The following is a 60,948-nucleotide window of genomic DNA, read 5'->3' as shown; positions in this document are numbered from 1 at the left end:
ATTTTCTTTCTGCTTATCATGTGTTAAGCTGGTAACCGAGACCATCTTTTAAAGAAATCCCTAAAATATTTGTTAATAGTTATTTAGAAATTAAAGAAACATATATTTCAAAAGTGTCGAGATAACCAAAACCAAACATACTATATTTGTAATTAAGTGGTTGTTATCAGAAAGCATTACATATGTGCAAATGTACATGGAAATGAAACAACAGTATTTGGTTACATGAATGAGACCTCGTGCTGACTATAAAATGGATGGGAAATCAAAATCACTATAATCAAACAAAGCAAATGTGTTTAAAAACAAAAAAAGTGAAACCGTCAATATATTTGCCAATCTCGTGATCAGGGTACCAGACTCCGAGATATTTCTGCGTGTGTATGTGTACAATACTTCCAATCATATCAAGAACAGACAGTGCTCTCTACCTATACCGTAGTTTATATATAGGACACTTTCCAAAATTATGATTAATTTATTTATTCTCTGATAATCATTTTACAATATGTGCAGATTTCTCGATTATTCATAATTATCACTGAGATAATCGTACTTGTTTTTAGAATTTTTTTTTCTATTAATAATGGTAGGACGATATTATTCGCATTAACCATGAACCGCCTTGTTGAATCAGAGTAAATGACCAAAATACTGTTAATTTTTTTTATAATGTTATTGTTAGCAAGGAACCTTTCAGCAAACAAAGGAAGTTGATAATTGTATATGTATAAGATTAATGGTATCGTTTAGCAGGTGTAAGTAGGTCTAGGTGTAGATGATAGGCTAGATATTCAGTATAACATAGGTCATAGGTCAGGTGGTCAGTATAGTTTTAAAGAATGTGATAAGTTACTGAATGTGTGACATTATAATGCTAGTTACTTCATTTATCTTTATCTTATCTAAGCCAACCCAACATGATATAGACGGTATCTCCTATTACACACAGTTTTATTAACTAATGATATATATCAAACCTATTGTTGAAACGATTGAAGTATATACTTGGTATATCTGTGTTTTCTTGGTATGCTTTCATTGGTGATAGTACCAATGCGATTGCCTGTCACATAGAAGCACTGGACCGGCGTTTAATCATGATCACATCAAATTGATACACATTTAAATCACATACATGCATATCATAAATGTAAAAATAGAAAATATCGATACGTACAATAGCAGTTAGAAACATATATATATTTCCATAAAATTCAAATAAAAAAACATAATATGTTCATGATATATCACAAACGAAGCTATATATTATAACTTAAAATAACTGTCGAAGGTTTTGTGTCATACCTGGTATTTGATGAATAAAGAATGAGAAGAGGTTTTTGTTTGAATGTATCGAGACTTATATACATCTGCGAATAGAAAGTGAGTGATGGGTTTTCAAGAAGAAGAAAGAAATATTTTATCACTTTTTTTCGACTTTATTTAACGTCAAGTTTAGCAGTAGATACATTTATATATTGCTATTTATTACACAGCTGTAAATAAACGTTACTCCTGTGATATATTAAGAAAAAAATATGCTAACCTGCACTTTTACCTGAAATGTATGTTAAATTTAAGGCATTTGTTTTTTTTCAAACATTGCTGTTATTTGTTTTGATCTTAGAAAAAAACGCTAACATAATCCCAGTAATATCTGTGATTCATGTAACAGCTAAGTTAAAGTCTGCCTCACACATTACACCTGTCATATGTTTTAGAGATTATGTTATATGCTACCTTACTATGTGCGATGTGTGTTAGATTTAAGGTTATATACTACCTTGCACATTAAACTTGTGGTTTCTGTCAGATTTAAGGTAATATTCTTGTATACTTGTGATTAATGTTCAAACTATGTCCAGCGCAAATACATATGCTACCTTATACAAACCTATTATTTGTTTCACGTGTAAGGATACGTACTGCCTAATAAAGGACACATGGAGTTAGTGTAAGAGTTTAGATACGCTACATGTACCTTACACAGTCCATATGCTATATGTGTAAACTTATTGAAAGTTCATGCTACATGCTACCCTTACACACTGATCACGTGATCACATCACACTTGTGCTTTGTGAGTACCGGAATGTTGACCGCTGCAACATAAAAAAAACTATTTCTATTAAGGTTTGAGGTGACCGTAACTTTGTTTTAGTAACAGTTGCTAGTATTTCTAAGATATGCAAATGTATACCGCCCATCCTCAATCTGAGGCTAGGAAAGGACAGGAGTCATCAACTATTGTGCGCTGTAATAAGTGTTGCTGCTTTACGTATTAAATCAATGTACACAATGTATTATATATAATAGTGCATATTGATCAAAAAGGTGAAGATATGAATTAACTGTTGCATTTGTACTTTGTCCAACATATAGATAATCTATTAATATACAGTGATGTTTCCCATCAGATTCTTTATCAATTCATGTATTTGAATTATTTTTTCTGACTATTTATTTGTATATGTTAATGTCATTTGCTTACAAGAAGATAATTATCCAGCAATAATATTGGTCATACATATTTATGCAAACAATTTTACAGCAATTAAATTGGCAATATCAATACTGTTAATATATTCTTAGGTTTTGTAATTAAATATATAAATCCTGGTAGCTATGCAAAATGATACAAACGTTTATCAAAATTATCAATGTTGATACGAAGTCATGGAAATTTACTGGAAACAAATTAATTAGTATTGACGTTAATGGGAAAATGACATTAATTTGAATTATTGTGACACGTCAATATCTCAGTATATTTCCGAATTAGATTATTCAGGTAATTTAATTCAACGATAGGTACATTTTCTTAAAACATCTGTTATTTTATTTACATGAAGCTACCTTTATATTCCATTATGGAATATTACACATAATTTAGTCACATAAATATTCTATAACTTAATAATAGCCGATCGTGGTTTATTAAAGCCATATTGATATATGTCATTGAATTTTACACCTGAGTTATTTAGCTATATATTTTTCTCCTTAGTCAAATATAGCCAAAACTATAGCCCTACTTGAATATCATATTTGAGTTAAGCCTCATATGTATTCCCATATTGAATATTATACGTGAATCAATTTAGCCTCATACGTATTCCCATATTGAATATTATACGTGAATTAATTTAACCTCATACGTATTCCTTTATTGCATACTAAACGTGAATAAATTTAGCCTCATACCTATTCCCTTATTGAAGATGACACGTGAATCAATTTAGCCACATACATATCCCTTATTTAATATTACATGTCTTTCGATTTAGCCACATATATATCCCTTATTTAATATTACATGTCTTTCAATTTAGCCACATATATCCTCTAATCGGATGCTACACTTGTGTTCCCGGTCCTCCAGTTTACACGTTAGTCTTTTCAACACCATCATACCTCTAACCGGACTAGCTCAAATTCCACACGCGCTCTCATCGGAAACTGTGCTTACAGCGTACCCAACACACGAGCCTTATTCGATCACCTTATAAGATGTGTTAGGCTAATTAGCATGCCTCTAATTGCAAATTTGTACTGATAACGGTTTCATGCTTTGTTTTGGTAATTAGAAACACTTCAAGTGTTAATTGTTTCTATTTTCCGATGGGAATTAAAACATTTTGTAATAAAAGCACTTTTAAGACATTATCTGTTTTCAAATCAAATATCAAAGCTAATTTTTCGATCCATGAAAAACGAGCGCGTTCTGAATTAATCTAATGACTTGAAATACGTGGTTCCGATTATAGTGCTCAACTTGCTGCGCGCGAATCCCCCAGTGGTAGTCAGAGCCCACCGACCTGCAATTATGTTATTAAATGGGATAATTGCAAGAAATCAGAGACAATATTGCAATTTCTCGTTTAGAAGCTCCGTCGCATGGCTGACGAATGCTGTACCGCTTCTATCTCGTATCATCATATTATTGATCCGGGTCGAAAGTCCGCCTCCAACTTCACCAAATACATTTGTCAGCCACGCCCACTCTTCATCAGAATTCCAATGCTAGATTTGAACCAATCAGACAAAAACTATCCTTTTGGAAATTAACTTATCAAAGATAATTCAATTTTGTTGAGATGTTTTGACTTTGAATAATATGAAAGTTTTTTTGTATGGGTCGACACACGAGATAGAAGGAAGAAACGTTTTATTTCGAAGTTAGACACGCTGTTGACGCTCTCTTGAGAAGGCAATATTACGTACTATGTATACGAGTTGGACAAAGATAATGCGTGAATAGAATATATTTTAGGTAAAAAGTTAAGTATGCACAAAGTACAATACAGGAAATAACAGTTTTTATCAAAGTACTAACTCTTAAGACCAACCGCTGATACCATCATGGAAGGTCTAGCCGAATTTGTCTCAAAATCCTTTAGCGATGACAACGAGGATGTAAACAAACCAACGAAACCGTCGATGACATCAGCGTCAACAACGATAAAATGTGAAGAAAAGATTGTAGTAGATGATAACCAGCAGGAAGCTACGGACTTACGAATTGTACATAAAGACGAGGATCAATCTAAAACACTTCCCCCATGTGACCCCACCCCAAAACTGGACACCCTGGACGTCGTCACGGACGGTTCGGACACAGGTAGGGATCAACACAAGTGGTCAAGTGGTCGATAATCAGGCTACGGAAAAGGGCCGTGATTGTGACCCCTAGCTCCTTCATAGGACACTAGGAGGCTATTTGCGGAAATGTAGACATGGTTATACAAACAAACTAAATGGTTTTAAAAGTGTATGTGTATGCCACATTTTTCATTTAACTTTGTAAATGTTAGGATATTAATCATATTGATTCGTTTCGGAGTAACAGCTAGTTAAACAATTAATAAACATTATAATGATATACGTTCATAATACATACTGAAGGAATACTACCGACAACGTCAAATATTTCTAATGATCTAGAAGAAATTCCCAGCAAATCATGTTGTTATTTAACAACTGTTTGTATATATGCTATGTAAAAATGTGATTCATTATCTTTACCCGACGGATTTAAATGAAATCCAAGTAACTCTATCGGCATATCTACAATAATAATGTAAACGAAGGATGCTTCCTGAAACAAATGACATAACAGCATTTACAATGCGGTCTTAAGAGCAGTAGATAACAACTATATTATATTTAAATTCTGTATCGTGTACTCCACTGTGCTGTTACAATATATCATTTTTATAAGCTTTTACAATTTTTTGTACTTAACCTGTATACAAATTATGTTAAATGTTAACACAAAAAATGCATATGTTTTTGACATTTGACTTACATAGTTAAGGATAACCATTTTTATATCCTCAAATGCATTCAAAACTGTTATGTTACGAAGAACACTGAAATGTTGCTAATAAATATTTGAACGGAAAATACATCAAATATTTTGATTACCTGGACAGGAACTGAAAACTTTGTCCTTTCTGAGTCATCTCAAAGTATATCAATAAATTTACTCGTTTTAATTAATACACATACTATTAGAAACATACTTATTGTACATCGATATTAGTCAGAAAAGTAACACAAAAGTATTTTATAAACATTTGTTTATATTTTATCCAACATATTTCGACTCTCATGATGAAATTGGCATCATAATTATTTAGTATGTTGATATATCGAATAGGATTTAATAGAACAGAGTCAGGTCATTGCAGATATACAAAAACGACGATTTATATTGAATATTATTACTTCTCAGTCAAAATTACAAATTTCTTTGAACTCACTGTAGTACAATACATAATTCCCTGTTTGCTATCAATATATTTATTTAATTCTGGATCATTTACTATCAATCACCCACGTGAGTAGAAATGATAAAAACCTTGCTGTTTTGCTGGCTTCAATTTCAAATATTCAACTGACTCAATTCATTTAACTCACTAATACACCAAGGTAAAACGTAAAAGGTGTTGAATATATATCTAACAACGCATTTCAACATAACAAATCGTGAATTTAGTTTTCATGTCAAATTGTATACATTTTTACTTCCCTGTATATATCTTATTCAATGTTAATCTTAATCAACAGAAAGGATTGACAAGTTGATAATGTCGTCAGCAGCACCTATGCAATAAATACAAACAAACAAAATGAATATGCTTTAAAGCGCATATATAAATTTGTGTAAAATATTGAAATATTTACTTATATTTTTAGCTTTACTTTTTGATTACAGAAAAAGAAAAATGTATATTGTCTTTCCCTTTGTTGTTAAAACTTCAGCGAAAAAATAGGCTTTACCTGACTTACTACTGAAATTGTATTATAATGTTAAAACAAAATTAACGTCCATTTTTTGGTTTTAAGTAGGTTTTGTTATACATTGTTAATTGGTTTTGAGCAGAGTAGATTGAGCATTAGGATAGTCATATCTTGTAAATATCTAAAATATTAAGACAGAGTTAATGATAAAGATCAAGAAACAAACAATTTGACATCTACGATGTTCTAAAATGTAATAATTAGGTAATTACCAATGTATATTGACAGATCAATCAGTATTTCGATATGAAGAAGAGAGCATAAACAATGTGGCTATTGGATAGCCAAGATGTTTCCGAAACAAGCTGCTGTTAAGCAATATTGATTTAGCATATTCGTTTATTTTTGTTGATATTTAGCAGCTTATCGATAAAACCATTGTATACATTTTGTCTTCCTCAATTTCTAACATTCCTACTGGAGAATATAGACGCTCCTCTATGGTTCCATATAGAGATCAATGGAGTTTATCATTAACCACATCTTACTTTTGTCAAACATGCAAAAACATACATTTTAATTACAATGCTAGGCTTTCAGGATATAGGCTTCTTTGCGCACGTTTCTCCCCGGTATATATTTTGGTAGACCGCTGGATACATTTTAAAAACTTAGAAGCATCAACTTGTTTATATTTCAATAATCTTGCCTAACTATTACTACAAATATACAAAATCAAAGTATGGAATCGAGATAATAAAACAAAGACTTACGACTTGGGGTAACATGTAATACATTGAAATAAGTTTAGCTTCGCATCAAGTCAAAACCAATAGCTTGGATTTTGATTAGGGTAAACACATTCAACAACAATTATGATATGAGATTAAGACAATAAAAAACGTTTGATCATGATTAAGTTATTGCAGAAAATTGCTTCAAATAAGATTCTGTAAACACTGCGTAACTGAGGATTGAAAAAATGCAAAATATAATTTTGATTTAGATTGATTTCATGAAACGAAATTGTAACTAAAAATTAAAAGTATGAAACAAAGCAAAACCTTTAATTTTGGATCAAGACATCACAGAATTAAACTGTTACGTTCTATCATAGTTGTTGGAACAACTAATTTAATGTAAGTAGCATTAAACAAACCCTGTACATATAACTCTGGATGAGGCTTCGGGTGAAAACACTTGTTCAGATTCAGGTTAAAATAAGATACATGTATATTTCGGATTAAGGGATTGAAATGTTCCATTTTACGCACCTCAACAACCATTTTACATGTACAATTAATTAACCAATTACGAATAAGATAATTGTAATAATGTCGTTTAACTTGGTTAACAGGAATTTGAATAAAACGTTTAACTGGATCAAGTACAAGTCGACTGGAACGTGTACAAGTGAACTACAAAAACGAAGTCACCCTTTAACAGAAACAGGTGTAAGAATTTAAAAAAAAAAAGTAAAGGTGTAATCCTTTCACTTAAAATAAATGATTTTTTTAAAGGTACACACTTCATTTATTTTTAAACCGAAACAAATTATTAACAGGTAAACTGTCTCAAAATTCCTCCATTTGTAACTGGCTACATACCTCAAACTTTCGGTAATTGTTTGTTTGGCTTACTACTTTATCCATAGCGTATGTCAAGGAAAACATATTTATGTGATTTTAAGGGAAAATTTAACAAGATGGGTTTTTATATATATTTCCGTCTGTGTGGTTCTTTGTGTTACCAGACCTATTTCATGACCTTTTTCGTTACATCAGATTTAAAGAATATTTAGCCCCCTTATGTTGAGGTAGCAATAGTTAACCTTAGGGGAAATCTTCTAAAATTGCCAAGGTTTTCAGAGTGAATGTTTCTCATACCCAAAAATTAGGAATGGTTATCTTTTAGGTCCCTAAAAGAAATACAGTTATTACTTTATAACAATAAGCGCCCGGTGGAGATATTAAGTCACTTCACTCGAAAGGATGACCCCGTTTACTGTTTTATTAGGACGTCACAGACAATGAGCTCGGAGTCAAACTCTAAAGTAGGAAAATGGAATCCCTAACCGGGATACTTTTTTATTGGATATAGACGCTCTAGAACAGGTTACCTCAGGTACTGTGCGAGATAGAAACAACGGGCAAAGATGTTTCTTGTGAAACAATTCGCGTGCTCCCAGTGTACATGTCCATGTTTGTATAAGCAGTCGTTATGTTCAATAAATATACTACACACAGGGAAATGTTCACACAGACTTTGGCCCTTCGCCCATGAAATTAATGTTCACCCAGTTTTAATTTCTCCCTTCATATTTAATAACGATATAAAATATGATGTTTACGTACATTTGCTGCAATGGTAAAGTCATCCTCATTACGTAGAGCAAAAAGACGAACAATTAAACTGAAGCAAACATTTCTGAAAAATGTAGTTTCACTTGTTTTATTCGGGGTTCATGACGTCTGTTTGTATCCTGTTAAAGTTGTGATCTTGTCCTCATACGTAACTCGACAAGTAAGTTGTTTCATACCGCTATTCATTATTATGTAAACATAACTATAATGTGATATATTGAATAACTGTTCGCGATATGTTCATGCAAGCATAACCTAATGTTGTTATATTCTCGCAGTAACATACATTACCGACTCATTGTTATTACTTTCAATGTAATGATATGTGTTCGATCCAGTAAGGTTGACCAGGTAGAAAAAGACCTACCCGTCGTTCCTGTCTCCGTGAAATTAAACCACACTATTACGACGTCATGAACACGCCATAAAGTTAATAAGCAACACTATGTAAAAGTATGTAGCATGTAAAGTCAATATAGATATCTGATTAATTACTCATATTTTTCATAAAATATTGGCGTCAATGCTGTGTGAACGAAGTGTTATTAAGACAACGGTCCATTAAAAAGCAAGTCTTTATTCAGAAACATGTACAAAGGTTATCAGATTAATATTTCTATTTATGTAAAATAATCACCATGTAGGCCATTCTAGCTACTAGGCAGTGTACGTTTGAGATGCAGGTAAAAGATAATGGACATAGGAAATATGCAATGAACGACTATTTACATTGATTGTGGCAATGTATGTCATCATTTCGAAATATAACGAAAAATGATCACAACAATCATAACATAAATTCAGTAATGAAAGACTGTGTTTAAAACAAGAATTGCAAATTTAATCATTTTTTGTAAATGAACTAAATTAAAACCTCTTAATCCTTCAAAGCTGGCTGATGAAGGGTTTTAACATTCAGAGGAATTGCCATTCTTTCCACGGACATGCGTAAAATATATAACTATTCTTTTTTTCTTTTTTACCCGAAAACCTTAAATCGTGAACGGTGATTACTTAAAAACAAGTTTGGCGCAGTTTTATGCATGTACACTACAAGAGTTCAAGTGAGGCCCGACCACACTATATACCAGACAAATGCAGAGCATTACGTCTTACACGCCCCTTTTCCAGTCAATAAAGGCCTCTCTTCACTGTCAACATTGCTTGATGTTGATAGAGACGGTTTTATATCCGCGTTATCGCCCAAGTGGTGATTTTGAGTAGAATAAAGCGACAGTTTTGTAATCAAAATGGCCGTTAAGATTTCTTAAGGTACACACTATAAATCAGTGATGAAGATAGCCGCATAGCGTGGGATGTCCACTGAAACATTTGTTTACTAAATTAATGTTGGTTAATGTTTGTCGTGAAGTCTCTGCTAGTGAAAAGAGCAGAAGGACGAGAATGAGAAGAGATTAACATTTACATTTACAGCAGGCATGCCCAAAATATAAAAATAAAACATGTCTGTTTTTCAATGTATTTGTTTCATCGAGAACATTGATGTTTACGTCATACGTAGTTTCACATGTTGTCTGGGTAGAACCTCTTTTAACCAATGGACCACGCTGTAGTCTAATAAGTCCAAGCATTTTTTGATGCAATGTTTTTGGATTTAAGAAACTGAAAATCGTATGATTTTTTCCATAAAAAATGTATGGAGTAATTGGTTTTATTTTACTTATGTTTTTATTAAGTTATTAATGACGACATTTGAATATTTTATTCCTGTATACATCCCATGATATGCATATACACTGTTTTTCATTTTTTGGACATGATTCATCGGTTATTTTATCGACCCGTTCAACGGCTAGGCTACCGACAAGTAGGCTACTGAACACAACATACGGGTTCGATCCCAATGACCTAGCACGCCACCTGGCGCCCGCCCTACCCGCTGATGTTTGTACTGTTTAATGAGTTTCCGGTAGTCTATGACGGACTATCGTTGTATAAATTGATACAAGTTAAATATAAATACAAACAAATTACTAACATTTGTATAACAAAAAAAATATGCGGTCGAAACATCTACACAGAATCAGAAGTAAATCATGTAATAAATAATGTAAAAAATAGAAGAGCAATGTTCCAGAAAAAGGTTAGATGGAAAATAATTGTGGGTAAGACATAGAGCCAGGGAAGGAATTATCTAAAATCTAATAAGGTTTATTATAAATCTTAACTGCATTAGTCCAGTTTGCCGTATTGGTTTAACGTCAATTTAACCTAAACCTTCCATATAAACATATTCAGATTCATAACTTAAACTACTGCTACACAGATTCAACCATCCGTTGAAGACAAGATTCACAAATATTTTTGAATATTTCTTTCACATTTAATTGCTTTTCGACGAATCATCCAGGTTTTTTGTTTTTGCTATGTTTTAAGCGACGTATCCAAGTAAGATGTTCTTGATGCGTGTGTTTGTTTTAGCTTGTTAGAGTGTCCTGGAGGAATTACCACTGTTGAAATAACAGTTAGACACTGCTCTACAATTGACAGGTTAATCAGAGCTGAAATTTATGATAGAGATATGACTTGTTAAAGTTACACATATAATATATTGGTTGCTTTAATTTAATTAATCTAAAAATGAAAAATCAACATGTTAATTATTTGGTACATTTATGATTGAATTTCGTTATTTCTTCATTAAACATTTTTAAATGATCATTAAATAATATTTACCACGATCAATATTAATTGGTACCAATTTTGTCATAATTGTAATTTATAAAGGTATTATTATATATGTTTCCTAGTGCGGGAATCTTTTAGAAAGAATACAACCCTGATATGTAGGCTATGGCCTGAAGTTACAAATTGTCAGCTGGTAAATCTCCACGGAGAGATACACAAGCGTCAGAAATGTAGTCTCGTAAGGCTGATGTGAAAGCTTCACGCTTGTATGCAAGCATGTTGCAATTATTTCAATTAGTAATATGATTTTATAGAGAAACGGGAAGTCGGTAAAGACCATGTTCATTTAATTATATAGTGTCAATTTGCAAACGTACTGTAAAATCAATAACAAGGCTAGCCACGTATTGTTAACTGAAATATTACCGATATCAATTATTTCTTAAAATCAAAAATACCATAAAAGATCTCACTCTTCAGGTTCGGGGAAATAATTAACCTGCTTTGAACGACTGCATGTACTTACGAAGCGACTAACGGGGCCCTACCTAGAAATGGCCAAGGGAATAGTTAAAATAATAGAAAAGGATAAGATTCTAAAGTATTCAAAATAAATGCATTGATTACAGTATTACAATATTTTGAAAATTACATACCTACCTTTTAAAATTTAAGCATCTCACGAATTGTTTGCTTTAATCAATGTCAAAATCGCACGAAAACACAAACAAGAATTTAAAAATGTGAAAAAAATATCTTTTACCTCATATAGATTAATGCATTTATATGAGTTGGTCCATTGTAAAAATATAATATTTTTTATGACTCAAACGAAATTTGTAAACATTTGCTACTGACCTTTATTTAAAAGTGTTTCCCGCTGTGTTTACTCAGTATTTCACGGTTGGAGAGAGATATAGTATTTCCTAGCTATTTTCCGTTATCAAAAACGTTGTGTACTCATTATACATAAAAACAATTCAATAAGTATAAAAATATATTTGCCATAATAAAAAAAAATAATGAATAAGAGCAACAATAAAAACTAAGCCCATTTTTACCGTAGTACATAGCTGATATATATCTAACATATTTTAACAGTGTGTTTAATATAATTGTCATTGCCCTATATTTCCTAACGATTGATTCCTAGCTTACACAATGACGTTGCATTTAATGTGTTAACATTAGTTTCACTTGTGGTGGTCAGTACATTGTGGAATTTGTCATCATTTAAGACCTGATTGTTTCAACTAATGGGGTTGTGGTCCCGTAACACGTATTCTTATTGCATCCAAAAAAACCATTAATCTCATAAACGTTTTATGTTAGTTTACCTGTAAAAGCAATTCGCTGATTAGGACCAAAACATCATTTGCATAAATAACGATACCTTATTTACGTATCAAAATAGTAGTTATGCTTTACTGTAAAAATTGAAATTTTCTAGTGTAGAAATTTTCCCGTTGATATCTCAATTCAAATAATACATTAACAAATATTCGCGAGATGATCTTTTCGCGCTGATTTACTCATACCACGAGAATTTCCACAACGCAAAAAAAAATCATTTTAAAGTGCTTAATTATTTAAGCATCTTACGTCTGTTCGTTAAGTGTTTGGATAAGCAATATTAGTGTTTACATTATCAAATCAATGACATCACAATAGTGGTCACATGACCAAGTGATGTTAAAGTATCACAATACGTACTACATTTTCTATGCACTGCAATGGGAGAATGTAGAGAACATGTAAATACATTATAATGGACGCGTTATTACAGGATCTGTTTCTCCCTCTTCATACTGAAACTTCAGCAAGGGCCTTAAGCTGACCGTTTACATTTAACTACTTTAGAAGTGAAATCACATTTTCCCTGCAATCTGAAGGGTTACAACGCATGTCAACTAATATATATATACCTCCAAACCCAATAGTTAAATCTTACTATTGAAAGTCAATAAAACATTATAGATACATAAATAAACATAACACAATATCTACTGAAAGTCTCAAACTTATGACGTCATATTATAACAAAGTTTCATGGTCATTGGATTGCTTTTAATTCTAGCATGAGACATTTCTACATTATCAAATTGTTCAGTTAGATATAAAAAAGGCTGGTCTAACCATAAGTTGCCATCACAACTATACTTGAAGGGACTGATGTTATCCCTCATTGCTAATTTGGATGGTACAATTGTATGACACCTCTCACGGTAATTACATCAAATCCTTAACGGGTACATTCTACTGTTTTTCAATCATCACAAAAAATGGAGAACATATCACATATTCAAAGACTGCATCCCTTTGTTAAATAATTAAACGTAATATGTCATCTAAGACTCGATACGAAATAGAACTTGTATCTGTGCCAGGAGTTCCGGCAGAGTTAGATCTGGCCTTGGTGAGTTGTCAGAGGCTATGCCGATAAGCACTTGGGATGCAGACTGTAAAATCAGGTCTGTGTCTTTTTATGTCTTGTATCGGCGTGAAGCTAGATAAGGCAGCCTGCACAGAAATGCGGGATTATTAAGACAATTTACTCAAACTAAGTATTCGGGTTTCTAATTGCATTTTTATATGGTATAACTATTCTGTGTTTCTAATGTCACCTAGTATACACGCTGGAGAATGTTTTCGTTCATATTTTTAATGCAGACAAATCCAAATATCTAACAAGACTAATAGCAATTAACACGTATGCAAAACAAAATATCTATTTTCGAAAAAAAAGTCTTTAATAAAGGCGTATCAAACTTGGTTTTGCTTTCACATGTCAGTGCCAAGAAGACATTGTTTTAAAATGTATGTTTCTCTTTTTTGAGAGTTAACAACCGTTTTGTGTTGTATATATTTTTAATTCAGTTGTATCTAATTTATCCCATTTTTTCTCAAGATGCTAAATAACAAAAATCTTACTTTTTTATGTTATTGAGTTTTAAAATCACTAGAAATACTAAGTAAAGAAGCACATGTTAACAAATTGTCAGTCGATGTATAAAGTCAGCCAAATACAGTTATAAAATTAACTGCACCATATGGCCATTTCGTCTATTGAGCGCTCACTTATATCATAATAAATTGTCAGTCTATTGAGCGCTCACTTATATCATAACAAATTGTCAGTCTTTTGAGCACTCACTTATGTCATAACAAATTGTCAGTCTATTGAGCACTCACTTATGTCATAATAAATTGTCAGTCTATTGAGCACTCACTTATGTCATAACAAATTGTGCGTGGTGAAATGTCATTAATTCGTTGTTTTCATGGATGCTTTATTCAATAGCATTTCAATGAGTCTTACTAACATATTTCAAAATAATTGCTGTGCTAACTGCTAAATCCCTGTTTGTTTAGATAGAGATATTATTAAAATTAAATTAAAAATACTGTTGCTTAATGTAAATTAATTTCTTATCAGAATATCAGTTTTGTTGAACGACTGTTGGATGTTTTTTTTTATAATAAACATGAAATTATTTTCAAATATTCAAAATACTGTGAATTAAACCCATCCTAACAACATCTACGTACACTGATTTCTCAAAAACATATATATTTGTGAATAACATATCTAGAAAACGTTATGAATTTGTATCTTAATGACACATGAACGTGCAAGCCAACTTCATATCATTCATCGATTTAATTTGGACAATAATTATTTGCGCTCAATATTTGATCACATAACGGGGAACATGTCCATTACATGTGCAAGAAATTAGATACAATTACTTCCGGTTCAATTACAACGCCTATTTCCGTTTCCGTTACATGAATAATTTCCTTCGATTCACATTCAACCTTTAGGCCACTATAAGGAAGTAAAATGTTCCATACCCTAGTGCGAACCTTCTGTGCATCAATATTCAGCAATCCTACAACAAAACGTTTCATTGCATTCTATTTATTTTAATATATATAGGTTGGGTAAACTTTTAAAACGATTATTATTGACATACTGTTGTTAGCATATTGGCAACATGTGATGTTGACATAACATTAAGCCATATCATATTAACATAATTATACCACATTGTACATATAATTGATAAATATATCTGTATTAATGTAAGTAGTAAACAATACATTGAATTTGGCAGTTTTATTGCTATTTACTAAGAAGCTGTTTCGTTTACTTTGCCAGATGCACTAAGATAAAATTTCACTACGACAATAAGTTTGGAGGTTGCTTTCATTATAAACGAACACTGGATAGAGTACGAGATGAACATTACAACATTGTCGAAAGCACGTGCGTAGACGTTTCACGCTTAACGCAAAATGTCTTATATAGAGTAAAAAAAGCTTTTTATATCAATAACAGTACAGTGTAATGTACAATACACACAGGGCGGTGGCAACTCCAGGTACACAATAGCCTTGACAGTTTGTTCCAGACAGGTTTCTTTCAATTTATGTTTGTGGTATAGTGTTAGCGTAGACAGACGAACACCCAATCAGACAATACGTATTGTGTAAATATTCTACAATTGAATCGGTGTTGGGTCATTGACACATAGTAACTGAATACATCCGGGAACGCAGCGATCCAACATTTGGATTATTTTTAGATGATACAGTCGATGCTACCCTTCAATCCGTACAGCACTTTCTGAATACATGAAATATACCTGGCGGTAACTTATATAAAGCCAGGTTCATTAAAATCGAATCAACGTAAAACTTATTTTATTTTATTTGCGTAGGATGCTAACTGCATACACAAACCGAACGAAACAACAAATTCAAATAGAGTGCTGGCACTTCAAAACACTTGCAGATTTCATCAAAACTAACGAACATGAATCAGGCTAAGCTATAACTTAAGTCCAAGATTTAACTATTAGTATAACAGGTAGAATAAAATGTACATATCTAGCACACTATGTTTCCAGATGTACTACAACTTCAGAACCAGAATCATATTTAACGTCAGTACCACCATTTATTAAAAAATATATGTTCAACGGTATTAACATTAATTACAAGAATTAACAATAACTTAAGTAACGGAAGTAACATTGATTACCAGAATTATCTATAACTTGAATTCCAGAATTAAATATGACTTCGACACTATTTTTTATATAACTTAAGTGCTAGATCTTGAAATGAAGTATCAGATTTAACAAGGAATTACACATATTATTAACATACCTAAAGCATCATACTTCAGTAAGATTTTAATTTCGAATATGTCCCTAGTTAACATATTATCACTTTATTTTGCTTATGATAATATATTAAAAAAAAAACCCACTAACATTGAACTTGTTTCTTTATATCTGATGAAGTGACAAATTATGATACCATATTGTTTATGTTGTGTTTCTGGCGAGGAGACTCATATATAAATCTACAATCAACACTGCATTAATCATCATCAATATATGTCTCTAAGGACGTGAACTCGACAAAAGCTAACACGGAAACCTTCTTAACCTAATGTCTAATGTTAAAGAAACAAATTCTACATAAGGCATCATAGACAAAAAGACACGAAACAGCAAACGTCTCTAACGACAAAGTGCTTCCAATATCTGCTCAGGTCACAGCCAGGATTATCTTACTACATTGTACTGTATATATGTTTCTGGGGAGGTGTAAAGTAGCTTGCGCAAGACTTGTACAACCAAGACGGTCTTCCATCTTAGATACATTGCAATACGAGCTGTGTGTTGGCTTAGCAATGTAACACATTTAGCAGACGACATTTTTACTCTGGTGAAAGTGTACTCTAGTATCGGTATATAGCGAGGTGACGCCGACACGAATTAACAAACACCCTATTATGTGTGGTCGCTTGTAAATCCGCGCACCCATCCTTCTGATTAGCTCGCTACATTCTCCTCTAGCCATCAGCGCCGTACCCTGTAATATTAATTAGACGAGGTTATCATTACAGACTAAGCTTCATCACGAGAGTCGAGGTTTCCGTCAAATCAATCCCTGATGATAGCCTTTTGTATAACCATGGATCACGGTTCAGCTGGCCTTTAAGACTAAAATCACAAGGAATCTTGTAAGAGGAGTCAAAATTGATATCCATCTCCAAGAAATAATATTAATTGAAGTGAATCCTTTTTTTATTTCTATCGCTTTATCAGTCGATTGCAAAAAGCCTCTGAATTGTAAGGTTGAATTTAGCTTTGTACGGTTGGCATCTGATTGGCTCTGTTGAGATGATTTCCTGCCTCGGTTCCTGTGGAGCTGCGCCTATGTTAGGCCTTGTTCTTTACATATAGCGGATAATTGCTACAGATTGGCCTTATTTTATGTCATTACCGTTAATTACGGTGGGATTGCAGTACAGGCTGTTGAGATGTTCCTCGCTATTATAGAAGCACTACTGGTAAACTACTGCCACTTATACAATTTGATAGGGCATTTTGTAAAGGGTTGGCTTGTTCCAGTCTTCTCAACTTACATCTTATGATCCTACAGTGTCACTGATGTCTGCCTCCGAACCAAACAGTTCGAGCCCTACAGAACATCAATACTCGCGTCTGTTTCCCATGATCAATAGACTATATAGCAATGCAAAAGACCTAAACACAATGCATTTCTACGTGGTACCTGGATAGTTAACATTTGATTGACCATATATAGTCATTTATAGAATAAAATAATAAATATGTAAGATCTACTTCTGGCGGACTCTATCATACAATTAAAATATAATTTATTGCAATTTATTAAACATTGAAAATAGTTAAAAAGCAAATATTCGTGTATGTAACATTTACGAATTTACATCTGTTATGGATCATTGGCGTAATATTATTTTGTGAAGGTCAATCACAAGACTGATCACAAAACAAATCAATGTACAGTTTGTTTTTATGGAAGGAAGTGAAGCGTAAATTTATCAAGCGTTTACCATTTTAAAATTAGTGATTCAAAGTAACAGTCATGAGATATATCATCACATATTACATATGAAAAACACAAAACTATTTTTTCCAAAATAGAAAACTGCACAGTTGGGCAGATATAGATGCCGAAGGTATCGACTTTTTTAAAGAAATTTACATTGGTGGTTATTGTCAACATGTATTTCAAGTAGAGGTAATAGCGGTAAGTTAAATGACAAGGTGTTAAATACAGGTGACAATTTGTGACGTTATGAGTATGACATCTATACTTCAGAGGGAACTATACAACTCTATGTGGTCTAATTACAGAGACTATAGGGGATAGGACTGAGATTAGTGAGGATGGCCAGCCTAAACTGAAACAACGCCGAAGTAGAACCAACTTCACCTTGGAACAACTGAACGAGCTGGAAAGACTGTTCGACGAAACACACTACCCTGACGCCTTTATGCGGGAGGAACTCAGTCAGCGCCTAGGCCTGTCAGAGGCCAGAGTGCAGGTATTCCAACATTTTTAGGTTGTTTCTTAAGTCTTTCTCCCTTTTTAAGTTCTCAGATAGACCTTCCATTCTCTTACCCTGGACGGGGGTGTATCCGCACTTTTACCGGTGTGAGATTTCCTTGTCTCACTCTAGGGTTGAGACGGGGGGATTCCCCTATTCATAACAATGGTATGACGTCACTTCAACAATACAATGACGTCACGTCAACAATCCATCAACTTCACGTCAACCCTAAATTTAGCATGTAACGTTATCATAACATTGTGAATATGATACGCAATAGGAGAACATGGTAAGACCCCTTGCTGGTGAGATAGGGGAATCTCAACCCTCGGGGAAAGATTCTTAAGTTGCCAAACACTCGTCAAAGCCTCGTGTTTGGCAACTTAAGAATCTCCCCCCTCGGGTGAGATGTTCTATTAATCTTCCCCTTCTCCAAAAAGATACTGTCCACAACAATAAAACGTAGGTTAGTCGGACGCGATTTGACACTCTTGTATCTGTCCTTTTCCACAGGGGTCCAACTACAGCTAGGATATTGATAATAGTTTCAATAAATTTTAGATTATTTGTTTTATTAATGATACTTTCATAATGAGTGAACTTTTAATTTAAGTTTTTATAGTTTTCGATTAGAAATGATAAACTTTAAATCTAAGTACAAAATGTGATAAGAAATTAAGATATCTCAACAAAAACGTTGCTTAAATTCCAGATTGTTCAAGCAATACAAATGTGCCACAAACCTACCCGAGAACAACATCTGGTCCAAGGATTATATGCAAATGGACATTCAGTGTATCTAATTTTGTCAGCGCCACATCCGAAAATCTCATGTTACGTACAAATTTATATAGTAATCATAGGCTATAGTACTCAATTTAGAATAATATTCAAGAGAAATTTTAAATTACCGTTACATCGTGTGTTGGACTACGTGATAGAAGTATCTCCTGCGTTAAACGAACTTATGTACGTTCCTCAAGTGATATAGGTTCCTCGTGCGTTACACCACGTGATATACGTTCCTCGTGCGTTGCACCACGTGATATACGTTCCTCGTGCGTTAAACCATGAACTATACGTTCCTCGTGCGTTAAACCATGTGATATACGTTCCTCGTGTGTTAAACCAAGTGATATACGTTCCTCGTGCGTAAGACCACGTGGTATACGTTCATCGTGCGTTAAACCATGTGATATACGTTTCTCGTGCGTTAAACCATGTGATATACGTTCCTCGTGCGTTAAACTGCGTTTTAACGTATTTCCTGATATTCATGTACGTATATGTACCGTGTGCGTTAGCCGACGTGAGCCACGTAATTCGTGCGGAATTGTAATCAATTTTTCACATTTCTAGTCCCAGTAAATAATATTTTATATCAGTATTCTACGACAACAGTGCAAATATTAAGCAAATATATAACCGTTAACATGATATATAATATCATTAGATATTATAATATCAAAACAAGACACAGACACCACTATCTACATTTAAAATGTTTAAACATGTATTATTAGAAAATTTAAAAGTATTTACAAAAACAAACTCAGTAAGAGATACAAAATCTATACGTATACTAATTTCAGAACTACAAATTATTGCAAGGTATATTACTAGCACATAGACATATTAAAGCCTGATTTTTTATTTTTTTATTTTTTTGGTGGGTGATGGGGGAGGGGGGGGGAGGGGGGGGGTCGGAAAGGAAACTGTTTTTGTTTAATAGATTTTACCCTGACTATTATCAACACATACTCTAGAACTACATTTTTTATAACGCTAACATGGCACTTTAATTCGCTGAATTGGATGATGTTATACCATACGAAGCATTTCATATACTATTTTTTACCATATAATAACGTTTGTGCGAAGTCTGTTCATCATCGTGACTCTAAACGGAAATCAGACACTGGATTATAATACAATTTTAATTAGAATAAAGTACGGACAAGAATATCCGGAAGTTTATTTTTTTTATATCAAAATGTGAATTTATACTTATTTGTTAATATATATGAAAGACGAATACTGATAATTGTGATAGAATATTTTGAACAGTATGTACATTATTTAAAGGCGATTATTGACGCCCATGTACATTGTATGTATATATATATATATGTTTATGTCATAAAATTTTGAAAATATAATAAAAAAAAAACAAAAAAAAACATGAAATCTATATTGGGGTGGTAGATATAATTACATGTACCCTTTTTTTAAAAAAAACCCACATCATTGATTTATTACTTAACAAGTGTTTTACTGGTAACTAACTGATTTATAACCGATTCAACTGCTCATTCAACCAGCTTCACACACCATCCTTCTTCTGATTAAAAGTCGTGTCTACCTCTCATTATGTCTCATCATGCTCCTAACTTTGATGGAGGTCATCCTAGTTCCGTCATAGAGACAGGTACATGTATCACCTCCCTGCTACAAGGTAAGGTGAGGTCTATTTTATCACATACACAAACTGACCGGTATTTAATAAGCGAATCGTAGCCGAATCGATTCATTGATGTAAGCGTCATTTCGTACATTTATAACAACTAGGTTACCATATGGTTATAGAGTGGACTTCTAGTCTCGTTCAACCAGACGCTTGATCACTTGTAATTCAAAAGTCTGGTCAAACACAGTACTTAAAATTACCATCACCAGAGGGCAGTGTTTTTACTTTCGTTTCTGGACGTTATGTCAACGCCGTTTAAACATATAAAAAAATAATGAAATTAATGAAAATAAATACCTGTACATACATTCCTGAAGTATCTGTTTATTCATTATTATCGAGAAAAATGTAAAAAAAAAAAAAATGGGTCTAATCTCCAGAATAATGCCATATATTTCCACTGACTAAATCATAACTGAGCACAAAGCCAACAAGGCTGACAGAAATTGGAAAAAAGCATGCAAAGTAAGTGAGATTTTACCTGTGCACCATTCAAAGCACTACAGGTTCTCACTCAGGAAATGAAAATACATGAAACCATTTTGAGATTTGAAGCATTTTCCTACAACTTTCTCGATACTAATGAAAACAGGAATACTTCAAGAATGCATGTAGAGGTAAAAAAAAATCATAATATAAAATATACAATTTTGCGCCACTCAAATTCAGACTCCAATAGTTGTAAGGGGTGTGTCTACCTTTGACCAATGAAATCATTTACCAGAATTCTGGTAAGCCTCGTTATGATTTCACAAAACAATAGCACTGGGTTTGACCAGACTCTTTTGTTCGGCGTAGCTTGTGCAGAAAACAAGAGTCTGGTTGTTGGTGCACAAACGTTTTAACGGTCTTTTGTATAATGCAGTACAATCGTCCTAGCCAGTGAGACGTCACAAATAAACATTCTACTGGTTGTGATATATGACCATGTGAACAATATTTGTTTCTGTATTACTGAACAATGATACAAATGTATTCGTTATTTCATTGACTAAATAAATCAGATTTCTTTATTAGATATCAATATCAATCAAATACTCGGAAAAAAAATCCAAAAGAACAATACCAAAATCATCTTATTACAATCCATAAAATAATGTTCTCTGTTGAATACGAATACCCGCATGACTGAAGTAAGACTAGATTAACTTTATAAAGATTAGATTTATTATTTTACCTCCATATAGAAGTCTAGCATACAGTATTTCAAAGTTTCTAAAACCCACTGATTGTTTAACACCATGATTGCCCTTTTATAAAATTTGATTTTTCAGAAGTTGATAACCTTTTGCTATTTCTTAGTGAGATGTATAGCGAATTCTCGTCTTCCCGTATTAGGTTGAATAGCGGTTTGTGAGATACACGAAGACATACCGTGTCTATTTATTATGTAATCATAATTGTTTCTGATATTATATCGACTTTGTATTAATTCGTAAAGGCACAAGGTCATTAATCTAGGGCAGAAAACATTTATTATGCACTCTAAAAAATTAATATTGATTTGTGTTTTCATTGAAATTTCTTATATAAAATCAAGTTTTGCTTACTAGTTTCTCTGAATAATGCTCGCCGGCTTGCAAATAGACTGACCCCGTCTCTTAAATCTTTCATATCTTTTACATTTGGTGTCTGACCCTAAGTTTCCAACGAGAGGAGCTAAGCTAGCTTAACAATGCAGATGTACTACTTTTTTTTACACAAAACAATAACAAAAAACAAGTAAACAGAAAAGTAAGGGCCTGGTGGCAAGTTTAGCTTGAAACTGAAGGAAGATCTGCGTGTATATTTATTTTTTGTTTTTATCTTTTTTTTTATCAGTTCTTATAAATCAAATAATAAAGTTACGTAAATAAATCTGATGCAAAACATGTATGTTTATAGATTATCAACAAAACGGTAGGAACAAACCGTTTATAATGAAAATAGCAATTAACCAAGAACTGAAGATCCGCAAAAAAAGGAGCAAAAAGTGGATTTTCGAATACAAGTTTTAAAATTTGTTTCATAAAAGTTGTAAAAAAAAAGTTTATATATCGAATCTTCATAATGTTTACCTATATGAACATAGCGATACTATAATAGCAATGCATGTTGTCATAAGATATGCTAGACTGGCTACCAGCCTCTAAGTTTTTATGAAGAATTTCTGGCTGATTTTTTTATTTTATTTTTTATTTAGAAAATGACAACAAAAAAAGATAATATCTCTTTTAAATGAGAAATTATTTCAAGGATATATATCCTCAAGTCACGTTCCCCCAGACCGTACTGTATCCAGGATAATAGATATCGGAAAAAATCTTCCGGTATATTGAGTTGCCTTTTTTATCGATGAGAATGAGACAGATTAGCTGTGTACATATTTACAAACTGATTTGTTTCCCTGTCCCAGCGGTCACGTTCATTGGCAGATGGTCATCGCTATGGTAACACCCGATAATTTGCCTCTTCCAGTAGGTGGCGCCTCGGATATGCGCATAGAGGTGTACTGGTGTGTATGTGTGGGGTTGACTGGCCGTACAAAGGGGCATGATCTTGTCAACCTTCCGCCATTGTCGGTTGTCACTCATTCTAATTGATTCTTTAAGATTAATTTAGAAGTAAAATCGGTGAACGAGTAGGTCCGTTTTCTTGTCATCGGCAATAAGAGCAACATATCAAAATGAAGAGAAATTCAATAATTTGCGAGCAATGTTTGCATTTGAATTATCTAACACGTGACCCGCACGCGTCATGAGCCTGGCAACAATCTGCGCAAAGACGGGCCTAACGACAGAGTTCCCGATCCAAGCTCCTTTGGGATCCTGACTAATTGGATAACAGCGTCTCAGCTATTTCTTGGATTATATACTGGCCACGATGCTTATATAATTGGCACTTTGAGGGCACATTAAAAGCCGAGTTTAATTTGATTAATTCGGTAGCCATTTGACGTGTGTTAGTTAATATTAGCCGCTAATATTGGGGAGGAAGGTGGATGGATGGGATCTGGTCCCCTGGCGCATCAGCGCTCCATGTCAAGGCACGCACTCGCCAGGCGCTCAGACATCTATCAGCCACGCTCCTTGGCCGACGTGACCATCAAACTCGACACGGCTAGGTCGGCGATTCTGACTATTATATATATGTCAGTAATTCGGCCACTACAGGGTTGACATTTGAAGATAGCGTCGGTGGAAAGTAAGACTAACGAACTAGTGTACCTTTAAATGTCATAGGACATAACCAATTACAGGCAATGCTTGAGGCCGAGTATGTCTTGTATATAAATTATTTCTTGTGTTTCTCTCTCTAAATTCCCTAGACACCGAAGATGTCCATTGCGAAAAGTAGATTAGTTCGAATAGACGGTTGTAGTTCAATAATGACAGCAAAAGTACTAATATATTCATTAGATTTTACGTAATAGTGGTGAGTACGGAGTTATTTCCCTTGCCAGATCTTACTGATTTGATAACCATGTTTCTACGATGGCGCTCATTGACGATTTACAATAATATTTATAGCATAAACTTAAATGGTCAGACTAACGAAGTTCTCATGTATTTCATTTTATTTTTATTTTACCCATACAAATATGTTGGGTTTTTTTTTTTGTAAATATAAACGGACAATACTTGTACCGTCACTGGAAGTCTCATCTGGATATCGGTTTCTGATTTGCTACATACATGATTGAACTATCCTTACAATGGTATGACACGATTAATATCAATCCGATCTATAATTATGATAATAAAGGCATCACATTTGAAACAATGTAATAATTTTCATGAACATGAACTCATTTTTACGGAAAGGTTTCACTTTGGTTAGACAAAAGGTGTTGTTCATTAGATATTAACTAACTTTCAGGCACACGTATCTTGGATTTCTCGGACTGTATAAAACAATTTGATATAATAAATTATCATATGAATACCGTGTTATGCAGTGTCATAAAGCCATCACATAAATTATGTTTATGTTACGTGTGTAATATAACTCAGGAAATGACGTCCTGATCCAAAAGGAACAATCAAGGTGATGTCACGTCATTATAAAGTGGACGCTATTTTCATCGTTTAAGAGGCAGCCAAGTGCAAAGTATTCGTTTAAGGTCAGAGTTATACAGTTTACTTTGTATTATATGATAAAAAGAATCAGTCATTCGTTTCTCTTCATATCCAGAGGCTCGCAAACATGAAAAATCCAAAATGTGCATCATAAATCTTATATGAAGGGAATCGTATGACAGATCTTACTGGGACAACCTGGCAAATGTAAGTGATTAAAATGCAGCTTTTTGAAAAAAAAAAAAAAAACTTCAAGAAATTCAGGAGAAAAAGTTTACAAGAATGGAAATAAGAGCTATTAATGTTGATGAATGTTTAGAAGTTTCTGGTCAATGACTTTGAAGTTACCCTTGCTTAAACAGCTACATTTGTAAACTACTTTATTCGTTGGAGCGGTATATTGTTTCGATTTTTTAGGCAGTCTTAAAAAGATGACGTATTTATATAATTTCACATTGAACGGTCTTTTAATTTTGCCAAAAGGACACATTGTAACTGTTAAAAATGTAACTACTCATTAAAAACTGGGTTTTTTCCCGACACGACAATACTTTTGATGAATAATTGATAAACAACGATGACGACCATTATTGACAGAATGTAACTTTATTAATTACTCTATTGTTTCCTTGTCGTAAACAATCACGGTTATCAACAAAGTTATCAGTATATACGGTCAAGATTGCATGACAGTTGATCAGATGATCTTTTAATTTTTCATCAGCTTTATTTTAATTCGTGCTATTCTATCAATACAACAATATGCATTGCATGTTGAAACAGTATTGATCAGTACGTATTATAGTAAATCTTATCAAGATTTATCCAAAATTGTAATCAGAACTGCTCTTTTGACTGGAACTCGTTGAGTTAAAACGGAACTCGTTGCCCGATTGCAACTTTCGGACCGAAGTAAATCGGCCGAGGTTTCCGAGTGTCGTTTAGTGTCATTCGGAACACCTTGAATGATTCTGTCATCGATGGAAGGAACTGACTCAGGGCGAGGTGTTCCGAATGGTTGAGTGCTAATTTACGAACTAAACAGAGGAGGAGTTCCAGTCGTCTAAGTGCCATTCTACGCCATGGTAACGTGACGTCATTTTTCTGTCCTCGACAATGCTGGTTAATTCTATCCTTCATAAAATCAAGATGTTACATGTAGTAACAAAATCATATAGCTATGAACAATGAAATGGAATCGGATTTCTATGGCTGCCTCTCCTTATTACTAATGATACTTTAGGAGAGAAAAATATGAGTCTCTCTTTTTAGACATTAATCCAAGGATACTTGATTACAATGTATAATGAGTTTGTCTGTAAAGTGTTATGTTATCGCAACAGGTAGTTGTCTTGATGAATCAGTTAGTTCCTATTTCCTATGAATTAAGTGATTTATAGTTCATATTTCCAAAGAATTAAACGATTCATAGTTCAAATTTCCGCCTGTTATACTTTCCTAGCTGTGACGTCAATACAGCTATGATAGATTACATTTGTCTAGAATAGACCTACTTGGTTTTGCAGAATTAAAGTTATCAAATGTGCAGATAAGTAGCATGTATTAGCAAGCTAACTTGCGAAAGTATTAGGGTTGGCATGTCTTTAGACTGGCCCCCGCCTCTAGAATATTGAATTGTTAAGAAAAAAATATAACTCTAATAATTTTGATTACTTGGATGTCTGATCCTAAGTTCTAAACTAGGGGGAGATAAACTAGTAGTAGAATGTAGTCAGAAATTCTTCATAAAAATTTTGGGGCTGGTAGCCAGTCTAGCATATCTTATGACAACATGCATTGCTATTATAGTATCGCTATGTTCATATAGGTAAACATTATGAAGATTCGATATATAAACTTTATTTTACAACTTTTATGAAACAAATTTTAAAACTTATACTTATCACACTTGTTGGCCCGCATAGAAGCGTGCAAGAGGATGCAAAAGTAGGAGGAAACTAGACTGTGACCCAAAACATGTAGACATCAGATCGGGGACTCGAGCCCCGGCCGTCTAGGTGAAATGCGAGTACGTTTTCCACTGTGCCATCCGAAAGCCTGGATGAAGATTACAATACTCGAATCTCAGTTAACTGTATGACAGATGATTATAATTATGTTGTTCTTCCAGTGACGTCTAACGTAGTAAATATGGAGAAAACAATCCTGTTCTTTAAGATAATGTACTATTTGTTAAGAATCTGTTCTTCAGATTGTAAAATCAAAGAATTAAGAGGCATCATTTTTGAAATATATAGGTTAATTAAGAGCGTCATTCGTACAAAAGTAATCTTAACCACATCTTTTATGTGTTTTGACCTACAAAATTCATATGAAAACAATTTAAGCAATGTCTATAAAAAAGCAGTGAATAATTTAAGCCAAAATGTTCTTTGCCTGTGTATTGAGTATAGTACAGGGGATTGAAGATGTCGGAGAAAAACTATAGTCACCATGAAAGTTAATTACAGTAAATACATTTAATTGTTTTTCTAAGCTATCACACAAAGGGGACATGATTAAAATGTAATACAGAGCGCTTTGCTTAATTGCCTACATAGTGTACACTTATATTAGGCTGCTCCTCACTGTAAAACTCCCCACACGCCACCCATACAGAACAAGCCTCCTGGTGGTGACGAACGCAAAGGCTCAGCTAAAATCCGGTAGCAGCCATTCGAACGTGTGAACAACAAGCATATTCACAGGGAAAGGCGATAAAGAAAGCGCAATAATTACACAGCAAAGATGTTTATTAGATTAAATGTAATTGAGGAAATTTATCTTTTCTAGACACCATCACCCGATCAAGCTCTCAGAATAGTTCGTCAGCTAACGATTTCTTGGAGTGTTCAGCGAGTAGAATTAAAATCAAATTATCTCTCAAGTCTAGCAGTGTTTAAGATAATCTACAGTGAGACAACGAGTAAGGGAACTTGCAGAACGTAACATTTTGTGGACGATCAATTGCACCGTCGGGCCTTATTATGTCAATGTATTTTACTTTATTTAATTATCACCCACAGGTGGAGGGCGTTACAGAATTTAAAAGAAATTTGAAATGCCAGATTGCTTATATAACACTCACTTTATGTCGTCTCGAGACGTATATTTGACAATATTCACGAACCGTATTATGGTTCTGTGTCGCTCGTTTTTTAATTGGTCATTAACCAGATCATCAGGGTGGTGAGAACACTTAATTGGTTACTTAAGTTTCATCAAGTAGATCTCTTTACGTTCTTAGCAGGGTTCGATTTGTTGCTCCTTGTCTGTGGGGATACGTTTATTGATATTAGGACGGTATATATGTTTTGGTATCATTTTCTCCTCGTTAAAGTGAACAATGTGTCGTTAATATAGAACCAAATGACACAGTTAGGATGGTAACTCTGTATTCTGTCCAAGCAAATATTAGCATTGTTTAGATGGCATGCTAATGTCACCGTGTCACACAAATTATCTGCATGTAATTACTTGTAGTACGTGGATAAATGTCAGCGAACAGGAAAATATCTAAACCTTGTTTGTTTTTGTTGTTTTTGTTTGTTTTGTTGTTGTTGGGTGGTTGGTAGGATGGCAATGACTGATGTTCAGACTTACACTGGTTATTTGTGCTGGTGTGGTTTGATTTGTTGTTGTTGGGTGGTTGGTAGGATGGCAATGACTGATGTTCAGACTTACACTTGTTATTTGTGCTGGTTTGGTTTGATTTAACTTTGTTTAACGTCCTATCAACAGCTAAGGTCATTCAAGGAAGTGCCTCCATGTGTGTAGTGTATGCGTGCTTGCATGTGTGTATACAGGAGCTAGGGTATTGGTGTGCTTGCCTCCTTGTTATAGCGGGGATCTGATGCCGACTTTAAAGTGCCATCTTATTGAAATACCATGCCGAAGGCACCTAACACAGCATTCCGCCCGGTCACATTATACTGAAAACGGATGTACAAGTTGTTGCTGAACGTTAAGCGGAAAATAACAACTACCATTTCTAAGGAGTCTGGTATGTCCCGGCCTGGGCACAGAACCCATTGCCTTCATCACCTGGGCGAACGCTCAACATTAAGGCCAAAAGTGAGGTGTTGTCAAGAAAGGCGCTAGGAAATAAAAGGTAATTAGAAGTAGAAAGAAAGATAGTGATGCCAAATATTGCAATAGATGCAGCAGATTTATTTTGGTCGCTTTTGTGTCCACAAAAAGAGGAAACCAAAGCAAATCCCCAAATCTACAGGGAGTTCACACATTAGTCGCCTCCTACGATACATGCAGTGTGGATGTAACCGCAGAAGTATTCTTTTCCTGATCCTCCATCTACAGGGGTGTATATGCTGAACGTTTCCCGTCCATTGTTTCACTCATATAACATGTACCAAATATTGAAATCATATTCTATATAAAATATATATACAGTGTACTAGACGTTTTTACTTGTTGGCGTTGACAACTCATATATATAATTTCATTGCCTTTTTTTATATTACAATTATATCGTACAATTTCCTCAAAGCTCCAGGGGTTACATGTCATAGAAACGATAACAGCAAATAGTCATCTAGGTACCTTATAATTTTAAATATGTACGTGTACATACATGTGTAGTCGAGCTACCTTGGGTCACCAAGAATGGAATTGTGCATTAAGCCATAAAATGGGATGTATGAACTAAGTCATGACAACACTGCTAACCTTAGATCATTGTTACGAGGGGCTTTGACCACCCAAAGATAACAAGAGTGGCATTTGCAATCTTTTAACTCTGCTAAAAAATCAAGTTTTAAACAGATGTTCGTTACAGACAAAATTGGTAGATTAAGAGAATTAGTATTTAAAACAACTAAAGTTTGAGAATATTGATAAAAAAAACCCACAGTAATTGATATTTTGTAGTTTAAGACAGGTAGAAGTCATATACACTTGACATTTTGGAGCAGATGTTCTCAAAAGCGTGTTTAGTTATGTTTACTTTTACGAGAGAAACTTTATATTGTATCAAGAAAGCCTTACCCTTACATGTATACTGTGTAAAATAGTTTTAGGGTGAAGTCGGGCTCGTGATCATCCGACTTCCCCTGGGAAACCTATGACAAACCAGTAATCGTCACAAGGACTGGGAAATTCTCATGAAAAATGGCCAAAACTAGAGGAAGAATAGTAATCCTCAATTTTTCCGGAAAGGAAGGGTTTGACTATTGTTTTCAAGAAAACGTATTTCTGAAAACCATCCACGCAGATGGAAGTGAAATGTCTTAACAACACGGGGTGACATCAATTAGTTCTCACGTGGAATCGAGAAAGCCCCTTTTCAAATTAAACATTTTACCTCTGTTTTTATTTAAACACAGCTCGTTTGGTTAATAGTATTCCCAAAATAAATGATAGTTATCAATTGTCATTTCCAGGCAGCCTGTTTCATTCACCTCCGGTTTGAATCCCAACGAGATTTGGTAGACTTAATAACACTGTTAAATGTTACAATTTACTACCACATCTGTGAAAAATGGCGTTTCCTTAATCACACCCTAACCTTTCCTTTTAAAAAGATACGATGTGCTGAAACAGACATTCTGATATTTGTGATACGAACAGTACAAAGCCTCAATTGTGACTTTCATTAGCGTTTAACATATCATCAATTCTGGGTATCCATACTCCCGACGTCCTCAGTGACTATCACGTCTTTTTACCACCCACTAACATAACGAAAATTAACATTCCTACCAAGAGTCTGGGATAGCAATGTCTTTTTACCACCCATTAACATAACGAAAATTAACATTTCTACCATGAGTCTGGTATAGCAATGTCTTTTTACCACCCATTAACATAACGAAAATTAACATTTCTACCATGAGTCTGGTATAGCAATGTCTTTTTACCACCAACTAACATAACGAAAATTAACATTTCTACCATGAGTCTGGTATAGCAATGTCTTTTTACCACCAACTAACATAACGAAAATTAACATTCCTACCAAGAGTCTGGGATAGCAATGTCTTTTTACCACCCACTAACCTAACGAAAATTAACATTTCTACCAAGAGTCTGGTATAGCAATGTCTTTTTCCCACCCACTAACATAACGAAAATTAACATCCCTACCAAGAGTCTGGTATAGCAATGTCTTTTTAACACCCACTAACATAACGAAAATTAACATTCCTACCAAGAGTCTGATATACCAATGTCTTTTTACCACCCACTAACATAACGAAAATTAGCATTTCTACCAAGAGTCTGGTATAGCAATGTCTTTTTCCCACCCACTAACATAACGAAAATTAACATCCCTACCAAGAGTCTGGTATAGCAATGTCTTTTTACAACCCACTAACATAACGAAAATTAACATTTCTACCATGAGTCTGGTATAGCAATGTCTTTTTACCACCAACTAACATAACGAAAATTAACATTTCTACCAAGAGTCTGGTATAGCAATGTCTTTTTACCACCCATTAACATAACGAAAATTAACATTTCTACCAAGAGTCTTGTATAGCAATGTCTTTTTACCACCCACTAACATAACGAAAATTAACATTTCTACCAAGAACATGCAGCATAAGATAAGTACAGCAATACTGTACCTATTTATATTAAATTAGAATTTGACAAATATGTTGCTGACAATATAATTAACGTATTTATGACGTAAAGGTCAAGGAAACCGTATTATATGATTGTTATATATATGATGGTTATATATGATTGTTATATGTATGACTGTTATATGTATGATTGTTACATGTATGATTGTTATATGTATGATTGTTATATGTATTATTGTTATATGTATTACTGTTATATGTATGATTGTTATATGTATTACTGTTATATGTATGATTGTTATATGTATTACTGTTATATGTGTGATTGTTATATGTATGATTGTTATATGTTTGACTGTTATATGTATGATTGTTATATGTATGACTGTTATATGTGTGATTGTTATATGTATGATTGATATATGTATGACTGTTATATGTGTGATTGTTATATGTATGATTGTTATATGTATGATTGTTATATGTATGACTGTTATATGTATGATTGTTATATGTATGACTGTTATATGTATGATTGTTATATGTATGATTGTTATATGTTTGACCATTATATGTATGATTGTTATATGTATGATTGTTATATGTATGACTGTTATATATATGACTGTTATATGTATGATTGTTATGTGTATGATTGTTATATGTATGACTGTTATATGTATGATTGTTATATATATGATTGTTATATGTATGATTGTTATATATATGACTGTTATATGAATGACCATTATATGTATGATTATTATATATATGACTGTTATATATATGATTGTTATATGTATGCCTGTTATATGTATGATTGTTATATGTATGTTTGTTATATGTATGATTGGTATATATATGACTGTTATATGTATGATTGGTATGTGTATGATTGTTATATGTATGACTGTTATGTATATGACTGTTATATGTATGATTGTTATATGTCTGACTGTTATATGTATGATTGTTATATGTATGATTGTTGTATGTATGATTGTTATATATATGACTGTTATATGTATGACCATTATGTGTATGATTATTATATATATGACTGTTATATATATGATTGTTATGTGTATGATTGTTATATGTATGACTGTTATATATATGACTGTTGTATGTATGATTGTTATATGTATGATTGTTGTATGTATGATTGTTATATATATGACTGTTATATGAATGACCATTATATGTATGATTATTATATATATGACTGTTATATATATGATTGTTATGTGTATGATTGTTATATGTATGACTGTTATATGCATGATTGTTATATGTATGATTGTTATATATATGACTGTTATATGTATGACCATTACATTTATGACTGTTATATGTATGGCTGTTATATGGATGATTGTTATATGTATGACTGTTATATGCATGATTGTTATATGTATGATTGTTATATGGATGATTGTTATATGTATGACTGTTATATATATGACTGTTGTATGTATGATTGTTATATGTATGATTGTTGTATGTATGATTGTTATATATATGACTGTTATATGAATGACCATTATATGTATGATTATTATATATATGACTGTTATATATATGATTGTTATGTGTATGATTGTTATATGTATGACTGTTATATATATGACTGTTGTATGTATGATTGTTATATGTATGATTGTTACATGTATGACTGTTATATATATGACTGTTATATGTATGATTGTTATATATATGACTGTTATATGTATGATTGTTATATGTATGATTGTTATATGTATGATTGTTATATATATGACTGTTATATGTATGACCATTATATGTATGATTATTATATATATGACTGTTATATATATGATTGTTATATGTATGACTGTTATATGTATGATTGTTATATGTATGTTTGTTATATGTATGATTGGTATATATATGATTGTTATATATATGACTGTTATATGTATGATTGTTATATGTATGAGTCATTGCCTGGTTAATCAATACATAAAAACGATATTAATTGTGTAGGATTAAACCCAAAGCAGTATCTTTAGAATCATATTATTTTGTTAAATTAAATGACTCTTACTTTGTACAAAGAGCTAAGTTAGAGGAAGATGTTTGATGACGGGGCAGTCTGTGGTTTAACAGGCGACTATGAAGGCGGTGTTGATGTTGATAAGGTGTGAAACAGAGTTAATTATAGAAATCAGATAGATGGAAACGGCTGTTGTGTAGCATTGGCAAATTACAACAAAAATGGCGTTCCCTGTCGATCCTTCCTTTCCGGGCAAATTGAGGATTACTATTCTTCCTCTGGTTTTGGCTATTTTTCATGAGAATTTCCCAGTCCTTGTGACGATTACTGGTTTGTCATAGGTTTCCCAGGGGAAGTTGTTCGCTCACATTATACCAAGATAGTGTCAGCGGCAATTGATATTCTTTTCCTCCTTATTGAATAAGCCCGGTAACATTAGGCACAGCTCTCGTACGTTACTAATAATCTAGTTTGCAATAAATCCCAGTTCGGCTATTGTTCTCGTGTATTAGCGTGTTACACGATGACAATGATCAAATGACATTGATCATTGTCAAATCGCATCGTAAGAACCATACTTTTCATGTCCACGCTTGCCACCGCGATTCGCGACAAGAGGACATTGAGAGACCGCTGACGCACGGCACACAAGCAGCGCAATGTTAAAAAAAATACATCGGAAATTTGTCACAAGATTATCTGTCGATTTGTCAGCAGATAAAATTTGTCAAACTCTTTTCTAAAACGATTTAACAATTTGATTCTTTTTCAATATAAAGTCAAGTTGATTATCCCTAAAAGTGACTTGAACAGGAAATGACGCAATGAAATCCACGTTCGACCAAATTTACCGATAAATGTTTTGTTTTATATTTCATTATTTATGCATGTCAACCTTTCGTCGGATTTTATCCTCTAAATACCAAAAGATCCATCGGACATTTTACAACTTTGTATTTGTTCACACAGGGCGCTAGTCACAATATCTGAGTATGTATATAAAACAACAGTCCTGAATACTTTATATGGTTCGTTTGTGTTTCAAGTTATATTAACACCTATGGTCGTTTAGGAACGTACTAGGTTTTGGTGAAAACCGGAGCATCCAGAGAAACTGCCCCGCGTAGACTTCGAACCCGCGACCCAGTGGTGAAGAACTAGTTATCATAGATGGTCAGATGCCTTATCCACTCGGCAACCTGAATATGTTCTCATTTCATAATTTACCCTAAAGAATGGGTCTGCCTTTGCTATCCCTTTTTATCACATTCGTTACTCAAAACATGCATAGAATATAACAAACGAGACCAAAAACAATGCAAACGCTATACTTATTGTATCTTCCACCGACTTATGATGTTTTTATTCAACATTCATCACATGGCTGTCGTATTCTTCCGTGAATGCATCATGTCATATTTAAGGTATGATCTCAAGCAGTATGATCCATTATAACGTCATCAAATTACAATGAATGACGTTAGACTTGCAGATTATATATTCGCATGATGTCTTTATGCCTTTTGTCTCTAAAGTGATATCTATTTATTCCATTCCAAAAACTAACTCGAAAAAAGCCTAAATTTTGCAACTTCAACAAATATGTTTTCATTCATTTACACAATAGTGTACACCGTGTATCGCAAGCAAAGGTCATGCCGCCACTTCAGGCCTAGGTAAACCGTGTATCGCAAGCAAAGGTCATACCGCCACTTCAGGCCTAGGTACACCGTGTATCACAAGCTAGGACCATACCGCCACTTAACGTCTGGGTACACCGTGTATCTCAAGCAAAAGTCGTACCGCCACTTAATGTCTGGGTACACCGTGTATCACAAGCGAGGATCACACCGCCAGTTAACGCCTGGGTACACCATGTATTACAAGCAAAAGTCGTACCACCACTTAACGTCTGGGTACACCGTGTATCACAAGCTAGGATCATACTGCCAGTTAACGCCTGGGTACACCGTGTATTACAAGCAAAAGTCGTACCACCACTTAACGCCTGGGTACACCGTGTATCACAAGCAAAAGTCGTACCGCCACTTAACGTCTGGGTACACCGTGTATCACAAGCAAAAGTCGTACCACCACTTAATGTCTGGGTACATCGTGTATCACAAGCTAGGATCACACCGCCAGTTAACGCCTGGGTACACCGTGTATTACAAGCAAAAGTCGTACCACCACTTAACGCCTGGGTACACCGTGTATTACAAGCAAAAGTCGTACCGCCACTTAACGTCTGGGTACACCGTGTATCACAAGCAAAAGTCGCACCGCCACTTAACGCCTGGGTACACCGTGTATCACAAGCTAGGATCACACCGCCACTTAACGCTTGGGTACACTGTGTATCACAAGCAAAAGTCGTACTGCCACTTAATGTCAGGGTACACCGTGTATCACAAGCAAAAGTCGTACCGCCACTTAACGTCTGGGTACACCGTGTATCACAAGCTAGGACCAAACCGCCACTTAACATCTAGATACACCGTGTATCACAAGCGAGAGTCATACCACTACTGACGTTTCGATACACCGTGTATCACACGCGAGATACATAATCTTTGTCCGCCCCTATAGTAGTCCAAGCACGTAACAAGTGTGTATGTGTTGGTAATATCAAATCACGTCGTACCTTGTTACTACTTCGTGAATAGCTGAGCTGTAACTCACGAATGAAGAGTTGCATCGATATCTTTATTCCTTTAAATTCATTATTTTAACTACATTTATCACATAATTTACTGTATTATCCAGTGAATATACCCATGTCATATTTGTGTGTGTGTATTTACTCAAGTAATATGACCTTTCTGTCCTGTGATTGGTTGTAAGTTTCAATTGTTTCAATTGTGACGTCACGCCAAGGACGAGAACACAACGTCACAGACTTACGCACTAGAGTCAAAATGGCAGCTTTTTACAAGGTTGCATGAAAATTGTCGTTTTATACGAATAAAAGCCACAAATCTTGATTCTGTGAAAAAAAGGATCTTACACGCGTTTTCATTTCATATTAAATTTATAAAACTCGTCACGAATTTTTCATTTTAGCTTGCCAGAGGCTTGCTAAATTGATAAATTCTTAGACACGTTTGATAAATCTCATATGAAATAGAAACCCATTTAAGATCCTTTATGTATATAATACGGATATTTAAATTGACTGAAAAAACCTTCAATTTCAGCAAACAATATTATGTAAATTCATAATGCAGCCATTATGCCAACCTAATACAAAGTTCGTAATACTTAAATGCAATTCTAATATGTTACCTCTGGCCTATATTAGCGTTCATAACAATTACAAAATATTAATATAGGTATATCCTTAGCTTTCTAATACTAAATATGATTACATTACTCCATATGAATTATGCTTGAGTTTTGATATTATAATACAAATATAATGTTATTTCATTGCATGTCAACCAATCTATTGACAAAGTCTTTGACATCATAACGTTGTACTAGCACTTACATTTTAGCAATACTTTGAGACAGGTAAAATGTTAAAATTGCACTAACACTAGTTTTATAGTATTATCGTACAGTCACATTGTCGATAAGTGCAGTATTTAAATCACAATGTCAAGCATTAACTAACACAATCTTTGTAATTTTGATAAATCAAGGATTTGCTTCCATACACTGTGACAAGCCCACATTTCTTCTGCTCTCACAACGCGTCAGACAGTCTGAGTCTTTCCCTGAGATCGTTGTACATGTTCACTGTGCCAGTTCCTAGAAGAAATTCCCGGCTTTCTTCACTCTACTTGATCCCGTTCAATTACTTTTATAAAGTTAATACCGTTATCATACCGTTGGAGTTTCTATACACAGAGGGAATTAAGGAAATGGCCAAATTGATCAAGTTATAAAGCTGAAGAGAGGGTATAAATAAATAAATCGCATTAGCTACAAAGCAATACTTGATTGAAGTTGATGAAAGTAATACAAATTTGATTAACATCATATTTTCTCAGGTCTGGTTCCAAAATCGGCGAGCAAAGTGCCGCAAACACGAGAGTCAGATGCAGAAAGGTAAGAGGCTCCCCAAAGGGGAATTCTTGTTAAATGTTTTATTCAGATCAAGGTATTAGTGAAATGGTAGTTAAGTGAGCTCAGAGAGTGGCCTTTTACATTTGGTATAGTTCGGTGTTTTTTTGAATAAGTGTTTAGTCTCAATTCATGTTAACTGAAGAAGGTTATTACCTATTTAACACGCAATTATTTTAAGTTCGGATATTTAAAGTCTGTGATAAGCTTATATCTAAAATGCCCAAGCTATGAAACGTTTGAAAGTTAACATAACCATAGTGTGTATACTTTATATCTATACAATGTATATAATAGATTTGATCAAGGAGTTTTTACTATATATTTTATACTTTTTTTTTTAAAACTGTCCCCATGATATATTTGCAATAATTTGACGCTAAATTAATGAGCTGAGTTTCGCTTATGGCAATTGTCAAAGTATTAATTGATTGGTGTAAAGTTCATTGACATCAAATCTTTAAAGCGATACGGATGATCATGCTATCAAAACTTTGGTACAATGTATTAAGGTAAAGGAGCGGTTGGGTTGGTTTAACATTTTAAGTTTAATGAACTTCTTTTTAAATATGTTTTGGAGAGACAATGTACGAAATGGTTTTAATAAATTAAAGAAAAAATACATCCAGGTCAATGATAAGCAAAAATGGTATGCTGATTTGTTTTGAAATATCTATTAAAGTAATCCCGCTTCTGCTATTATTATGAATATAAACGTAATCGTTTGATGTAAGACTTGAACCCTATAGCCATAAGTTAAGGTTGTTTGAGAGTTTTTAACACACTATTTTGTAAATGCTAGTTTGATAATGATTCCACAAAAAACGTGTCTAATCACTCAAAAATATTTACATCAAAATAGTTTAAAACTAACATACACATAGATAAATGTATACCACAGTACACACGGCTTAACCAGTCGTAAAGTAAAAAACCAAAAACACAATTGGAAGTGTAAACTTGTTAAACAAAAGATTAAATTAACGCCTTAATTGTTAATTCGTTCTGGCCTTAAAGTTTTTAAATCAACTTATGCTTTATTGAGTCAAACTCGTATATCTTTATTGTAATAATACATTTCATTATATCCGATTACGTTTTGGGATATTTAGTTTTCACTAATGCTTTTTAATGGTCCGTTATCGAATGTTTGAACTTGTATTAATATAACAGTGAAAAATGTGTACAATTTCTCGATGTGTGGAACCAATTTGCATTTCCAGTGTCTTTGCAAACCAATAAAACAATTTAAATCCGGAATATTAGTGGTTAACGATATCAACACGGGAGTTTAATTTTTTTCCATGCATCATGTTCATTTGAAAAAGACACTGTATGACCTAATCAAGTTTCTATCGTTGCATATTTCAATATATTATAATATGTTCTCATGATATGTTTAATCAAAGACCCCGGTAGCTTTAAAAATGCTTTATTGATCGCTGATAAATTATCTTGTTGAACAACATACATTAAAAATAAACGTAATGACATGCATTTCCTATTTGGTGAATTTCCCTTTCTTTATTAATTGTATATGGTCTCAAAGAGTATTGCCAACATGCCAAGATAACAAATAGTTTAAACTTTGAATAGCAATAACTCATCAATTTAGTATAAGTTTGAGTTTGTTTCACTTGATAAACGGGTAGAACAAACAGTTCTTTATCTCTCTTTTTAATCTCTTTAATTTAATTATCTGAAATCAGGGGTAAATGAAACTTTTAGTTTAATCACTTTCTCTGTCATTAAAGTAATTGTTGTAATAAATCTCCTTTAAAATAAACTTGTATTAACACAAGCGATCGCCCGTTTTGGCCCTCTCCCTATAACAATCGTAACCACACAGATTCAATAGCCTGCTAGAAGCTGTGAAGTAGGCAGTACCGGTTACTTTTCATCTTCTTATTCAGAGTTCATCCAAGTAGATTAGGGCAAACCGGTTTACAATATCCATTATCTTCTGTTATTGTCGCACCTCCATTTAGAACACAAGCTTAATACGCCTCATACGGACCGTTTGCTGGAAGCGTGATTGCTTCAATTGGTCTAATTGACAGAGTGAAGCTGATACAAATGACGGCGATTGCCTCATACGGCGAGAAGACTCTCTTGACATAATGGCAGTGATTAATCAGATTTATTCTGGCAACAACCTTAGCCTCAGATATTACATTAGGCAATAGAAATGTTCAAGCTCAATAATGAGAAGTCAGTGAAAAGCGTTCCAATGAGAGGATCTGGAAGTCTAATTCACTCAGGGGCTTGCACAGGAACCATAATGGCTTCAATGCCACGTGAATCTTTGCAGAGACGGTTTTCTTTGATTGACTATTTATTTGAAATTCATGACTAAATAATACGATTCTGTGAAGCTTAATTTGGGAATAAAAATACATAATGAATTTATGAGTGTTAGATAAAAGTAATCACGGTATCAAATCCATGTTTATCATTCATTGCAAATATATTTCTCATAGGAATGAAATTGTCCTATTCCTTTGTGTTTTACTGAAGCTAATCCAGCCCAGTCATATACATTCTTCTAATTATACAATTTCTCTTATTTATGTTGCGCATACATACATTCTCACCCCCACTGTGTACGTAAGAGTACAATAGCCCTATTGTTCATGTAATTTAGATAATTCATCGGCAGATTATTTCGCGTCCTCTGCTTCAAGAACGGTTTTATCTTATTAAGTTACCAAGCCCCGGCTCCGCAATTAACCTTAACAATCAGGCTTCTCTAACTTAAATTGGCAAATTATTCTTCACAACAGTACACTGACTCGCAGATATAGCTTACGTTAGGATTAGAACATCCGTGAAAAAAAGTTCAGAAAATTAAATTCCATGTTGTATACAAACTTGTGTGATTCAATTTTGTTATCTGTCAGCAAAAAAAAAAAAATGAATCCGGAAGAAAAGTAATTCTTACAATTATATCGCAAAGCGTTTGTGTGTGTGTTTTCAAGAACAAAGCTGAGACGAGTCTGAATTAATTATATAAAAGGATATTCTGTTGGGGTTAAAACAAATTTATTTGCATTTCTACAAATGTAGAGTAATTATAAAGTTGCTTTTGGTTTCTAAATAGCACATTTGATGATAAAATATATATAAACCCCTGTTTTTAATGAAACACCGATGATCGGAATAGAAAATGGAAGATAATTTCTTATTTTTACGTCATATATGACAATGTAAGTCTTGCTTTACAAACTGTTAGGAATAAGAATGGTTGACGGTGTCTTTGATAATTTAACTGATAATTTGCCAATCATTTTCGGGAAACATCATAAAATATCCTTTCGGATCTTTTGGGGTTTTCTGATTTTTCTTTGGGATTTGGTTTGACTGCAGTTCCCGTTTCCTTGAGTTCCGGTTAACACCTGCTACGGTATTACTATGATATATATATATATATATATATATATATATATATATTTGTTGAGCTTTCAATTCACGAATAGTTAAAATTTGTAATACTGTAATTGTTTAGAATATGGTCGTCACAGATTTTAGAGCACGTGCAATAAAAAATAATTAAAATTCTTTGATATTTACGCCACATATAATATAACTTTGGTTGGTAATTTTCATAGTTATTTATTAGATATGAAAACTAAAACTACGAAGCGTATTAAAATAAATTTATAAACGCAATACAACATCAGAATTTGATAATGAAAGGACCAATATACAAATGACATAAGGTTTTACAGACTTGCGTGCCATTGCAACCACAATGTTCAATTTGATACAATGAAAATAACATATTAGTTTGATAATTGTCATATTTGTACTTATTCGGCTATCACGATGGACATTTTAAAAACAGTGTCGTATGTGCATATAACAAATAAATCGTTTACATTATAATATAATACAACATAATTTACGAACATCATGTACGTCAGTTAATAAACTATGATATAAAAATGGAGAAGGATTTATTTTAATTTTGTTAAGGTAAATATCAAAATATTATAAACGCCTTTGCCGACTTATAATTAGAAAATACAAAAACGTTTATGCAATTGTCTTTGTGTATTTGAAAAAACCCCACCATTTTATAGTTTAACTTATTATAAGGAGTTAAATGAAGAATAAACGATCCTCTATAGAAATAAGTGTCAAGGTTAGCAGTAAATGATACCGCTTACTTCCTTTCGTTTCGGTGTCTCCTACATTTGTAAGTGGCTGAGTTATTTCCTGTCGGCTTTGATTAAGGTGTATGTCCTTATGTGTTGAAGCTGCAACATACTATTTCTTTTACTTAAGTAATCAATAGCTTATATGTTTTGTGAATATGAGACATTTTAACAATCTTTATCTTTTTAAAAACTGTTTGGAAAAACAAATATTATACGAAACGGATTATTTCAGCGGTATCAGCCTGTGTGATTTCCTGTCTGTAGAACTGCGGTATGGTGTAGCCACTCGAGGCAACCCATTGTGTACAATAGGCCACAGCGGGCAGCCTCAGCCATTTTACTCTGTAGTGTGCCTCCAAATTAGTTCCTCTTCGCACAATTACAATATCGGATTGTATGATCAAAAGTCAAATTGACTTCATCAAGTATTTTATTGGAAAAGTGGCTGGCAAACATCTCGAGGCGGGCCAAATAGTATTGACAATTTAGCCTAAAACTAGAAATTTGAATAGCGTACTACTGGGGTATTAATGAAAACAAATATTTGGTCACAACTCTAGAGCAGGATGGGTTCCTAACCTACAGATTTCTCTTTTTCAAAAAAACCTGACCTTTTGTGTAGTGTTGATGAGAAGTGTCTCTCCAGCTCGTCTTTTCCGACGCCTCACCAGTTAACATATTCCTACGCTGAACCTAATGAAATAGGGCCGCGCACAAATTAACTAACATAAAGAACGTTAGCGGGAGTGATTAACGTTTTCAGTATCATTAGCACTGTATTTATAGCCGACAGTGGTCTGATTCCGCGATATTTCTTGTCAGAATGTTGCATATTGAATACAAACAATCCCTGGTAGCACCAATTATGATCGGCGACGGTTTGTCAGAGAATGATGAATTACAAATCATTGCCGGAATATGATAAAGTGTAATTGGTGACCCGCCATTGTTAAAACTCTCTAACGTCTGAAGACACATTTACATTGGAGATCGAAACATGTAGCCAATTTGTATATCTTATGATTTGTAAACATGTAAAAGGTTGATGAATGATGGCGTTATTCTATGGCCATCATGAATGTATAATTCATTTGTACGCTAGTCGAGACTTTCCTGCCAACAATGGTCCCGTCTACTTGACTGGTCAGAGATCCTAGCAATAGTACCCCAAACTGATGCTTGAAAAACTCGCTTGTGTATTTAAAACCTCATATTTTACCAATTCCTTAAATATATAATACATTTATATATGCAATGTATATATACACAACAGTTATACTTTATACCAAACCTTCCGGGTCAACAGACAATTTTATAACTTTTCTACAAAAATGTACATGTTTTATATGTAAACATTAAAAACTTAATTGATGTCAAACTTATAAACAGATGTGCATTATATTCGTCTTAATGTCGTTAATGCTAATTCATCTAGATAGTATGTAACGAATACTGGTTAAGCAAATACGCGTATATAGCTGACAGAAATATTTCTCATAGGATTTTCATGTATTAACAACATTACACACACTTGAATTGATTCACAAGAGGATATCGTAGGATTTCTAAGTCTGTATGTTCCAAAATATTCTTTATAAATGACATTCTTAATTTCAAGCAAATAGTTAATAGCTACAGACTACATGACAACGGAAGGGGAACGTTACAATTCCAGAAATGTTGAAACAAAAATTTATGATATTTATTGATAATTTTCTTTATAAATGTTCCCATAAATTTATGCAAAAAATTGTGTAAATAATTACTCTGGTATGTTAATATCCATCGTATTCCTATCTTTATTGGTCATTTTCAATAAAGTAAATTTAATTAAATTTATATTTTAGCTGGAATCATGATGCAGTCACAAGGAACTCCCCTGGACGCATGTAGGATGGCCCCGTTTGTCAATATGACCCAGGTTCCAAGGGAGCCCGTGGATCGCCTCCATTTTGCACCATTTCTACCTTACTACCAACTTCATGCTGCATCAGCAGCTGCGGCGTCGGCGACTCCACACCAGCCTATCCACCCATTACTGTTGTACCACCACCACTACGCCGCCGCTTTAAACTATGCTACGCTGCACGACAGTAGCTTTAAATCGTCTAAAAACTCGAGCATCGCCGACCTCCGGCTTAAGGCGAGGCAACATTTGGCCTCGCTTGGTATATGAGTGAATGAAACTAAAAACGATGTTTCGTGATCTATAGTCATCACTTAGAGACACGGCATTCTGATTGGATGCAGACGGTTTAACGTAGAACGATCTTGTTAGACAAACAAGGACAGAATATCATGCCATCTTTAAATTGGCACCGGGAATTATATGCTCTCTAAGTCACTTAGATGGGTAGTATACTCAACAAACAAGCATTTACCTCATATGAAATGTATGGGACCTGTATACTGTTGTCAGGAATATATAGTCTGTTTTTAATTGTGATGAATGTATCAAAATTAACACTAGAAATGGAGTGCATTTTTAACAGCTTCACCACAGCATATCAGTGCAGTTAATCAAAACAGGTCAGCGAGGTAAATCATGACACTTCTGAGTAGTTAACTGCGGTATTTGATAGGATCAAGATGAAAGTGTATTGGAACGTGTACATAATCACAAGTTACTATTATGTGGCGGTGAAACTAGTCACGCCATGTCACGAAATATCAGTACAGTTAACTCTAATGTATAAGTGAATCACGAAATGTCAATCAAGTTGATCTCGACATGTCAGTTAAGTTCATCACGACCTGTCAGTTCAGTTATCCAACAAATGTCAGTCAAGTTGATCACGACATGTCAGTTAAGGTCATCACGACATGTTAGTTCGGTTAACCATCAAATGTGAGTCAAGTTCATCACGACATTTCAGTTCAGTTATCCACCAAATGTCAGTCAAGTTTATCACGATATGGCAGTTAAGATCATCACGACATGTTAGTTCGGTTAACCATCAAATGCCAGTCAAGTTTATAACGATATGGCAGTTAAGGTCATCACCATATGTCAGTTTCAATTAATTGCGAAATGTCAGTCTGATTAACTATGATGTGTGAGTTAAGTTCATCACGACGTTTCGGTTTAATTAACCACTACATGTCAAGCTGGTTAATGACGAAATTTAAGTATAATTATATGTAACTATGACATGTTGAAGTAGTTAAACCAGTCAGATCAGTTTATCACGATATGTTGTAGTTACCCATAACATGCCGGTGTAGTTCATCACGACGTTAAAGTATAGCTAATCAATGTATTTGTATCAGTGTTTATTTGAATCAACACTGTATATTCTTACAACATTCACTTGATCTTAACAAATCCAGTGTTCAGTTCAATGTCATTACTGTGTTAAAAGTCGTTTTGACATCAACACCTCTGAGTGACTTTTGAATTATAGTGCAGTTTGCCAGAATATCTTAAGTTATTGACATTGCATCAACAATAACTGTGTAAGTATGACACATATATATATATATAAATTTATATGTATATTACATAAATGTTGGTGATTGTTTAATTTTTGCGTGCATTTAAAGTTCATTCTGTCTACGATTTCTTGTATATTCAAGAAAATTGATTTATTTAAACCATGCAAATTGAAAATTAACTTAGTATTTTATCACTTTGATCAAGCTAGCTTGAACGGTGAATCACAAATGTAACAATTATGTGATATCTAATTATATAAGTATATCTCCCTTACATTGTAAACATGATAGTTGAATGATTGTGTACTGTGAAAAAAAGAAAAAAATATCCTCGTGCAGATTATTTATTTATAGAATATACAAATTATAGATATATAGAATATATAGAGATATCAGAAATATTGCTAAAGCAAAAAATTACACACAGCAATCAATTTACAAGGTCACAAAGCGAACATTTCCACACGCGAAAAGTTCCTCCTTTGCAAGATTATTTTAGAGATGATCGTTGATTTGATACCTTTCCAATGTAATAACATTTATTGATCTTTTGTCACATTTTATGGTTTTTGTAATACCGAATCGTTATAAATATGATAGAGTTGAAATTAGGAGTAAAATGCCAAAGCAAAGAAGCTCAAATAATAAGCAAATACAACATACGTTATTAAGGTACAAATATGGCATGTTCAAAGGAACATGCATTGTAAGTTTGAATTCACTCTGGTATTTTTCATTCTTGTTGAACTCCTGGAATGATCTTACGCGGGAGATGTATGTCTCGTATCTAAAATACGTTAGTTAATTTGTTCTCATTATCCCTCTGTGAACCAAGGACATCTTTTTATAGCGACCCGTTTGTTGCACATCCTAACTCGATGGATTAGAGCGGTCCCTGGTGTCCTGGCGGACGACATGGGGATATCACAATATCGTTAAGTTAGACAATAGACATTTATCTTTATAATCAACAATTAACTGCATGGGTATTTTGTTATCAGAATTTATATTGTACCCTCCCCGTTCATACATGTTTGAAATAGAAATATTATCTCGGTGGGTTTTTTTACAGTTAAGAAGGTTTTGAATAAAAACAATCAATTTTTATAAAATTTATGTAATGAAACCCATTCGTCATACAAACATTGGACATGTTTTTACCGATCATAAAAAAAAGGTATTTTCATGAATCAATATGGAGTACATCTGATAAATAGAGAACTTAAGTGGAGTTAGCTATGTGCTATTTATTATTACAGCGTGCTTGATAAGACAATTAATGTGTTAATACTATGTTAATTTACATTATATTTAACTTAATTATAACTATATCATGTATAACTTTGTATTACCCTGTTATTACGTGTAAATAATACCGTACCAATGTATATTGATATGTTACGATTTTAACTAATTTGTAAATAAAGGAAACCATACATTTCACTGGAGTATTTTGTGATAATTTCAAATTCACAGAAGCATTTGGTGATACCATAAAATACACAGAAACATTTTATGAAACCATACGATGCATCTGACTATTTTGTGCTACCATATAACACATTGGAATATTTTTTGATACCAAACAATACATAAGAAAATACCATACCATACAATACACAGTAATATTTTTTGATACAATACACGTGAACATTTGGTGATACCATACAAAACCTGGGAACATAAGGTGACACCATACTAAACATTGGAACATAAGTTGATACCATACAATAATTGAAACATAAGGTGATACAATACTAAACCTTGGAACATAAGTTGATACCATACAATAATTGAAACATAAGGTGACACCATACTAAACCTTGGAACATAAGTTGATACCATACAATAATTGAAACATACAATAATTGGAACATAAGGTGATACCATACAATAATTGGAACATAAGGTGATACCATACAATACCTTGGAATATAAGGTGATACCATACAATAATTGGAACATAAGGTGATAACATACAATAATTGGATCATAAGGTGATACCATACAATAATTGGAACATAAGGTGATACAATACTAAACCTTGGAACATAAGTTGATACCATACAATAATTGAAACATAAGGTGACACCATACTAAACCTTGGAACATAAGTTGATACCATACAATAATTGAAACATACAATAATTGGAACATAAGGTGATACCATACAATAATTGGAACATAAGGTGATACCATACAATACCTTGGAATATAAGGTGATACCATACAATAATTGGAACATAAGGTGATAACATACAATAATTGGATCATAAGGTGATACCATACAATAATTGGAACATAAGGTGATACAATACTAAACCTTGGAACATAAGTTGATACCATACAATAATTGAAACATAAGGTGACACCATACTAAACCTTGGAACATAAGTTGATACCATACAATAATTGAAACATACAATAATTGGAACATAAGGTGATACCATACAATAATTGGAACATAAGGTGATACCATACAATACCTTGGAATATAAGGTGATACCATACAATAATTGGAACATAAGGTGATAACATACAATAATTGGAACATAAGGTGATACCATACAATAATTGGAACATAAGGTGATACCATACAATACATTTGAACATAAGGTGACACCATACATTACATTGAAACATAAGGTGACACCATACAATACATTGAAACATAAGGTGATACCATACAATAAAATCGACTGGTTCGCCCGTTGTCAGTATAATGTGACCGGGTGGGGCGTCCTGCTGGGTGTCTTCGGCAGTATGTCTCAGTGAGGTAGCACTATAAAGTCGGCATCAGTTCCGCGCTATCACAAGGAGACAGACACGAACATATCGCAGCCTCTCAAAATACACACACATACACCACACGCATGCATCTTGCACACAGGGGAGGCCGTCCTTAAATCACCTTAGCTGTTAATAGGACGTTAAACCAAATCAAACAAACAAACAAACCATACAATAATTGGAACATACGGTGACACCATACAATACGTTGAAACATAAGGTGACACCATACAATACATTGAAACATAAGGTGATGCCATACAATAATTTGAACATTTTGTGATACCATACAATAATTGGAACATAAGGTGATACCACACAATAATTGGAACATAAGGTGATACCATACAATACATTGGAACATAAGGTGATAACATACGATAATTGGAACAAGGTGATACCATACCATAATTGGAACATAAGGTGATACCACACAATAATTGGTACATAAGGTGATACCATACAATAATTGGAACATAAGGTGATAACATACGATAATTGGAACATAAGGTGATACCATACGATAATTGGATCACAAGGTGATAACATACGATAATTGGAACATAAGGTGATACCATACGATAATTGGATCACAAGGTGATAACATACGATAATTGGAACATAAGGTGATACCATACAATACATTGGAACATTTTGTGATATAATACAATATATTTAAACATTCTGTGTTATAAAACAATACATTAAAACATTCTATGGAATAATACAATACATTGGAACATTCTGTGGTATAATACAATACATTGGAACATTCGGTGGTATAATACAATACATTGGAACATAACTTAATACCGTACAATAATTGGAACATAAGGTGATATCATACAATTATTGGAACATAAGGTGATACCATACAATAATTGGAACATAAGGTGATGCCATACAATAATTGGAACATAAGGTGTGACCATACAATAATTGGAACAAGGTGATACCATACAACAATTGGAACATAAGGTGATTCCATACAATAATTGGAACACAAGGTAATATCATACAATAATTGGAGCATAAGTTGATATCACCATACTAAACATTGGAACATAAGTTGATACCATACAATAATGGGCACATAAGGTGATACCATGGAATAATTGGAACATAGGGGGATACCATACAATAATTTGAACATAAGGTGATACCACACAATAATTGGTACATAAGGTGATACCATACAATAATTGGAACATAAGGTGATATCATACAATAATTGGAGCATAAGTTGATATCATACAATAATTGGAACACAAGGTGATATCATACAATAATTGGAACATAAGGTGAGACCATACAATCCATACAATAATTGAAACATAAGGTGATACAATACAATAATTGGAACATAAGTTGAGACCATACAATAATTGGAGCATATAAGGTGATACCATACAATAATTGGGTCATAAGGTGATACAATGTATTATATGGTATCTCCTTTTGTTCCAATTATTGTACGGTATCAACTTATAATACAATACATTGGAACATAAGTTGATATCATACAATAATTGGAACACAAGGTGATATCATACAATAATTGGAACACAAGGTGATATCATACAATAATTGGAACACAAGGTGATATCATACAATAATTGGAACACAAGGTGATATCATACAATAATTGGAACAAGGTGATACCATACAATACATTGGAACATTCTGTGGTATAATACAATACATTGGAACATAAGTTGATACCGTACAATAATTGGAACAAAAGGTGATACCATATAATACATTGGGTCATAAGGTGATACAATACAATAATTGGGTCATAAGGTGATTCCATACAATAATTGGAACATAAGGTGATACCATACGTGATACCATACAATACCTTGGAATATAAGGTGATACCATACAATAATTGGAACACAAGGTACTATCATACAATAATTGGAACATAAGGTGAGACCATACAATAATAGGAACATAAGTTTATACCATACAATAATTGGAACATAAAGTGATACCATACAATAATTGGAACATAAGGTGATACAATACAATAATTGGAACATAAGGTGATTCCATACAATAATTGGAACAAGGTGATACCATACAATAATCGGAACATAAGGTGATACCATACAATAATTGGGTCATAAGGTGATACAATACAATAATTGGGTCATAAGGTGATTCCATACAATAATTGTAACATAAGGTGATACCATACAATAATTGGAACACGGTGATACCATACAATAATTGGAACATAAGGTGAGACCATACGATAATTGGAACATAAGTTTATACCATACAATAATTGGAACATAAGTTGATACCATACAATAATTGGAACAAGGTGATACCATACAATAATTGGAACATAGGGTGATACCATACAATAATTGGAACATAAGGTGACACCATACAATAATTGGAACAAGGTGATACCATACAATAATTGGATCATAAGGTGATTCCATACAATAATTGGTACATAAAGGTGATACCACACAATAATTGGTACATAAGGTGATACCATACAATAATTGGATCATAAGTTGATATCATACAATAATTGGAACATAAGTTTATACCATACAATAATTGGAACATAAGGTGCTACCATACAATAATTGGAACAAGGTGATACCATACAATAATTGGATCATAAGGCGATACCATACAATAATTGGAACATAGGGTGATACCATACAATAATTGCAACATAAGGTGATATCATACAATAATTGGAACAAGGTGATACCATACAATAATCGGAACATAAGGTGATACCATACAATAATTGGGTCATAAGGTGATACAATACAATAATTGCGTCATAAGGTGATTCCATACAATAATTGGAACATAAGGTGATATCATACAATAATTTGAACATAAGGTGATATCATACAATAATTGGAACAAGGTGATACCATACAATAATCGGAACATAAGGTGATACCATACAATAATTGGGTCATAAGGTGATACAATACAATAATTGCGTCATAAGGTGATTCCATACAATAATTGGAACATAAGGTGATACCATACATTAATTGCAACAAGGTGATACCATACAATAATTGGAACATAAGGTGAGACCATACGATAATTGGAACATAAGTTTATACCATACAATAATTGGAACATAAAGTGATACCATACAATAATTGGAACAAGGTGATACCATACAATAATTGGAACATAGGGTGATACCATACAATAATTGCAACATAAGGTGATATCATACAATAATTGGAACAAGGTGATACCATACAATAATCGGAACATAAGGTGATACCATACAATAATTGGGTCATAAGGTGATACAATACAATAATTGGAACATAAGGTGATTCCATACAATAATTGGAACATAAGGTGATACCATACGTGATACCATACAATACCTTGGAATATAAGGTGATACCATACAATAATTGGAACATAAGGTGATAACATACAATAATTGGAACAAGGTGATACCATACAATAATTGGATCATAAGGCGATACCATACAATAATTGGAACATAGGGTGATACCATACAATAATTGGAACATAAGGTGAGACCATACGATAATTGGAACATAAGTTTATACCATACAATAATTGGAACATAAGTTGATACCATACAATAATTGGAATATAAGGTGATACCATACAATAATTGGAACATAAGGTGAACATAAGGTGATACCATACAATAATTGGAAAAAGTTGATACCATACAATAATTGGAACATAAGGTGATTCCATACAATAATTGGTACATAAAGGTGATACCACACAATAATTGGTACATAAGGTGATACCATACAATAATTGGATCATAAGTTGATATCATACAATAATTGGAACATAAGTTTATACCATACAATAATTGGAACATAAGGGGATACCATACAATAATTGGAACAAAGTGATACCATACAATAATTGGAACATAAGGTGAACATAAGGTGATACCATACAATAATTGGAAAAAGTTGATACCATACAATAATTGGAACATAAGGTGATACAATACAATAATTGGAACATAAGGTGATACCATACAACAATTGGAACAAGGTGATACCATACAATAATTGGAACATAAGGTGAACATAAGGTGATACCATACAATAATTGGAACAAGGTGATCCCATACAATAATTGGAACATAAGGTGATACCATACGATAATTGGAACAAGGTGATACCATACAATAATTGGATCATAAGGCGATACCATACAATAATTGGAACATAAGGTGATAACATACAATAATTGGAACAAGGTGATACCATACAATAATTGGAACATAAGGTGATACCATACAATAATTGGAACACAAGGTAATATCATACAATAATTGGAACATAAGGTGAGACCATACAATAATTGGAACATAAGTTTATACCATACAATAATTGGAACATAAGGTGATACCATACAATAATTGGAACAAGGTGATACCATACAATAATTGGAACATAAGGTGATACCACACTATAATTGGAACATAAGTTGATACCATACAATAATTGGAACATAAGGTGATATCATACAATAATTGGAACATAAGGTGATACCATACAATACATTGGAACATTTTGTGATATAATACAATATATTTAAACATTCTGTGTTACAAAACAATACATTAAAACATTCTGTGGAATAATACAATACATTGGAACATTCTGTGGTATAATCCAATACATTTGAACATTCTGTGGTATAATACAATACATTGGAACATAAGTTGATACCGTACAATAATTGGAACATAAGGTGATACCATACAATAATTGGAACATAAGTTGATATCATACAATAATTTGAACATAAGTTGATATCATACAATAATTGGAACATAAGTTGATATCATACAATAATTGGAACATAAGGTGATATCATACAATACATTGGAACATAACTTGATACCATACAATAATTGAAACATAAGGTGATACCATACAATAATTGGAACATAAGGTGATATCATACAATAATTGGAACATAAGTTGATATCATACAATTATTGGAACATAAGGTGATACCATACAATACATTGGAAAATAAGGTGATAACATACAATAATTGGAACAAGGTGATACCATACAATAATTGGAACATAAGGTAACACCATACAATACATTGAAACATAAGGTGATTCCATACAACACATTGGAACATCAGGTGATATCATACAATAATTGGAACATAAGGTGATACCATACAATAATTGGAACATAAGGTGAGACCATACAATAATTGGAACATAAGGTGATAACATACAATACATTGGAAAATAAGGTGATACCATACAATACATTGGAACATAAGGTGATACCATACAATAATTGGAACATAAGGTGACACCATACAATACATTGAAACATAAGGTGATACCATACAACACATTGGAACATCAGGTGATATCATACAATAATTGGAACATAAGGTGATACCATACAATAAATTGGAACATTTTGTGATATAATACAATATAATTAAACATTCTGTGTTATAATACAACATTCAAACATTCTGTGGTATAATACAATACATTGGAACATAACTTAATACCGTACAATAATTGGAACATAAGGTGATACCATACAATAATTGGAACATAAGGTGATAACATACAATACATTGGAAAATAAGGTGATACCATACAATACATTGGAACATTTTGTGATATAATACAATATATTTAAACATTCTGTGTTATAATACAACATTAAAACATTCTGTGGTATAACACAATACATTGGAACATTCTGTGGTATAATACAATACATTGGAACATTCTGTGGTATAATACAATACATTGGAACAGTTTGTGGTATAATACAATACATTGGAACATTCTGTGGTATAATACAATACATTGGAACATTTTGTGATACCATACAATTTATTGGAACATTTGACGATATCGTCCAATACAACGGAATATTTTGTGACACCATTCAATATACTTGAACAGCATTTTGTGATACCTTACAATACACTGGAGTATTATTTTGTGATGCATTTCGCATACATTGGAACATTGTATGATGCCATACACATGACAAACAAACTATCTAATTGTACAGTTGCACATCGATCAATTAAAAAGCCATATGCATGTAGATGTTCCCAAAAGAGTGATAGTTTGTTATCATATTTAACTTCAGTTAATTCATTTTCAAATTAAAAAATACACGAGGTTTACCAAGTGTCTTTAACGAATTGAAAGGAAACTAATGACAGTTATATCAACATGATAACCAACTATCACTCGTTTTTTTTTTTTTTATCTAATTCGAGTTAGTGATTTGTCGAATTGTATGAAGACACGGGGTTTACCGTTTAACGATTTGAAATTGAACCAATGAGATAAACATGATGACCAACAAATTCAAGTTTGAGAACTTTATTCTCCCATAAATTTAAATAAACATCTAGAAAATCATATGTTTACCTTTGCGATATTTATTTTCTGTTTGCTACGTGACGTCATAATTCAAATATTGAAATAACGTCGGAAACCCCGGTCAATCAAAGGTTGATGAGAGTTATCCAGTGATTAGGAATATTTGAAAATGTGAATACAACGAAATCAAGAATACATGTATCATGTCATTGCTGTAGATGTTTTTAAGTATGTGTCGAGAAGATATTGTGCATTGAAACCCCATGTTCTTAATGACTATAATGTGAAAAATTCACACACTACTAACCAACTATTGAGCAACTTGGGCTATAGTGTTACCAACTACTGGATAACCATATGATAAAGTTTTCAACATAGAAGAAGAATTTAATATAATAGATATACAACAAGTTCGTTTTCAAATCTATGCTGATGGTGATGACGTTATACTGTCAACATAAGGCGGATCTGTCGTTGTTCTAATTGTTTCCACTAATGTTGGCCTTTTTAATAATATACACGGTAGGAAACCACATGTAATAAATGATTCATAGTCAAATTCGTCGCAGATTGTCTCTTTTCAGTTATAACACAATAACCATTCCATACATCCATATAAACTGGCATCATTAGAGACTCCGTTTCTTCACACATCTACGGCACAGCAAGGTGTTGATGGGATCAGCTTTCAGGCAATGACAAATTAGTTAGATAATAATTAATTTACATATAGCGAGCGAATTCATTTTAGAATCATCAAATAACACTGTCGCTACAACAATATCAATCATAATTGTGTGAGAATAATAACCCAAGTGAAAATGACATTTTGTGCAGACAAATAATTTAATTTAGGGGAAAATATGAGAGCAAGGTGGCAATTGAATGAGTTCTATCACCACAAAAAGTACACGAATTTAGAAAGATGATGCTGTCTGTTAATAATTTATTGGAACGGTTAGGGCGACAGGATAAATAACGTCGCAAACGCAACCAGATCTGTGCAGTATGTTTTCGTGATGTTAATTTGATTAGTGTACCGAGGGAACACGCACGTCCATTTGTCGCTTGGGTTGGGTACTGTATCCAATTCGATAAGGTCGGAGATGGACGAAGGCTAATTCTCGTGTGAAATCACGTGTCATCTCCATTAGAATCACTTACACGGCACACCAGGAAAACGTTTATCTCCCTTTAGTAATAAAGAAAACCTTTCAGATAAATATACAGCAATGCAATGTTTTCATTCGTAGAGTCAAAATATGGTGTAAGAATAATTAAATACATTATATGTATATAGAACGATGATCGTAACACACACAGACGTGTGGTGATAGATCTAGATACAGCATAACAAAATGTATTACATTGCATCATACGTCTGCTTCTTCCTTCTAGGACCCATCAATGATGCTAGAGGCCAAAATGATGGCAATCTTAATTTGTCTAAACTACTGTTGAAAAAGAACGGGATTTTTTTTCACCGCCATTAGCTGTATATCTTATATATTATCATTAGTTTGACCTTGTGTGTTAAACTCAACCCTTTAACCTATAATTATCTCGATTTTAAGATGCACTGGTTTATTTCAAATAGAATAATTTGTATCGTGTGTATGAACTATGCCACTACTCAAAAACGATAGCTATGGCCATCAGAACTACATATTCTATTTGTTGTGTATGATGATATTGTAAACTCATCAAAATTTACCAAACCAATATCTGTTACTAGTTAAGCTATTTGTTTTGCTGATCACGATTTGACTTAAATAGTAAATAAACAGACATGGCACATTTGAATTGACCTTATATCTGTTAGTTTCAGGCGATTATCCATGTACATATTTAGTAATGACATTATGCTATTCCATATGTTCTCATCAATAACATATAATAGTGTGAGGATACTATTTATCCTTTTATGCATTCTATCAAACATTCATCTTTACGTAAACATATTCGTTGTGCTACAGTGCAACTGTATGATAAAATACAGGAAGTGTAGGTTTTTGTGATATAAAATAAGTGACATCAAATAAATTCTACAACACAGCACACAAGGTCAAACTTATGATATCATGTATGAGATATTTAACTCATTGCGGTGAAAAAATACATCACACACCGTTTACACACAAGATGGTCGAACATATGTAAACAATACGTCACGTGTTTACCGGCTACAGTCACTGATTACAGCCTAGCATCATACACAGTATACACGTCACGTGTTTACGGGCTACGGTCAGGGATTACACAGTATGATAACAGCCTAGCATTATACACAGTATACACGTCGCGTGTTTACGGGCTACGGGAACTCAGTTAACTCATTTCTACATTACCAACTACAATCATGATAAAACCTCTATATGTTTCACAGGCTACAACACATCTCTTACAGGCTATCATATGGCATACTTCATCTTATGTACACCTCATAAATACTATTATAATTATAAGTCGCAATAGTTACATACTGTAAAACTCGAAATTCTGGCGTGTAGAAATGTTACTTAAACTGATCGCGGCGTAGAAATGTTACTTAAACTGATCGCGGCGTAGAAATGTTACTTAAACTGATCGCAGTGTAGAAATGTTACTTAAACTGATCGCGGTGTTGAAATGTTACTTAAACTGATCGCGGTGTAGAAATGTTACTTAAACTGATCGCGGTGTAGAAATGTTACTTAAACTGATCGCAGTGTAGAAATGTTACTTTAACTGATCGCGGTGTAGAAATGTTACCTAAACTGATCGCGGTGTAGAAATGTTACTTAAACTGATTGCGGTGTAGAGATGTTTGCGGTTGCACTGCACTGTTTCTAAAATGTGTTTATTCTCTCGTGTATGGATATTTTATCACAAGTGTACCAAACGCGAAAAAAACGAGAGTGATTCCACAGTGCGACCATTTCCACTTTTACAGTAATCGTTTATTTTCTTTAAAAACGATCACCAGACGGTTTTATAAAACAACGATAAGTAATCGTATTTTTCCTTCTAAACCCTTTCAGTATCGACAGAATTAGGAATGCTTTGGGTAACTAGGGAAATTAGAAATAGAGAGCCGGCATTTTAATGACCATAAATCACAGACGAGGTTGGCGCATCTCTTGTTCTCACAGTCGTAATGTAGGTCCCGCTAATATCCGAGATTGATGTGCATTCACTTGTATATTAGAGTATGTGGGCTGGTAATCGCGTTAGGGAATTGATCATAATCAGAATTCGATATATAGTATTGTTGCCGAACTAATACTCGCTTAATCGACATGTGTCCATGTTCATGTGTACGTGTGTGTGAATTTAAATGCAGACGGACGCAGTGATCACTTCATTAAACACCGGTAGGGCATGTACCTTGAACAATACTATTTGTGTTCAATGAGCAAGCTAACTGCAAGAATGTTCTTTGTAAGAGACATTGTTCTTTGTAAGAGACATTGTTTTTTTGTATTCGATCAAACACTGTCATTATTTTGCATGTATCTTGAGGACACAAATGTTTTGTTGGTGTTCAGTGAGCATGCTCACTACAAGACTGCTCTTTGTAAGAAACATTATTATATTCTGCATTGCAATAAAACACTGTCATAGTTTCGCATGTACCTTGAAAAATACAAATCTTTTCTTTGTGCTCAATTAGCAAACTAACTGAAAATGTTCTTTCCAAGAGAGGTTATGATTGAGAACTGGAATTAAAACTAACAGGTATAGAATAGCACTTTTTGGATTAAAAAAAAAACTGAAAAAAACCCCAGGAATTTAAACATAGCCTCTCACAAAATTTTTTGCGATACAGCAGGCCTATATCCTCCCCCCAAACCTGTACAGGGTCACCGATAAGTAAACCTGTCGGCAAACGCTATTGACGGTTATCAGCCTCTAAGAGTATTTGTTGATACGACTATCAAATGTCATGTATTGGCTATTCTACAAGTTGAAACGTACAACAAATCTGCTGTTGACTGTTGCCTCCTGTATCAATCATAAGTATGACATAACATGAAAACACACAGGGACAAGAAACGAGCTTAAATACAACCAACCAAACCAAAAAGTGTCATCTAGCAAACCGCATCCAAAATTATCGCTTTATTCTATCAGTTACAGCAATAAAAATGTCATGAGTTTATTGCGATATTTATCCCACATTTTTTCTGTAACATTTATCAAATGTGTAAATTGACAGATTTAAATGTTTTTTATCGCGTGTCTCATGCTGTTCGAGACAATATAGTCCGTGATCGTGACAACATGAGATGACAGGAATAATGAAACAAATTTTAACTTGTTCAGTAGTCGTTGTAAAGTAAGATTTATTTGTCATAACTGACTATGAATGGAAACTACAGACCAACGTAACTTCAAAGGTCAACATTTAAAGAACAAACTACGCCAAAAATCTCGGCTCGAGTGTTATTTGGCAAAATATCTAAGTGAGTAGGATAAAAAAAGCACTTTAAAGCTCATTAAAAAAAGATATAAATATAGAAAGGAAGACTGCAGTCAATTCCATGGTTTGTTGCCATTAATTAGACAGGACACCAATTCGACTTGAAATGCTTCGCCATTCATTAAAGTTGTCTCAAGGCAAAAATCGTTTTATCTCTATATATTTGTTGTATAACATGGTTCATTCCTTGAAGTGTAAGTTTATGCTAATTTGTGTGTGAATACTTTTGTATTTAATCGGTGAACTTTCAATTTGATTGTAATCAATACTAAATAATTATTCGTTGTAATCTTAAAAAATAAAACAATCTCGATGTACGTTAACTTAATTACGCAGGCCTAAGGAACAGTCATTGTTTTGTCGACGAAACTTTATTACTGGACATAATCTATCATATGGTGGGTCGCAGTTATAATACTGTGTATAGGGAAGTTATAATACTGTGTATAGAGAAGTTATAATACTGTGTATAGGGAAGGTTATAATACTGTGTATAGGGCAGTTATAATACTGTGTATAGGGAAGTTATAATACTGTGTATAGGGGAGGTTATAATACTGTGTTTAGGGAAGTTTTAATATTGTGTATAGGGAAATTATAATACTGTGTATAGGGCAGTGATAATACTGTGTATAGGGAAAGTTATAATACTGTGTATAGGGAAAGTTATAATACTGTGTATAGGGAAGTTATAATACTGTGTATAGGGAAGTTATAATACTGTGTGTAGGGAAATTATAATACCGTGTATAGGGAAGTTATAATACTGTGTAAAGGGAAGTTTTAATACTGTGTATAGGGAAGTTATAATACTGTGTATAGGGAAAGTTATAATACTGTGTATAGGGCAGTTATAATACTGTGTATAGAGCAGTTATAATACTGTGTATAGGGAAGTTATAATACTGTGTATAGGGAAGTTATAATACTGTGTACAGGGAAGTTATAATACTGTGTAAAGGAAAGTTTGGAAGTTATAATACTGTGTATAGGGAGGTTATAATAATGTGTATGGGGAAGTTATAATACTGTGTATAGGGAGGTTATAATACTGTGTATAGGGGAAGTTATGATATTGTGAATAGGGGAAGTTATAATACTGGGTATAGGGAACTTATAATACTGTGTATAGGGAAGTTTTAATACTTTGTTTAGGGAAGTTATAATACTGTGTATAGGGGAAGTTTTAATACTGTGTATAGGGAAGTTAAAATACTGTGTAAAGGGGAAGTTGTAATACTGTGTATAGGGGAAGTTATAATATTGTGAATAGGGGAAGTTATAATACTGTGTATAGGGAACTTATAATACTGTGTATAGGGAAGTTTTAATACTGTGTTTAGGGAAGTTATAATACTGTGTATAGGGAAGTTATAATACTGTGTATAGGGGAAGTTATAATACTGTGTATAGTGAAGTTATAATACTGTGTATAGGGAAGTTATAATACTGTGTATAGGGGAAGTTATAATACTGTGTATAGGGGAAGTTTTAATACTGTGTATAGGGAAGTTAAAATACTGTGTAAAGGGGAAGTTGTAATACTGTGTATAGGGGAAGTTATAATACTGTGTATAGGAGAAGTTATAATACTGTGTATAGGGGAAGTTATAATACTGTGTATAGGGAAGTTATAATACTGTGTATAGGGAAAGTTATAATACTGTGTATAGGAAAGTTATAATACTGTGTATAGTGAAGTTATAATACTGTGTATACGGGAAGTTATAATACTGTGTATAATACTGTGTATAGGGAAAGTTATAATACCGTGTATAGGGGAAGTTATAATACTGGGTATAGGGAAGTTATAATACTGTGAATAGGGAAGTTATAATACTGTGTATAGTGAAGTTATAATACTGTGTATACGGGAAGTTATA

The 60,948-nt window shown here is 33.3% G+C and overlaps 1 protein-coding gene across 1 annotated transcript; it reads left to right on the top strand.

The window, feature by feature from the left end:
• The first annotated feature begins 4,365 nt into the window (after nt 1–4,365).
• Nucleotides 4,366–44,157, top strand: LOC110460002 (short stature homeobox protein 2-like). The gene is made up of 4 exons (XM_021512687.1): nt 4,366–4,624; nt 18,464–18,654; nt 37,749–37,806; nt 43,829–44,157. The coding sequence occupies exons 1-4, from the start codon at nt 4,366–4,368 to the stop codon at nt 44,155–44,157; spliced, it is 837 nt and encodes a 278-aa protein (XP_021368362.1).
• The last annotated feature ends 16,791 nt before the right edge of the window (nt 44,158–60,948 follow it).

This window comes from Mizuhopecten yessoensis, unplaced genomic scaffold (assembly GCF_002113885.1).
Source record: "Mizuhopecten yessoensis strain PY_sf001 unplaced genomic scaffold, ASM211388v2 scaffold10281, whole genome shotgun sequence".
In the NCBI taxonomy this organism is placed as follows: domain Eukaryota; kingdom Metazoa; phylum Mollusca; class Bivalvia; order Pectinida; family Pectinidae; genus Mizuhopecten; species Mizuhopecten yessoensis.
Note: the sequence above shows the minus strand (reverse complement) of the source record. Positions and strands in the feature narration are given on the sequence as shown.

Bases quoted from the DNA above. Each gene is read 5' to 3' on its own strand.
- LOC110460002 (XM_021512687.1), top strand. From the start codon at position 4,366: ATGGAAGGTCTAGCCGAATTTGTCTCAAAATCCTTTAGCGATGACAAC. The intron at 4,625-18,463 runs GTAGGGATCAAC...GTCTAATTACAG, and splicing joins CACGGACGGTTCGGACACAG to AGACTATAGGGGATAGGACT. The intron at 18,655-37,748 runs GTATTCCAACAT...ATATTTTCTCAG, and splicing joins TGTCAGAGGCCAGAGTGCAG to GTCTGGTTCCAAAATCGGCG.